General features: G+C 42.4%; 1 protein-coding gene across 1 annotated transcript; it reads right to left on the bottom strand.

The window, feature by feature from the left end:
- Window positions 1–17,533: 17,533 nt before the first annotated feature.
- Window positions 17,534–56,965, bottom strand: FNDC1 (fibronectin type III domain containing 1). Its single transcript, XM_066179111.1, has 19 exons — window positions 56,764–56,965; window positions 56,267–56,365; window positions 54,342–54,456; window positions 53,070–53,257; window positions 52,324–52,431; window positions 49,924–50,112; window positions 46,760–49,117; window positions 45,455–45,576; window positions 43,599–43,710; window positions 42,235–42,612; window positions 36,898–36,963; window positions 34,844–35,005; window positions 32,622–32,852; window positions 32,096–32,204; window positions 24,970–25,049; window positions 23,477–23,506; window positions 21,624–21,785; window positions 20,789–20,911; window positions 17,534–19,347 (listed from the first exon to the last, which is right to left on the bottom strand). The coding sequence occupies exons 1-19, from the start codon at window positions 56,963–56,965 to the stop codon at window positions 19,232–19,234; spliced, it is 4,950 nt and encodes a 1,649-aa protein (XP_066035208.1). The 3' UTR covers window positions 17,534–19,231.
- Between the last annotated feature and the right edge of the window lie 15,124 nt (window positions 56,966–72,089).

Genomic DNA, 72,089 nt, shown 5'->3' with positions numbered 1-72,089 from the left:
CTTTCTCCCAGTTATGTGTCACCTGAATTCCATCAATTTTACACTCCCTCTCTGACTTTGCTTCTCGGGGCCACAGAGCAAGGACACATTTGTTAGCAACTTTCCAAAGCACAGCAGGCTGCTGCTCCCTGATGCAGACACTATACCAGTACAGATAATAAACAAAGGGGAACATGCCAAGCCATACAAGAGTTAGAACTTTGAAGTTTTCTCTCTCTGTTTTTCTCATTGTAATTTTAATGGAGTTATTTAGAAGTTAATGTATTTCATCCTTGCTGCTCACTAAATATCTTTGACTCAGCAGAGATGTAGAGCTGCTGAAGACACTTAAAGCAAGGAGAAATTGATTGCCAAACAGATGCAGAACATTATTACTAATTTCATCATTCCTCTCCAGTCAAGAAAAAAAAAAATCAAATCACTGAAGTCTGAAAGTGGTAACAAACGTTACGGCATTTGGACCCTGAAATAAAAGAGAAAGTCTCTGTCTTCAGTCATCCAGCAATTTGTCCTTTAGCCTAAATGTGTTTGTTGTCCTTTGCATTAATTTTAAGACATCTCTATTTCAAAAGTGATCCTCTGACAAGTGGGGATTTCTAAGGTGTTGGTGGTGCCCTCTCTCTGACCCTGTGGAGGCAACAGTCTGGGATATCTCTTGGTTTCACTGACCAGGCTATTGGCAAATACAGGCTTAATTACCCTGCCTTTATTCTTACTGTGCATCTGATACACCAAACATGACGAAGACACAACCAATATTTTGGTCCTGCCACAAGTGCACGTTTCACAGTGATGCTCCCTGAGTGTTAGGGGTGCTGCCAGGAAGAATTTTGGCTTTGTAGACCCCATGCATTCACCTTCACTCCCTCGCCTAAATATAGGTGCCTAAGGACAGGCACACTATGGGGCTGGAGGGTAACACACCAGACCTACATGTGATACACAGCTTCCCATGATCATGTCTAGGGACCACACAAGATACACTACTGAACCTTAGGGAGAGGCCTGTGTTTAGGCGTCTGAGTTCTACCTCTAGGAAGCAGCAGGCACCAACACTCAGGTGTTTGCCTAGAGCTACATCCCTCCCCCACTTCAGGGTGAGTTGAGTCTTTCCACAAACCCTGTCAATTTCTTTCCTGTGATTGCACAGGAAATCCGCCCAGCTGTTCTGCAGGTGCTGGAGACCCCTTGTTTAGGAGAATGCTGTGACCACCACCACCACACAGGTGAACATTGAGGGGTTCTTCATGTGGCAGAATTCTTTGGAAGTATTGACTTCTTTCCAAGGAAATGTTTTAGTCATTCAGGGTGCGGAGAACAGAGGGAAATGATTTTGTTTATTCTAAAATAAATATCAGGTTGACAAATTTCTTTAATACTGACTAGCATGCATTTCTTTCCCATTTTAGTCATGAAATCTGCCGAAAACTTTGTGACTGCACATTCACTCCTCACAGTGATGTTAAAGGCAAGCAGTGCTGTAGGCTGAAACCTCTTCCAGCCAAAAAACGATGGAATGTCTCCTATGAACTTCAGTAAAGGCAAGATTTTACCCCTGATTCTTGTGGTCAAAACATTTCCACAGACTCTAGTTCTCCAGCACATGATTGTGAGCTGGACTAGATCAGGCACCACAGTGAAAATTCAGACAAGTTGCTCTGAGATCTTAAAGTGGGGCAGAAATGCACTCAAAGATCACATGCTTGCACAGGGATGCTACAAGGGAATTTTAAATCAGTAAGGCAATAAAAAGTTGCAGAAGGCTCTCAGGAGTAGAAGTGGTACTGGAGGAGGTCGGAGGAGGACAAGGTGAAGACATTTCTCTGAACTGTGTGAGACTGCAACTTGAAACCCGGTGAAAGTTCAGGGCTGTGCTGCCTTTATCCAAAGCAGATTTCCTAGATTCACTCTCTGTGTGCAGGATTATTTTTTCGTTATTATTTCCTAGCTTTCCTGTTGCTGTACATAATTGCTTCAAGGAATGCTCAGCTATTTTCAAAACTCTGTGCTTAATAACCGAGGTGGATTTTTGAGGAAGCCAACATTTTGTCTGCACCAACATGCAGTGTAACACAGTTGGAATAGGTCTAGGAGTGGGTCAGTGCTGAGGACCCACCTCCCATCACTCAGCTCTCCTCCAGCCTGGTTCAGATGCCCATGAAGATGTGGCACATGCTACAAGGACTCCCAGGGATCCCTCTCAGCCGCATTTCACCTGCCAGTCTGAGCTCACCGAGGCCAGTCTGCAGTACAAATCTTTGCAGGTTGTGCATGGGGAAGGCAGATACCTCAAAAACACACTCCTTCTGCAACTGAATGCTGGTGTCAGCACAGCCCCAGGTTTCTGTAACGCAGGGGCAGCAGGGTAACTTCCCTCTTTGCCCCCATGACAGCGGACAGAACCACAGTGCTCCTAGGCACAGCCACACCGCTCAGGAAGTGTCAGTGGCACCACAAGTGAAATGAGCCTGCAGGGCTGGACATGGCTGCTTTAGGATTTTAACTACATTCAGCTCCAACTATCTTTTCCACAAGCCACACAAACCATGCTGATCCAACCCCCCCAAAACATCTGTGAGTACAGAAATTAATGTGTAGGAAGTGATTAACAACTGGTTAAAGATTAAGCTGTCATCGTTAAGAAAGGGAGAGGGAGAAAGCTCCTCCTGGCAGCCTCTCCCAAATCAGTGCTAACAAGTTGAGTTAAAAAGGCAACGGCTCAGCTTGCACTCAAGTGCCGAGAGCTTACTATTGGGATGTTAGTAACACCTGCCAGGATGCTTGCAGTTCATCCAGCCTGTAAAAACATAAATCACCTAATACCTGGACTGAGCTTGAAGGGAGTCAGTAGTTCAGGCTTGTTTTAATTGTAATTTACATGACTATTCCTGCTTGGAGGAGCAGGCACCGAAGAGGGAACACACTGCAGCCCTGTCCTCTCTGTGATCACTGACCCATCTCTACAGGGATGACAGATGCAGTTAGTTCAGTGGAAGATGGAGCTGTTATGCAAGAGCACAGTGCTGCCCAAATGCAGCACTGTCAGCTCGTAGGGACAAGTTTGCCGTCTTTGAGGACAATTCTTGCAGTGGTTGGTGTTCTGCTTACCCTCTAACTTCTGAAATCAAAGTAGCAGAAGTGTATCAGAGGTATTCTATTTCTTGATCCCTGCTTTTGCAATCGCATGGGAAACATTGTGAGAGCAAAATGCTCCAATTCAAGAATGTAAATGAAGAGAACTCTAAATTGGTTGTTTTTTAAAAATGTTTAATTTACACAACTATCTTTGGGGTGAGAAGTAGACTAACACTTGGTGATTTTGTTTGAGTTGCAATGTTTAAATAGCACAGTGTAAGGCTACGGGCTATCTAATCTCTTCACTCTTTCCAATCTCTCTTCTGAATTGAGTACTTTATATGTGCTTGCAGTCACCTTGTCCAGGAATGCATTTTCATCCCTGAAAAGAGTTCAGAATCTTTATCTTGAATGACCTGGAACATTTTCCAGGATCCATAAAGACATAGCTACTCCATTTAAGTTGGAAATTTCTTAAATACAAATGTTTCATGTTCTGAACCTGCAAATGCCCCTAAGTAAATAAATCAGGGAATCATGGAATATGCTGAGTTGGAAGGGACCCAGAAGGATCACTGAGTCCAACTCCTGGCTCTGCACAGCACAGCACACCCCAGGAATCACACCCTGTGACTGAGAGCATTGTCCAAATGATTCTTGAAATCTGTCAGGCTTGGTGCTGTGACCACTTTCGCTGGGGAGCCTGTTCCAGTGCACAGCCACCCTCTGAGTGAAAAAATTCTTCCTGATACCTATACTGAACCTCTGACTCAGCTTCACGCTGTTTCCTCCAGTCCTCTCACTGGTCATGAGAGCGAAGAGATCGGTACCAGCCCTTCTGCTTCCCCTTGTGAGGACGTTGAAGACCACAATGAGGTCTCCCCTCAGTTTTTTCTTCTCCAGACTGAACAAACCAAGTGACCTCAGCCACACCTCCTATAGCTCCCTCCTCCATTCCCTTCTTAAAAACTGGGACAACGTTCACCACCTTCCAGTCAGCTGGAACCTCTCCAAATGCCCAAGACCACTTAGAATTCACCTGTGGAATTTGCTCTTGTGCATAAGTGTTTCAGATGGTTTACCTAAAAGGATATTTTTAGCCACGGTCAGCAAAATGCTGGTTATACTTACCCAAACCTTGTGGATTGACAATGCTTGGCTGCAAACACAAGAAATAAGGAAGTGGAAAGAATTGTAACATTTCTGCTATTAGTCAGACCCCTAAAGAGCAAAGAGCATCATGAAGGAAAATGAAACACTGGAAATTAAATTAACCAAACTTTGCTGAAGTTGCAGTCTGTAGTTGCAGATGGAAAGAATATGATACATTATCAGAAATGGCCAACCTTTCCAGGTTCATTGCAGTCAACCCTTCAGTAGATTTGTAACTTCATTCTTCTTGTTTTCTGAAATGCAGCATGTCATTGCTCCAGGCTTTTGATCAGAGTAATGCCACTGTCCTGCTGGCTGGTGGCAACAGTCCCCTCAGGCCCCCAGGATCCTGTAGGCAGATGACCTCAAGCCCATGCGTTTCCCAAGCAGCACCATGACCGGAAGTACAAAGTATGAGAAAAAGGAATCATTGATGTAAACAGTCAGCTCAGCTTGATGAAGGAATACAAACATTTTCCTTTTGCTCTCACTGACTTCACAAAGCCAGCATTTCACCACCTCTCTGAATTTCTGTATCAATTTTGTGTCTTGCAATGCTGGATACAGCTTCACTATAAGCAGGGACTCTGTACAGTCATGCAGCTCAGTGTATGACACACTTGCAAGAGAGCATGGGGCCCTCACAAGGCAGAGCTTTGAGGGAAACCTAGAGGGGTGGTGCAGGTCTCTTAAGTCCCAGAAAACTCATGGCTAGTGTTTTGTGCACCAGTCACTTGGATGTGTAGGAAAATGGATGAGCAGTTAAAGATTCAGACAGACACCACCATGAATTTTTGTCTTGTTCTAGACAGGGAGGAGGTGCCTGCCCAGAAAGGTCTTGGTGTAGGGCTGGGTGGTGAATTTAATTGTGTGAATCAGATAAACAGCAGTTCCCTCTACATCCATCCCTTGGAGTTTTAGTAGTTAGCAGTTTACAGATTGACTGGGTTTTGTGGTTCAAGGTATTTTAGCTATTTTTTTAAATTGGTTTCTGTATTCCCCTGTTGCTCTTCTCCTTAGCTCACGATGGGAGACAAAGCCCAAGTATTGAGGCCGAAAGCTGTTTACTCTGATCCAAATTCTGCTCTCAGGCCTGCCAAGATAGAATTTGTGGCTAATTTAAGCATGAGCAAAATCAGGACTGTTCTCTTGTCCTTTCTGTCCAAAGGCAGGAATGAAGGCCAGCAGCACTCTGGGCTGTGTGAACAGAAGCACAGCCAGCAGATCAAGGGAAGTGTCTGCTTTTTTCACTTAGCACTAAACAGACCACGTGCAGAATACCACATGGAATTTTGAAGTTCCCAATACTAGGAACACATCAGTAAGCTGGAGAAACTGGTAAGGCCACCAGTATGGTCAGAACTAAAGTACTTGCCTTGTGAGTAGAAGCTGAGGGAGCTGGGTTTGCTCAGCTTACAGAAGAGAGTTTCGGTGAGATCTGAGAGCAGCCCCTGCATACCTTCTGGTCTAATTTGTGAAGGAAGGTGTGGGTGACAAGGTTGGCTAGGGAACAACTGTGGTTTGTGACATCAATCTTATGGTCCCCAGCTGTCTGACTTCCCTCCATCCTCATGCCATTGCAATATTGGACATCATTGAGGAACCTGGCCTGCCAGAGTGCTTAGGTCTACTTGGCTCTCAGCAAGGAACATGTTCCTCACCCCTGCTCTGAAGAAAACATCACATTTCAGAAGTGTTCAAATAGTTCAGCATTTCCTTGACAGAAGGTGCTAAATTCAGAACAAGTCTTTGGAAACACTAGATTCACAGTGAGACCTAACAGAGATGGGGGTGCTGCGGCTCTTTTGGTGATTGCTGCACTCCACAAATTTCTAAAGGGCTTGTTATAGTACCTTGAAGTGCCAAATAGGGTATTTAACATGGGTCTGCATTTCAATAGCATTCTAGTTTCAGCATTGTATTTACAAAATGAGAAATGAACTACAGTTGTAGAAACTACTTACTACAGCACACTTACCTGTGACTTGCAGGAGGCAAGGGAGGCCTGGACCTGGAATAGGTTGTCTCTATCACAGAGGAAAGTGATTTGACTTGAAAAGCACAGCATTAGAGCTGCCCTATACCACCACTCTGTGCTGTACTGGCAGTACAGAGCAGACACGAACTCAGCCTGGCCAGCCACAGTCTGGCTGTAACATAGATACCCACCACAGAATGTTCTAGTTCTGTTAGGACCTTGCACTTTCCACTCTTGGTCCTTTCTCCTATTTCATATATTTGGGAGGACTATTTAAAACATGGATGAGGGAGTAGTGTTCTGGCAGTGGCATTAGCAGGACCTGTGTACTTTGGAATGCCATCTCAGCACAGGCTAAACAGTGAAACCACTGAAACCCCAAACCATGCTCATGACTTTTCATTTCTTGAGGGATTTTTATCCCTGTCCTCAACACCTTGGAAATGGCACGGTTTAGGAATGTAAAAATGTTTTTCATCATAAGATATTAAGGACTTTTTCAATGTTCTTTAGGAAAAAAAATTCTGATGCTTCAGTGCTTTAAAAGGTTTATTGGTGGAGGATGGGGTGAAAAGAGCAAATATTGGCATATGAATAATGTGTGGATTACAAAAAGGGAAAATATAAATTGGGTTAAATATTTTTTCTTATCTCTAGCTCACTGCACTTTTGTGCTCTTTCCAGTTCAGCAGGACTTACAGCTAGCTCAGTGTTGCCTCAGAGACACATAAAATTCTACAGCCCAGAAAAAGCCCCATAAAATAAGTAAAACCTCCCAGTGTGAAGTTCTGCCTCCTGCCCACTCAGCAATTAACTCTTCTTCCTCCCACTTTAGAAGTGGCTAAGAAGTTGGCTTTTCACACACTGGATGCCAAGTTTTCTGCTACTTCTTTTTCACACCAACTTCAAGAGAAGGACAATGGATTTTTAATCATCCTGTCCTTGGACTGTGCTCTGTTCTCATCTCTGAATCTTTCCTGGGACAACTGCAGTCTGCTATGGGCCTGTCCCAGTTTTATTGGCCATTGAAGGACACTCAAATCTCCTTGCTTTCAACTGTTTCACCTGTGGGAATATGTCTTAATCATATCTAAATATCTTCCTCTTTCTTACTACCATCTGCGCTACCAGCTTAGAGAGAAATGCTGGCCACTGGAAGCAAAGTTCTGGAGAAGGTCTTGGCATTGGGCAGCTCTTTTGCCTTGTGTCAGGCACATGGAGATGTTACAGTAAAACAAAGTCCATTGGTCTCAGGTAACTCCCACACCTCTCTGTGACACAATCCCAGAACTGCCCTAGCTCACATCTCTCCTTCTTTGTTAATGGCAGACCTCCAAAAGGTCTCTTTTAACATGCACATTCACCTTCTTATTTTGTTTTGTGACCTTTTTATTTTCTGGAGGATGAGAAAGCATTTTTACCATCCATTTCCTTTTCCCGCATCTCTAGATTACAATTACTTACTGTCTGAGCATGTTTGCTCGGAAACTCTGGAAGCACGGTGCAGTTTGTTTCAAAGACCATTAGCAAGTGGAAAATATAAAATGTTGGTAGTGGTGCCAACATTTATTATATGGAGTTTCCCCTGTAGCTGGTTCATATGAACTATTCATCATACAGCATTGAAAAAAGCGTGTGATTGATTGACTGGCTGTTTTCAGGAACAGTAGAGTCTGTTCTGTAGCTGGCTCCCAGCCCCTCGACAGCTGGCTAGCTCCTTCTATCTTCATAGGAACAAACTGGATAAGCAAATTCATGTGTCTGAATGTGGCAACTTAAGCTCTGTACAAAAAATTGACAGCTCCAGAATACAAGTCTAAGGAGGAAGGACATATTCAGATGTGGATGCACCATTCCTTGAGTGCTTCCTGGAATTCAAGAGCGGGTTAAGCTGTCCATGTCAACACAGACATCAGCTAGACCATCCACCCATCAAGGGAGTCAAATGTAAATCTGGCATTGCTCTGTTGCCTTCTCTGTGGGTCCATTTCCCACCTAAGTGCAAAGAAGTGCAATTCATCTGAATGTTGGCTGTTTCTGTCAAACCATGTCTGTATGTTCTGGCATGTATTATTTCCCATTGGATCTTGAAGGAAAATTTCTTCCCAGTTCAACATCATAAAACACAAAGCAACATAACAGTAGCCAAATAAACATTTCTCATAAAATAGGGAAATATAGCAATAGTATGCATGTAGGAAAAGCTACATTAGCTGTGTGACTAAAACCAGTGCCTAGAATAAGTTGGAAAGGGGGGGAAATGGCAAACAGGCCCTTACATGGCACTGTACATTCTTTCTAAAATATTAATTTCTTTTTAGTCACTTCCAGCCTCAAAGTAATGACCCTCTCAGGTGAAGCTCAACAGAGGCATCTCTGCTGACCCACAGCATGAGATTGTGGGCACAGCTGCTCTGCTCTCCTGCCAGCACACGGGGGCAGAAACTACATGCAACAAAAGCATTCAATTTATTGCATCTGTAAACAGTTAGTTTTCCAATTTTACATACCAATTTAAATTCAAGATTCTCTCAATGTTCTTTTGTGGAGACTGAAAACTGAAATATAACTATAACTTGTCCCCAGTTCAGTACTGAGTCAACTAACTACTAATTAATGCCCCCCTTTTTAATAGGAAACCTCAGCTTTTCAGAAGGCAGATTTTGCATTTTCATGAAGTGAAAAGGTCTTCTACTGCAATATAGGGAAGGAGGTGGGGATTAATCATCTGGTCTGAAGCCTCCAGCTCCAGACTGTCTCCTTGCAGCTGTTGGCAGCTGGCTAACCCACAACCTGATGACCCAAATGAAGGAGGAAGTTGCAATTCCAGTTGTTAGTTGAGACCCTGAAAAGAACTACAGACCCATGTGTGTGAAATATCTGGAGTCTGTACCAAAGTGCCTTTTTACAAAGTTTTTTCAGGCTCAGTGACAACAACAGAAACAAAAGCTTGTGGAAAAGATGCAAGATTGAAAACAAGACCCCATTCTGAGGGTCTTTTCCTATAACTGGGCTTCCTAAACAATGCGCAAGTCTCTATGGAGCTGTGAAACTTGGAGAAACCCATGATCAAATTTTGTCCCACGCTGAGAGATCCCCAAGATATCTGAAGTCCAGTACTGTGAAGCATCAGGAAACAGTGAGGATTCCAAAGAGTCCCTTTTATTCTTCCGTAATTCCATGGAGCAACATTAAGACAATGGTAATATTTATCAGGGAGTTTTCTTGTAGACGAAAACCCTCAGAGGCTTTGCCATTGATGTTTTTTCAATCTCCTTTCCTGTTAGTCTTTGGCAGAATGTGAACCAAGAGGATCAAATTGGCACTGGTTTGATGTACTGCTATTGAATGAAATGAGAAATGTTTAACATAAGGAGACTTCAGGTTTAATTGTGTGCAAGGGATGAACAAGGGAGACTTGGCAAAGTCAGCAAAAGCCAGAGGACTCCAGGCCATCGTACCAATTCTTGCCTCTTTTTCTCTTTGGAAAACAAATGTGTTGGTTTTGATGTAGCTGGTGGAAGATAACAGCTATCTAAAAGTGAATGCCCCCCACGTAGAAGCATGCTCACCTCCACAATAATGGAGCCAACAACCAAAGCCTTGAAGGGAGAGAGGCAAGTTAGGCAATCTCACTTGTTTTACACAACAGCTACAAAAATCTCAACATTCTACGCAGTGCAGATATTAACCCACACCACAACATTTTTACCTCCCAAGTGACACATTACAGGATAATTTCAAGAAAATGGTTTTCGCATGCCTGAAGCTTTTCTTTGGAGTTGCGACCTCTCAGGTGAATAGGGTGTTTGTAAAAATGAAAATTTGGATTACAAGAAAGGAAATCTGCAGTTTTATACACCAAGATGACAGGAACACCCACCAGCACAGAGAAAATAGACACCTGTCTTCAGCAGCTTGCTTTTGCTACACAGCAAAGATCCCTGAACCAAGGGAGACTGTGGTCTGTCTCTTTTTGCAAAGGAAGCCAAGGCCTGGGAATCTCTGAAGTTTGAGAGATCACAAGAAGCGCATCATATTTTGATCACTCCGCTTAATTAACCTCAAGCTGTTTGGAGTAACTGGCAGTACCGAGGGACATTCAGCCTCTTGAGAGTGCTGTAAAAGGTGAACCAGTGAAAGATTTCCAAATGTTTTCAGAATTTTCCAAATTGTAAGCATCATAATTCTTCTAATACCTGCTTAATCGCCTTGTTAGAGACATCAGCATATCACTAGAACTCATTAAGAGTTTTCTATATACCATGTCTTGTTCGTATTATATCCTTCAGTGCCATACATTTTTCTCCACAGATGCAACTCAAACAACCCTCATAAAACATTTTGTCCCTATATCTTAAATGCTGTCTCTTTGAAGTAATTCTGTTTTCAGTACAGGTTGCTCCAATGTCTTGTGATATATTGATTGATGTATAAAATATTATAATATATTACATAATTAACATAAGAATTCACTAACTGTATAAATAAATGGCATGTCAGTTACTCTGAGCAACAAAGGTTTTTTTCTGGTTTCTGAGCCTTTGGTGTTTTAAGGAAAAACAGTCCAAGCAGATTTCTCAGCACACAATTCTAGAATAATTTTCAGAAGAAAATTTCAAAAGGAAGAAACCAATGCAGAGTTTTCTTTGTAATAAAAGATCTTAAAGCATATTTCTAGTAGGGGAGCTGAAAATCCAGAAAAAGAATATAACCTTAAAATGTAAAATAAGAGCTGCAGCAGCACTAGAACTGGGAAAGGGTTGGTCAGCCCTGACCTAACCTAGACCATTTCAGTGCAAAAAGCAAGCAGTAAAACTAGGAATCACCAGCCTTCCCATCAGAGGAAGATTCCCCATCATCTTGAGAGTCATTCCATGTTTGTTGGCAAGTTCAGTTTTGAGCCTTTGCAGGCTGAGGACCAGCAGAGCACCTGGTAGGAGAGCAAAGGGGCTGCAGTGTCACCACAGATCTGTGCAGGAGCCAGGCTGATGAGTACAGCGGACAAGACCATTGGCGTGCAGTTTTGCAAGGTAACATTTCAGAGCAGGAGGGTACCAAAAAATGAAGAGTAGATGTAAAAATAACAACCCATAATGCTACCTGAAATGAATGGACAAGTCCTCATTCTGGTTGGTTATGTCTCTGTTTTGGTTAGGTTGCACTGCCTAAAGCTGTTAGTTGACAATACTATTCATTTGGTAGGTTTTGTTTTTTCTCACATTTAGGGAGAGGAAATTGTAATATACTCAGAGCTTAGAACAATTTTCTCTTGTTTATTCACTGGTGATTAGCAGCATAAACAGAACAGACCTCAGCTGACTTGTATTTACATACTCTGCTGGTTCAGTAGAGAAAAAAAAAAAATACAGTGTATCTGCTCTGGGCAGCCTCTCCCGTGTATGCTCTTGCCTTTAGGCAATTCTGTCTACATGGGTCACCATGGCACAGGTTTGGGCTCTCACTCTGCCCTTCCCTGGGGGAAGGGACTCCCAGTATCTGCCCAGAGATGTCTGTCAGGGTGACAGGCCTCTGCCTTTCCCAAGATCGTCCCAACCAAAGAGCAGGACTGCTGCAACACTCTGAAGAGCCATTCTGAGCAGCCCCTTCCCTCCCCTCCAAAGCTGATCTATGAATACTGACCTTCCAAGGCTACCCAAATATGATCCTCATCACCCAGTGTGATGGCAAGTGTGTTCTGCGAGAAGGTGACTCACTGGTGACTGACTCCAGTTCATGAGCTTGCCCAAAGCAAGACTGGCAATGCAGGCACTCAGTAGGTTCAGTAGGGACACCCATGGGCAGCACAAGAAAGGCATACATAGGAGAGGTTTTGCTTGGCCCAGGCAAGACAGGGACCAGCATGAAGACAAAGATGCTGGGTGAGGGGGAGGAGCAGAGAAGGTCTGACCCAGGGCCCTCTCCTGTGTTTTATTGCCTCCATTTTATTCCCTCATGATGCTAACTGACCAGAGGGAAGGGGGGAATGCTGCTACATTTGTTTTGGAGTTTGTGCATTTACATTTGCTATTTTTATGCAGGAGAGAAATGTGTGGGAAAGGCAGGTTAAACATCTGCTAGCAGACATTGAGTGGGACAATACAGATCACGCCCATGGGTGCCAGGGAGGAACACCGACCTCTAGAGGATTGAAATTGTGAAATATTTTTGGATATACCTTAGATCATACTTTCAAGACACAGTGCTTCGAGAAAGACACTCAGCTCCAAGAATCTCCAATTACCACAGGAAGAAAGTAAATTAAAAGAAAAAATAGAGGTAAATGATAGAGAATCTACAAAAGCTTCTGGGATTTTATTAGCAGTTTAAACAAAAGCAGCCCATATTTTTAATGATGAAGAAGACTTTCACATAACAAAGACCTTTGGAAGGATGGCAGTGTGGAAATCAATTAGGTGGGCAAAAACACTATTGTTATTACATTCAAGAAGACTTTGAAAGCCTCCTGGAAATAGTAAGTAATGCTTTTATTCTGACTGCAAGATAAACTGGTTCTTGTTGCCCACAGTACTCCTGAGAAAATCACACTGCCTGCAACCTTAGGAAAATTATCACCTGTGAAAGCCCAGCAGGATCACACAGTGTTTCTGTACTTGTTTCAATTTAGAACCTTCCAAAGCTTCAGACAGAGTGGGCTGCAAGTTCTGTCTTGTGAGGGACTGACTTCTTCCTGAAGATTCTCTCTAAGACCTGAGAATGGACTTTGCTGCTCCTGAACCAAAACTGTGCCTTCATTAAGAGAGCTTTCTCACAATGTGTGTGAAATAATGAATGCACACAGAACAGAACCACAGAATATGCTGAGTTGGAAGAGATCCATCAGGATCATCGAATCCAACTCCTGGACAGGACACCCCCAAGAGTCACACCATGTGCCTGAGAGCATTGTCCAAACACTTTTTGAACTCTGTCAGGCCTGGTGCAGTGACCACTGCCCTGGAGAGCCTGTTCCAGTGTCCAACCATCCTCTGGGTGAAAAATGTCTTCCCTGATATCCAACCTAAACCTCCACTCCTCTGCCCCTCCACCCGCCCTGCAGCATGGACCTGCTCTGAGGCCTGGCCAAACAGTATCTCCTGCCATCTAGAGGCTTTCTGCAAAACCATGAGGGCATTGCCCACAGTCATGCATGACCTGATCCTCGGGCTCAGCTGGGAGCTTCCGCAGGTCACATCTGGAAAGCATGTGCAGGAACTACTCTCAACAGGAAACCAAGGTCAGAGATTCTTCATGGGAGTCTAGAAGACTACACTCCTTCCTTGCTTTTGCCTCAGAGCCTCCTTCACTTCCTCACAAATGATCATGTATTATCTGGGAGCCAGCTTCCAACTTCCATTTTGGAAAAAAAAAAAACAACCCCTATATTTTTCTTTTTTTTTTCTTTTTTTTTTTTTTAAATTGAAAATGTTTATTTCCCCTTTACTCAGTGTTCCACACCTGGAGTCCTCTGTGTTCAATTACAGATACACCAGTACGAGACAGATATGGACATGATGGAGAAATCCAATGAAGGGCCATGAAGGGGATGAGGGAACAGGAGCACTTCTGATATAACAAAAGGCTGAGAGAACTGTGACTTTTCAGTCTGGAGAAGAGAAAACACAGTGGAATCATATCCCAGATGTGAAGGAGCCAGGTTCTTCTCAATGGTATCCAGTCACAGACAGAAATCAGTGGGCACAAACTCAAATATAGGAAAATCCATTTAGACAAAAGAAAAATATTTTTTATTGTGGGGTGCTGGTTAAACACTCACCCAGGTTGCAGAGAAACTGTGGAGTTTACATCATTAAAGACCTTTAAAATGCAAGAGGTCATGGTCTTGGTATAGCTAACCTGGCTTTCAGCAGGATTGGACTAGACGTTTCTCAATGGTCCCTTTCCACCTCAGCCATTCTGTGAATTTATGATGATTTTTGTCCAATAAATAAATCTACTGTGAAAAACGTGTGGAGATTGAAATTCATTTTTTGGGAAATGTTGGTTCTGGTTTTGTCTGGCTGCATAATACAGTGGTTGGTGTCATTCATAGACTTGTATTCTCCAGGTTGGAGGAAGCTTTGAAAATCAGACCCAGCACATTTGAACCTCAAAGCAAGGCCAGCATCAAAGTTAGATCAGGTTACTCATGGCCCTGTCCAGGCCAGACATGAGCACCTTCAGGGATGGAGTTTTCCCTGCCTCTCTGGGCTGCTGTCCCTGTACTTGATAAGTTTGATGATAGACACATTTTCTTAATATTTCTTGGAATTTCTCATGTTGCAGTCTGTGTCCATTGCCCTTCAGCCTTTCAGTGTGTGTATTGCTCACAAAAGCGTGGGTCCATCTTCTTTATGTTTCCATTAGGCCATTTGATAAATCAAATCACAACCAGCCAAGCCTTCCTTCCCAAGTCTGAACAAACCCAGTGCTCAGCCTTTTCCTGGATGTCCTGTGCACCAGTCCCCTAACCACTGTGGTCATCCTCTCATTGATGTCCTCCAGCTGGCACTCCACAGGAGGGCAGAAGATACTCCATGTGCAGGCTGTCAGCAGAGAAGTACGTCCCTGGGCCCACTGACTGTGTCCCTGCTCGTGCAGCTTGGTCTGTGGCTCAGCTTCACTAACACAAATATGTGCTTCCGTGGCATGTGACATGCGGAGGTTCTCTAGCTCTTCTTCTGCTGGTCTGGTGATGTTTGGAGCTGGGTGACACTGGCACTGATGACACAACTGGCGCTGAGGAGTTATGGCAGCTGATGGTACCTGAGCACCTGGCCCCCAGGCTGTTGCCTCTGACACTTGCCAGGTTGACACCAGGATTTTTGCACTCAGCTACAATTCTGGTGTCATTCTCTCTGAGGGCTCATTCTCACCAGGGTCATACATTTTACTGACTGTTGTGATGCAAATGGCAGATGATGTGGTGGAAGTCCTGTGGGAGTGCTTCCTACTTTATGGGACACACGCATGATGAGAAAGGGAGCAGCAGCAGAAGGCATGGCTTTGTTTTCAGATGTTACCAGCTAAAGGCCCTCAGGCAGGCTGGCAGGACTCTGTGGGTGGGACTCTAAACATCCATGGATGCCAGTTTTGCCTTAGGAAGCAGAGCTGGGCTACTGCCACATTGACCTCGTTCCCTTCTGCATTTACCTCTTTCTCTTCTGCCAGAGGAAGACAGCTCTTCACTTGAATAACATCTGCCTTGTAAAAAAAGAGGACATGGGTTCTGCAGACAGAAAACTGTATAGTTCCTCATAGAGAGGAACTGCAAGGATGATTTCACATTGCTCAGAGGGTTGGATTACCTCCCACAAAGGCCTTCTATTATCTTTCCAAGTGACACTCAGTGCTTCCTTCATCACCAAAGAGTACCTCTGTTCACATGCTGGGTCCACATGCAGGGCTTTGGCTGCCCCTGAGGACCCTTGGCATTTGTCACATGTTGGCAATTGTTCCTGCTGCCTCTGAGGCAGAAATCCCAATTCTCACAAAAATATGGTACAGTGATCAGAGATTAGCATCTGGAACTGACCAGGCCAGACAATGCTTTGAGCAGCTTGCTTGTCTTTTCCTCCCCACCCCTTCCTCTGTTGTGTTTTTATCCCTTTCTTTTTCAACTCTGTACAATTCCTCCCTAGGCAGGGCCCTGGCATCCCTCCACCCCTGAGAGATTTGGACCGGAGGCGATGCAGGCCCAAGCTGTGTCAATTTTCTCTCTGTGGGGATTCTCCTTCTCCTCCATCCTGTTCCCTCAAGGTCACTTAGACAAGAAAGCAGGGGTGGTGCAACACCCCTCAGAGCCTCTGAAGGGACATGGCATTCTCTGAGCTGGTGCCAAGAGCTTGAAAACCAGATGCAGATGTGGTGTTGCCAGTAAGAGGGGTATGGGAGGAGAGCTGAGAGAGGAAAAGACCCACTCCTCTCCCATTAGCACTACCCAAAGTTGTATAATCACTCCCTGACATGCAGTGCAGCCACCAAGCTGTACAGCTACTTCAATTGAGAGGCAGTTCAGCTCCCAAGCGGGTGTGCTGATTCTCCTATGCTGGCATGGCAGGAGCAGTGTATCATGGGGACAGCAGGGAAGTAGGGAAGGAGAAGGGAGGGTTGCCTGTTCTTCAAGACACTGAAGAGAGAGAGGATCTGGACTGGGACAGGGTTTTCCTGACCCACATGGCTTTTAGTCACCTCTGTAATCCCACAACCTCTTAGATGAACAAAGAGCAAGATCAGCATCATCTCTTCAAGAAACTACCTAGTCTCACGATAATATGTTTACCCTATGCACGGGGCAAAGGATGCAAATGTGTCAATCAGATCACCTTGTACAGCACAGAGAACTTATCCAGACCTCAAGGTAAAGACAACAGACTGCATACCACTGTATTTCATGTGTTTCCCAGCTGTGCCCTACTGCTGGCTCTGCCCTGGTTGGTTTAGCCTCAAAGAAGATTAACACTGGAGGGGAAGAGTGCACAATGCCCTCCACCCCTACCCCAGCACCACCTAGTTCCTCCTCAGCTGAGGCTGCAGAAAAAACAACCGTCTCAGATCTTCATCCCTAGTGGCATCTCTGAATGGGACTGTCCCAGCCCAAAAGTATTTCCAGCAGGGGAGAAACTAGGTCTTTTCAGATGAACAAATCAGAATTTACGTGTGTTCTCTGAAAGTATAACTAATGCAGCTCTTCTGCAAAGCTGCTCTCCGGACAGTCATCCTAGACTGTACATCCAAGTGTATTGCCACAAGGACAAACATGTGAGACTTTTCCCTTTGCTGAGCTTCATGAGTTTCCTGACATTTCTCCGGCCCACAGAAGTCCCTCTTTTGAGCAGCTCTCAGCACATAAGCCACTCCCCAGTCCCAGTTCAGTATCAGTGGCAAGCTTGCTGATGGTGCACTGCATCCATGCACTCCATTCCCCTGTCCAGGTCATTAGACCATGCTGGACCCAGTACTGGCCCCTGAGAGTGGCACTTGCAACCAGCTGTCATTTGGACTTTGCACTATTTTTGATCACAACCTTTTGAGCCTCACAACACAGTAATTTCACATCCATCTTAAAGACCAGCTCCCCAAGCCATATTCCACCAGTTTTGCTACAAGGGGATTGTGGGAGACCATGGCAAGTGCTTTACAGAAGCTAATGACATTCCCTTTTCTCCCCTGTGCACAATAGCAATCATTTCAACAAAGATGATGATCAGGCTGGTCAGGCATGATTTGCCCTTGATAAAGCCACACTAGCTGCTAACCATCTTTGAAAGAGAACAACACATTCACATGCTTCCAGTCCCCTACAAAAAGTTGACACTTAGTCCTCTCCCAAGGGGGACTTTTCCAAAGCTAACAATTTCTCACTTAGGTTACTTGACACAGATGACCAGAAAGGATGAAATAGAAATGGAACCATGTATCATCGGTTTATTAGGGAAAAAAAGTTATACTTCAAGACCATAAATTTGGCACTGTACTGAAGCTAAAATATGTGAAAAAATCAAATTGTTAAAACCCAAATCACCATGAAAAAGAAAATGCTCTTTTAATTACTTTAATTCCCTCTTTTGCCCCCATAAAATTTAAAATAACTAAAGGAAGCAACTCAAGATGTGTTAGACCTATGCTACACGAAAGCTGAAACAAGAGTGAAAGATGGACCAGAGAATGGATCTGTCCCCCAGGTCACTGCTACTCTCCCAGGCTGCCAGAACAGGTGAGTCTTACTAAGATGGGCAGAGGTTGTTGAGTTGTTACCAGGAAACATGATTGCAGGCTTCCAAATGCCTTCTAAAAAATTATCATTACACCTTTCATTCACGTCACTTTCTGCTTTCTGGTCTGCCTGGAAGAGATGTTGGTAGTATTTAAAAAGAAGTGTAAATATATCCCAACTTGTCTCCGTGGTCAAATGAGGTCAAATTCCTGCTAGCTGACTCCTGTTTGGTGGCTTGGGCTTCTTTTTGGATAGAAAATAAGTTAAAAGCAGTTTCTAATTTCCAAATTACTCATCCTATGCCTCTGCACAGTAACATGAAAGATACTGACAAGGAATAAATAACATACAAAATAAGATGAGAATGGATTGAAGGAAAGTTGCACTAAAACTTTTAAATATTAAAGGATAGAAAGCTTAACTGATGCTGATGAACTGCTGTGTATGTGTTTTTGCTGGACTATACAGTGCCACTCTAACATGGACAGAGGGGTACAATCCCATTGAATAGCCAGTCCAAAGGCTGCCAGGGAAGTGGGACAGAGGTCTTGATCAATAATTCAAATGTTACGTCAACAGTACTCACAAGAAGAATACAGCTCTTTCCTTGGTTAATATATTGTGCATAGCAATATTTCAAAGAATTAACAGCACCTTTTACATAAAAATTCCAAACATATTTATCTAGTGAACAAGAAAATCTCAGCATCTCTAAGAAGTATTTCTGCAGATGTACAGTACTGTATTTATATAGATATAGATACAGATATATCTCAAAGTGAATTTACACTGTGACCTGGTGATTAGTCCAGCAGTGGGTTAACCCACAGGGTAAGTCTTCAGGAGAATATTCTGCCTTTGGTGGGTGGCCAGTTACACGGCATGATTGCATAGGGGAGCCCCATTGGGCAGCAAAAGACAGTTTAGCATCTCATTAAGCAAGCACAGCATGCTTAGGTCGTTCCTGTAAGATATAATAAACTTCCAAATTTTCATGGCTAATACAGTTCTAATTTTCACAGGTTGCACACATTGCAACCTTCTCTTTGTGCCTTAAAGACACAGAAGAGGAAGGTAGGACACCAAACTTATATCCTATCCCTGCTTCCAAGCAGAAATCAAGTAGCACCACAGATTTAGGCTGGTAAAAGGTGTCCATGTTTGTCTTCACGAGGGTTTCTTGAGCAGCTGGTCTCCACTGGTTTGCCCCATTTATCTCTTATTTTTTCCTTTTCTAAATCAGTTGCTCACAGTCTTCTGATAGAAATAATTTGAAAAGCACGATCTACCTAAGACAGGAAAGCAGACTGCTACCATTTCCCTGGGATGGGCACACCACACTCATACCAGCCCACATAGTAGTAGGGCGTTGTGTATCCAATGCGTCCAAATGATACTGGCTCCTGGCGGTACTGGCGGTAATACCCTGTCGGGAGAAAAACACCCATTGGTATTCCAGAACACAGACACAGCAATTTTACAAAAAGTAGCAGATGCAGTGAGAGTCAATCCCACAGCACAAACAAAAATTTATAAACTGTCTGGCAGGGAATTGTATCAAAGGGGTATTGGCTAGCCCTGGTATTTGGCCGAGATCTTTCTTGTATGAACGAACTCTGGTCCTTCATATTTCTTGTAGTTTGGATTGGTTTTACTGCTCAAGATCTCTTTAACTATTGTGTAATGCTGTGGTCTGCCAAAGACCTTCTGCATTTCACTCCAAAAGGTGGGCATATTTCAGCTGTGTTTATGAAGTTTTCTAAGTCGGTTTAAATATATGAAGGACTTTGGGGCAAAAAATACCATCAAATCACATTATCACACAGGGCTTAAGAGACTATCAGCAAAAGTCAGCTTTTCACAAAACAACAAGGTATCATTTCATGCAGTAAATACTGAGCTAAGCCCTCCCTTCCCCTTTTAATTCATCTGCAGAAAGAATGTGACTGCTTAAAGCATTAGAAGAGGTGCAGCATTCTTGTCTGCATAGCTCGTGCATTGGAACATCTGAAACATCCATGGCTTGCGCCAATAATAAAACTTCTGCGTGCTCTCTATCTCTGTCTCCTAGACCTAGTATATACACATCTGGATTAATGATTTGTCTTCTGAGCTAAGAAGTGCAGTACTTCAGAGTGATATATATATATAAATATCAATGACTATTTCAGTTTCTTCCTGATAACACCACCATGCAAAGAATATCAACACACAATTTAACATGGAAACCACTAAAGCTAACTGAGTAATTTAAACCAACAGACTTACTGAAAAGACTGGCTGACTTCCATGATTGGTTTCATTTTGTGAAGCAACCCATCTTCTACCTGGTTATGTGATGTGAGCAATTTGCTCAGAGGAACTCCTTCAAGGCAAGAATTTCCCCTTTGAGACAGATATTTACCAGGCCAGAATAAAAGTACTGACCTTAAGTCACTAGACATATTCCTTTGTTTTTTGCATTGAATGAACTATTAGAAATCATTCAAAAAAGCTGTATTTGCAAAGATGTAGCTGGTCCCTTTAAGCACATGGAAGAGGTTTTGCATCTCGATTTGATGAAGCAGGTCTTATCAATAAAGGAAAGGTTTCATAGACCTATACTATTATTTTTTGTTTTGTTTTTCCATTTTGTTGCTGTACAGTACTTGCATCATATGCCCCTCTCGTTCTGTCTCTGTCTCTCTGCACCCGCAAGTCCTCTGGGACTTGCATAATCTGTTCTCAGCTACTGCATCAGCTGGACTCCTTGGAGAGCTGCCAGCAGCTGTGGACAGAGCTCCACTCTGCACTCTGCTCCTTACCCCTTAATCCTACAGGTGGGATAACAGGCTCCTGGCCAGCATCCCACTCCCCCTTTGCTGTACCTCGGATCGTGGGCAGGGCTTCAATGTACGACTGAGGTCCTGTTCTTCCATCCAGGTGTGAATCCACAAATTGGCAGTGGTCCTCACCCCTTCCCCAGCTATCCCCAATGCTGTAGAAGGTATCTGAAGAGTGATACAGACAGATTACTTAACTCAGCAATACTTATGTTTGGGATACTCTTTTCCACCAGGAAAGGACGTGTGGAAGAAAGCAGGAAGAATGTTGCAGTGACACACACAGTATTACCAATGAACAAACAGTGACTGGAAAGAGGGAGAATGCTACCTTCACAGTATGGAAGCAGAAATTATGGAAAATAAATGGGTTACAACTCAGGAAGGAGTAGTCCCCATCTTGCAAGCCCATGGGCAGTGCACCACAGGTGACAGGTGGAGAGAATTTCAACTGGATTAGTTGAAATACATCATGTGAAAATAAAAAACACTCAATATGTCAATACCATTAATTTGACTTCAGTCTCAAACAAAAATTAAAAACTGTGGAGCTCTCTTTCTCAAACAGACAGGACTGTTATTAATCTGTTAATAATCTATTATTATTCAAACACTGTATTGAAACTATACCAAGGCACTACAGTAGTCATTAGCATAGTCTGAAAGGCTATTGAGATGATCCCATTACCCCAGCTCAACAATATGGGAAGTTTTTTCATTATCTCTCAGGCAATGCATCTGTGTAAGAGCTACTGCTAATTCTTCTTGAGAGAAGGACTCTCACATAGTGGTCACACAATTCTGGCACATATGAAACGAAGAAAAACAGAAGATGAAGAGACAAGTAATCATGTAGCAGGAAATTAATCTTGGTGCCTACCTTTCAGGTCATCACTGAGGTAAATTTTGTACCTTAAGGAGTTGCAAAGAACCACTCCTACAAACTTGCGGTACCAAGTTCGTTTCACGTACTGCTTGCCAGTGCAGTCTGAGTAGGTGGGGTCATATTTAAAAGTGAAGGGGATCCAGATAGGCTCACCACCTTGGAGAAAAAATAAATTCCACATTAGGGACAGACTTTAACACTTCAGTACAAGTTTTGCAAAGTTTAACATCTAATAATATATTTCACAAAACATGCAGCAACACATTAACGCATGACTTTTTATATTCAGAAATAGTACTTCAAGAAAAAAAATTATTAATAATGAAGTTACAGACTTTACTAAATCTCTCCTAGGCAGTAGACAAAAATAACTGTTAAAATGATTAAAATATGATTTCATGTACTGAACCACAGATTTAAGTAAACAGTCTTAATTATTTCAGTAAGACTTCTTCTCTACCTAGTATTACACCGTTTCTCTTCTAAATGCAGCCTGATCTTAGGTCTGACAGTGACTTCCATTTTAAGACGATAAAACATTTTACAGAAGAACATCTTTTACAGCAGAACTTAAGAACTTTAGATGTTAAGAACTCTGTGGTAGGCAAGAGCCTGTGAAGTCTCTTCTTGCTATTTGATTTAAAAGATCATATCACAAATGTACTTTTCTGTTTTCTTTTTACACATACATCAAAACAGATTAGTTTCCAATAATAGACAAGTGAGACCTTTCCTGGGGAACTCTGTTCACAGCATTGCTACAGATAAGATTGCTTAATAGGAGTGCAAAATAATAAATATTCCTACTGGCTTACCTAAATATTTGCTTTGTACTACCAAGACAGTATAAATTATTGTGAAATTGTTGTTGTATTAATGTATACAGAATGATACAAAAAGCTTCCAATATGATAACTGGTATTCTTCTCTCTAGCTTCAGCCCAAACCCCTGTTTTTACTCAGTTGTTTCTAGGTGGTTTACAAATGAGATTGGAAGTTTCTTCTGTTAGTCACTCTTCCTCTCACTAGGCACATGGACCAAATCCTGCAAACACTTGCATGGGAGAAGCAATCAGCAATCCTCAGAGACTTCTGAGGACACAAAGGAACCAGACTAGGAAGCACAATAAAATGGAGAAGGAAGAGATATACTGGACACTGTTTTCATGGAAAGTGTAGGAAAAAATCCAGAACCAACCATTTTAACTCCCTAGGATAGCTGATGGAGCATAATAACCATGAGGTCTTTTTTCCTGCATCTCTTCTAAGAGCACATACTGCCTGGGGTTACACTACCAATGTCCATGTCAGCAACATTAGTCCCAGCACCAGGAAATCAGATCTTCTGGTTATGGGCTGAACTAGTTTATTGCAAATTTGGAAATACAAAGCAAGCAGAAGAGCTTTATGGCATGTTATTCAGGTCAGTAACAAATCCTTGAATTTTTTAGCATTTATAAGGTCATGATGATTTGTACAGATGAGCATCAGGACTAGAGAGAGAGAAACCTGATCCTGCTATTCAGGCTAGGCAACTGAAGGACACAGATGCTGAACGAACAGTTTACTGCTTTTTACCAAGCAATTAAAGTTTGTACCAGGGGAAAAGATGGGCCAAAATCAAGTGCTTACTTGAACATATCTTTATAAGATTTCTTTTCAGAAAATAGAATAGGGAGTCCTAAGACAAAAAAAAATGTTTTATGAATTAGTCCCATTAATTACTACCTGTTCCCACTTAAAACTGTACCTAAAACTACATGTTTAAATGTTTCCAATTTATATATTCTAACTATTTTGCACAGGCTTTATGCACTTAATGAAGAAAATAACAGAGTAAGACTTACCAGGTGGCCTGACAATGAGGAGAGGATTGTCTGGAAGAAAAAAACACATAGAAAAATTAGTATTTTGTTCCAAACCTTGTTTTATAACATGAAACATATCAAGTCACTGATTGAACATTTTCAATAAGGCGCTTCATCCTATGATGGCATTCTTTCTTGAATATTTCCATCAGCTCAAACCTTACACTTGCATTAGAAGAACACTCTGAATTAGCAATTTCTTTTTCTTATGACCTATTCCATCACTGTAACTATATCTTGCATTTAGCAACTGCAAAGCCACCTCTGGCCATGACAGATGAAAGATCAGTGCTGCAAACAAAACTTTAAATTTGGTGTATTTTAACATGTTAAATAAAGCTCACAAAGGAGCTGATTTTGGATGGGAAAACTAGGCATTCATGCCCATATGCTGGCAGCAAGAAAACGATCTGCAAGATACAGCACAGAATCGTGGAATTGTTTAGGTTGGAAAAAGGTCTTTAAGATCAGTGAATCCACTGTCAACCCAGCATTTCAAAGTCCTCCACTAAACCATGTCCCTTGGTGTGACATCTACACGTCTTTTAAATGGCTTCAGGGATGGGGACTCCACCACTTCCTTGGGCAGCCTGTTCCAAAGCCTGACAGCCCTTCTCTAGACACATTCCAGCACCTCAAAGTCTTCCTTGTAGTGAAGGCCCCAAAGCTAAATGGAGGATGTGAGGTGCGGTCTCACCAGTGCTGAGTACAGGAGCACAATCACTGCCCTGGTTCTGCTGGCCACAGTATTGCTGACACAGGCCAGGACGCCATTGACTTCATTGGCCAGGCAATGTCAAATACTATGCTTGGATTAATACTTGAGCCTCTTATTCGTCTAATGAAAATTGAATATTTTATCCAGGACCACTGACTTATCTGGCATTTCTGTCTCCCTTCTGTGATGATTTACTTCCACGGTTCTTAGTGGAGCTTCTGAAGTGAGCATTACATAGTGAAGTCAAATGAGCAAGGGCAGAGGCTGCATAAAACCCTATGCCACTGAAAGGGCAAATTTGCAAGAAACAACAAGACCTTTCACTCAAGTAAAGACTGAAAAATTTGTTCTTTGTTATTCAGTAGAATCACTGGCCTCTGGCTTGATGGAAGTAGAAGAAGAAACAGGCAAAAAATAGCTCATTTAACCTATTTTTAGAAGGGGGTATTGCTCTTGACTATACCATCAGCCCTGTGAAAGAGCAGCATGCCTTGTTAGCCCTTTGTATTTGAAACTCAACTTCCTGTTCCTCTGGAGCTGACTTAAACATCACTTAGATTTTCATAGTGGCATTAGGAGTGCATGTTATTTTCCTAGCTTAACTGAAAACAAATAACCAAAGTTAAAAAACCCCAACATAATATGAAGGCAGCAAGTCCAGAATAATCACTGTTATTGGCATGCTGGTTTCAGTCATTGCCCTGCCACATCTGTTATTATGAGTTTTGAGATGAAAATAAAAAGCAAACCATACCAGATTCTGTGATAAATGAGACTGAAGAGCTAACAGGTCCATAACCAAAGGGATTCTTTGCTTGGACTTTAAAATAATACCTGAAACAAGAAGAGAGGGGAAATAATATTGAAATGCATTCCACTGCAATGGCTAAATGATAAAATAATACTAAAACAGGGTAAGAATCAAACCAGAAGAATTCCACTGAGTATCCTTTGCATTAAATGGAGTTGGATACTGAGACAGAGTATGAGCTGGCTGTTACAGACAAATGTCTCCTTTTTGCAATTGCTCCCATGTATATTTTTGGAACGCTTATTTATACATCATCTCCCTTTCAAAAACCACATACAATGACATCCACTTTCTATGAAACAACTAATAGCAAAAGACTAAAAGAAAAGGTTGCAAGGAAATCAAATTCTGATCTCAGGAACAGTTTTAAACCAGATTAACTCCTAGGGAAGCAGTGGTGCAAACTGAAACTGCATCAGATTTATATGAGATCAGAAGCTAAGCTTTTGACCTTTCTGTAAAAACTCCAGCATTAAGATCACAATACTGAAGTAAAAGAAGAAAGCATCACATGATGTTTTACTGATTCTTCCAAAGTATTTAAATCACATGCTTAACTCAAAGCACATGAATCACCACTAGAACTTCATTCTTTGCTAAATAGAAGCAAATTTATCCTCACCCTTAGAGAAGAATACATGTAAGTACATTTTTAGTTCATTTCCAAATATGATGATTTTTAGTTGATGCCTACCCTGACATTTTTCCCCAGATCAATGTTTTCTTCTTTTCCTTTTATATTTGTATCAGTCCAACAGAAACCAGCTAGAATGAAAGATGACTTAAGAATTTCCAGCACAGCATTTTCTAAATTCCTGAGTTTAGGTTTTTCTTTCTTCTCTGCTTACTCAATTTCAATCTTGTAAAGAAATTAATAAAAATAATAAAAAACACCCCTGTGCCTCTGTAATATCCACACAGCATTTGGATCTTGATTTGGCCTTTCATCCAAAAGCAGACATGTCCAAAAGCTCTGAATACGTAACTAGGGCAAGTGATTACTTGCATGGATGGTTGCCACCAAGCACTGGATTACCTCACATGACAGTGTCCCACCTGAATGGCAGGCCTGATGTATCACAGCTGGTGAAAGGGAGTCTACTCCATCAAAAACACCAATCTGCTCTTCCTGGTGAAGTTCTCCCCATCCTGCACAAACACCTGCCAGCACTGCTTCATTTCCACAGGCCTCACTGGGCTGAGACACAATGCTCATGCTTTACCACGCACCAGGGAAATTCAGCACAATCCTGTTGCAAGGACCTTGGTGGTTTTAGTCTGACACTCGATATTTACCATGTGCACTTTCCTGTACCATCAGCTGTATCTGCTCCTCTCGGAATTAACGACATAGCAGGGCCTGGAGGTCACTCCTGAAAGGCCTAAGCACAGCTAAGCACACATGACACTATTCACAACGATAAACCAGAGGGGACATGGTTGAACCAGCCTTTTGGCAAAACTGATTTTTTTTCTTTCATTAAAAGGAATATCTTTTGACAAATAAGGTGAACTGCCTTGCCTTAAAATCAAACAGATGTTTATGAAAAGGGACGGGACACAAGGCAGCAATTCCTCACTCTGGTTCCTGAAAGAGCTGCAACACCAAGCTTTCCTGACTTAGCTCCTTGTTTGCTGTAACTGCTTCAGAAGAGCAGGGGAAAAACGTTTTCCAGCCCGCACCTTTCCCATAACGCTTCAAAGTATAGTGGAAAGTATGGATGCCTCCATACTTCCCATTGCCTCCAAAGAAGTATGATCAGATACCACCTTTCAACACAAGTGGCACTGTCTGAGTAACTCTTCAAGTACACTTAATACCCATGTTTTCATGGGAGCCTCAAAGCATTTCCATCAGACATATGAGTGCCATAATCCCCCTCAAAACAGGAGAGAGAGAACCTTGAGCACCTCTTCAAGTGGGGAAAACCACACAGATCTGTACCCAATGCATAATGCAGGAACTGATTACCTATGCAATCAGGACAACTGTGTATTCAGCTATCCTGTTACACACATAGAAGCCCATCTAGGGCATATGATGGTTCATTTGCCTGCCTGTCTTAAAAACAAAACAAAACAAAACAAAAAAAACCAAAAAAAACCAGCGATGAAGTCATGAGTACATTTTTCTTCGCTAAATTGGAAAATTGATTCCTAAGCCTTTATATACACAAGAAGGCTCTAGTTGTACCAGAAAGAGAGCCAGATCTCATGACTTGCTGACCTGTGATTTAAACACAGACAGTGCTATGACTGCTGTATTTAGAATGTCAATAAAATAATGCAGTTGGAATATATTTCTTTCTCAGACATGACAAATAAAAAAAGAAATTGCCAAAGCCATTCTAGGTCCAGGAATCTGACATTTTCATTAGTCAGAATCCTTCAGCTGAGGAATTTGCCAGGAAATCTCAAATCAGTATAACTCAACTGGTTTTCATCATGTAAATAAGGGAACAAAATTTGCAATATATAATTTGATTTACAGTTTGCTTAGGCAGAACTGTATGAATTGTTACCATTAGGCACAGAAGAACCACAACAGATGCAGTACCATTTGTTGTTCATGTTTGACACAGACAAGAAAAAGGCTTTTCCTCCTAAGAGTAAACTTCCTTTGAGATTTTATATACCAATTCTAGCGATACGTCAAGAAAGGACATAGTGAACTGTAACAGGGCATTGAATATATAACATGTTTTTTCATTTAGGCTCCGTGACTAATCTCAACATACCTGTCATCTGGAGCAAAATTATTACTTGATTTAATTCAAGGTGTCTCCCTTCTGTTGGAATTAAATAGCTGGCACTCACCGCACAAAGTAAGATAATCACTCAGCATGATAAATTAGGGAAGCAGGTTTTTTAAAAAAATTAGTTAGCTGTAAACTCCTTTTCCCATACTTTGCAAAGGCATGCCTGCATGGATCCTCAGCCCTGCACTCTGTTCAGTGGCAGGCTGAAATGGCAGGATGTACCCCCACAGCAAGGGCTAAAATCCTCTTCCTACAACTACACCATTCCTCCATAAGGAAAATGTTTAAATCAGTGCCTGCAGATTCACAGGCTAATGCAAAGTGTCTCTCTCCATCTAAAACAGCCCACCACTACATCCCCCATCAATATTTACAACTAATTTTATAATAAGACATTAGGGCCAACCTGGTAGAGGAGCTTCCTACAGAGCTGGTGTGAGGCAGGTAGGTATGTGCCACACAGGTTTACCACTTGACCAGGACAATGGTTTCATGAACATCTTCTCTCTTTGGTGTGGCCCTGGTGGCACAAAGCACCCACCTGTGGTTGAGGCTGCTTGTTGGACATACCCTGGTTTTGTTTTAATGGAGATAGAGAAAGGAAATAGAAATTTTTGGTGCATCTGGCCCCCTGAAAGAGAAGATCCAGGCTCTGTTTGCAGTTGTAAGCCCTGAATAAATGCTTAACAACCTCCTATGAAATACTCTGTACAACACTGGAATTGGCAGCAGGCACTGTGGGATCAAAATATCCCCAGATGGAACAAAACCCAAGTGAACAGAGAGGAAGACTTCAGGAGACATGGAGATATGGTGGTGAAGGACTGTTTGAAATCATGAGGCTATCTAGCTACTCCCATCAAGCACTGACACAGCTTTCCTGAAACAGGCAGGAAAAAGTCTAACCATGCTCAGGAACGGGACTGAAATGTTTATGGCAAGGATTATAATGTTTCTGACTCCAGAAGACTGGATTTAGTGGTTGGTTCAGCAAATGCTGTCCAGCCCTTTGCATCATCTTCTGTGACAGCTGAGAATTAAAGTTAGGGAAAGGACCTTGTCAAAACTACCAGTTTAAAGATTTAATATGTTTAAAGTAATTTTAGTGTTTACAATCACACATTACAAGGAAGCAGCTCCTGTGCCCACTGAAACTGACCAGAGTTTCACTAATGGAAAAACTTCTACTTCTCAAATGGACATCAGACCAGGCCTCAAAAGAAAATTTATGACATGGATTAAACATAGATTTCTGTTTTGTTTGTAAAACCTAAGTAACAGGCAGATGTTTTCCAGGATATGTTGACAGCTTCAAATCTTCTCTGGTGCTGATTTCAGCCAAGATGCCAACCTGCCTCATGCAACACTGTGCATGCTGCAAAACTGCACCACCCACAGCCCCTTGTAGGACACCCTGTAGCCAATAGCACAGTGGTTACAGTAAATGACTTAATCAGACATTTCTCACAAAATGCACTAACAGTGCAGACACACAGTTTTTAACTTCAGCTTTCATGCCATATTTTCTTAGGCATGGTATCTTTTTCTAGTGGTTAGGGAGTTATTTTTAGGATGAAAGGTATGCAATCAATTCAGTCTGTGGGTTTGGAGAATGTAAATGGGAATGGCTGATACATACAATTTCTGTAATAAAGATCCTTCGTTCTCCACCACAGACCCCACATGAAGCCTTTATTGCCTTCCCATAGGGGCCAGTGGATTATACCATCTTCAGCAAGATGACAGTGAAACTACATGCTTAAATAAATAGCACTTGCTTGAACCTCTCTGTCATGAAACAGAACCTTAATCTGACAAGACAGTCACTAGGTTCATGGAGATGCATGAATCTATAACTTTGCTGTTCCTATAAAACTCCATTCACACACAGAAAAATTGTGACCTTTTGAAGCCTGAAGTTAATGTACATCTCAGGCATGTTGGCAGCTCAACTCCCACCAATTCCCCTGCACTGAGTGTAGCATGGACAACAGCTGCAGAACTCCTGTGAGCCCTCACTGCAACCCCTCCTGGTGTTCTGGAGCTCTGTAGGTGTTGGGTATGAGAAGCAGAGAGTTATCTCTGGCCTTCAACACTGTCCTTTGGGCACCAGGAGAGGGAGACTTGACTGAAAGGCTGACAAGACGAGGAGCTTCAGCTGGAAGGTGGAAATGGCACAGAGGCAAGAAATGGGGGGCCGCAGCCAGGAGAAGCTGGGGTGTAAAGGCAATAATGCCTCCCTGGCCTGCATGGGGACAACGTGAAAGTGGAGGAATAAATACTGGTGAAGGGGAAAAGGGCTGGGCATACAGAGGACCTGGGGATGTGGAGGCAGGAACAGGGTCTAGCAGCAAGAGGAGAGTTGTTTAGGGGAAGGGAGTCCTCAAGTCACAAAGAGGTAGATGTACAAAGGCAGGATAGTCTGCAACTGCTTCCATCAATATCTAGGAACAGGAGATCTCAAACCTCTTCTACCTTGTAGGAAGAGGTGAAACCCACAGAGAGCTGTGCCACACAGCACCCTGTATACATTTGCAACAACAAGGTTTTGTAAGGAGAATGCTAGCAGATGCATATTATACCACTGAAGCTCTCCACTCTGAAGTAATTTTGCTTTAACACACCATGAACCATCCTTAAAGACTGTCACTAAGGTCTACATTACCAATCTTCTTAATAAGTGGCCTTTTCTTAGCTCTTGGATATGTAAGAAAATGCCTCATGAAGCGTGTGACTGACAGTACTGTAGACAGAACAGGAAAGGATAAGATGGGCCATGTTTTCCTGTCTTATTTCTTTACTTTTAACTCTGTGGGTGCTCTGAATGTGCATCCTGCTTCTCCAAAATAAGCATTCCCCTGCTAATTTTCCAGGTCTTTGACACTGCAGGTATCCTCTGTTGAACACAGCCCTTGTGCAACTGCATAAGGAACTGCTGCTGAAGTTGCTCAGGCTCTGGCGTCCCAAGAAGATGTCATGTCCTCAGAACTCTGGTTGGAGGGAAGTCTCTGTGGAGGAGAGAGGGGACTGCATCCCCTTCTTTAGATGCACTGTGATTTCTTGGTGCTTGGATGTTTCCTGGACAGCAGGAGCAGCTGCAGGGACAAACCTGTGTGAGCCTGGGCTGAAGTCTGGAGAAGTGTCATAATGCAGTCAGAAAAATATACCTCATGATACTTGACACCCAATTGGCTACACTGCACTGCCTTGTCATAATTTATTTATCTTATTTTATCATTTTGTCTATTAGGGTTTCAGATGAAGGCCATGCTCAAACAATTCTGTTTCCCAGGTTGAGGTTCTCAAACTACTTTTAACACTCAGAATCTTCCCTTTGCCTAAGATACTTTGGCTGACTCTGTTTCTTTCTCCTTGTGTTGTCCTAGCACAAACCCTATGAGCCTGTCCAAGCAGTCAATCCTCAGATCTGCAGCTCACCATCAAGTAAGGCATGATAATTCCAGCCTACAATCCCAGTGCATCTCTCCACTGTGTGAGCAACATCTTCCACCAACGCCTAAGAGACTGCAGACAGCAGCATGTGAAGGGCCTAGCCCAAGGGAGTAGCCAAAGAATTTCCAGCTCAGAATACGAGAGACAAATTTGAGACACTGAACATCTCTCTAAAGGAGTGATTTAAATGTGGTTGCTCTGTAGCTGTTTACATTCCCCCCATTCGCCACAAATTATTCCAGTGTCATGTGAAGCATATATTCTTGTTCTGTCATTTCAGTCAGACTTTTTGTAAGATAAAGACCTAAAGTTCCTGCTAAACTGACTTCTGAGCAATTGCCACAGCCTCACTTTATACCACCAAGCCTTCTCTTCCAGTATTATTTATGTGAACAGATAGCAAAACTAGATTGGGGGCAGCACTTCCCCAGCAGCCTTGAGGCATCAAATCTTGGCCACACATTTGTTGGAATGGCCAATATCACATCAAGTCACATCACGGGTATATTTTAGTATATTGTAGTATATTTTAGTATCCTTTCCCCAGAAAAATTTGATTCAGTTATGCCAAAGACTAGAAAATGCATTTTAAAACAAGATTTTCTTTGTTACTGATATGTGTTTTCATAAACATAAAAATATATACATGCACACACTGCCATCTGCTCCAGGGTAATTATGGGGAAGATATCATGTTGTTGTTGTGCAGTTTGTAGAACAATTTGCTGTCCAACAGAATGAGTAAAATCTAAATCAGATGTAAACATTTATACTAAGACCAAGAAAAACAACTGACAATTCTCATAATTTGTTTTATTTCCTTAACAGAACTGAAAAGGAGTAGATCAAATCCTTACCGTGTGTTGGGCTTCAGGTTCTCAATTGGCAAGTGAGTAGACCCTGCAGTCCTGGTCGACCACTTATTCTTTAAAAAGTCATCATAGGATGCACTGTAAACCAGATAGCCTGTAAACAGAAAAGAGAAATAGTTGTGAGGATTCTAATTAAATTTTAAATAAATGATCTCCCTAGATGTCATGGTAAATTTTGAGGATTAAATGGAGTTGAAATATCTTTGAACACAAAACTGTTTCCATGCCTAACTCTCCTGGAAAATCCTGGCCTATAAGAATTTCTCATCATTAGCTAATAATGATGGAGCATTACATCAGAGGAGGGCACCCAGTTGTGAATTCTGATTTGAAAAACAGTGAAGGCAAAAAGATGACAGAGGTAACCTGTCATTCACTGTTCTAAGTGATACATTGACTGTGCAGACACCAGTACATGGTACCATGTACCAGTACACCACCTAAATGGTCATTTAGGAAAACCTTCCCCTTCTCCACTCTCCCGTCATGAGAGAAACCCTCAGGAGAGTACCTGTTACCATGTCTCCTTGAGCAGGTTTGGCCCAGTCCACAATGACAAAGGAGTGACAGCCTTCAACTGCCACAACTGTGATGTTGTGAGGGGCTTTCAGGGGACGCTGATCTTTCTCTCTGAAGTCATTGGGAATGATTTCATCAAGGCTCTCCACTTGGAAATGCTCCAGGGCCTCTGTCAAGGAGCAGGGGGCTGCTGGATCCTTATTGAGATAGGTCACGTAAGGAGCTAGAAAAGACAGGGAAGGGCAGCATTTAGTTAGCAGTTTGAGGTATCCCAGAGTAGCACACAGGCTGGCAATTTCCTAAAGAGAGTCAAGTTTTGTGGTGCATTTTAAAATTCCTCACTTTCCAGTCCAGATACCACTGCCAACAAAGCATGGCTTACAGCCAATTGGATTGATGAGCAGGGGGAATGGGATGCCAACATTCAGGTTTACCTACCCCACCCTCCCCTCACAACTGTACCAAATTATGCAAAGATGGAAGGACTGTCTTTGCTACAAGAGGCAGAAGAGAACAGTCTGACTGCAGCACTCTCCGCATGCTACCTCCAGATGCTCTGGAAGGTGGGATGAAAATGTCACCCATATTCTGTCTCTTCAACATGGGAACAGATCCCTGTCAGGGCCTTCAATCGTCTAAGACTGCACAGGTCTTAGTAGTTGGTTCTTACACAAACATCCTAAAGCTGGAGCAAAACAACAAAAGAAACGCGAAGAGCAATTCCAAAGTGAAGTCCAACCAGTTTAATGGGATTGTTGTGGTCTCCTGCATACTAAGGGACCAGAAGCCATGACTCCCCACCTTCCAGGCATGTGCTCCCAATCTGTAACTTCTATTTTTAAAAGCTTTATACTGACTGGAATTGCACTTCAGTTCAGGAAAAGATTAAACCATCTTTTTATTGCCTTAAAAGTCACCGTAACATTCAAAGTAAGGACTATAAAACTTGCTTTGGAAATGTTTATTCAGTTGCAATAATACAATTCATTGAGATGGTAATATTATTTCCTTAGTGCCTTGAAATGTTCATAAAGCTACATTTCTTGGTTTATCTTACTGGATTTCATGCCCTAAAGGAATTTTTTCCAGATCTTGCAATGTAGTTAATTTTAGCCTCTCCAGCTAAATGAATCAAGAAGCATTGTCAGTGAGAGAGCTGAATAGAAACATCATGAAATTGTTTGGACAGGGAAACTGAAGATGCACTGGAAAAAGTTTTGGCATCTACAAAAACAAATCTTTTACTCCAGCAGCAGAGTTCTACTCTAAGCCACATGAAGCTTGTGGATATTGGAAGGGAAGCCAAGATATCTCAAAAGATGATTCTCCATCCCCTGAAATCTATTCTGAAATGCCAGGTGAGTCAGAAGCTGACCTGACCTCAGTCCAAGTGCCAGAAATATGTAAAGGGCTGCAGGGGCTGTAACCAGCCTGGGGTGGAGGCTGGAATGCAGTGCCCTACAATCTCCATATCCCTCTGTTCTGCCCCCCAGCTGCTTCTCTGACAAAGAAGCAGAGCAGCTCTGAAGTCAGTGCTGCAACTCCAACCCACACTCTTGAATGGCTCGTGTACACAGGAGACATGGCTCATGTAATGGGGGTTCCTTCACCAAATGCCTTCTACTGAGAAAACATTCAAATACCAAAATCACATTTATCTCTACCGGATTTATTTTTTGGAAAGTTCATATCCAAAATACCATTCATTCCTTGACTTTGAAGCACCCTTTTGACAAATATGCTTGTGCAAGGTGGATGAAATCACTGGGGTTGAACAGATCAGTGGAAAAGAATCAGGTCCCCCAGAGGAAGACTCACACCTACGTGGAGACTTGCCCTGCTGGAATTAGTGGTGTGAAGTTAGATGCAGTTAAGCTGAACTAAGGACTGGTGCAGACACTCTTGCTGTTTTACTAACTTCAGCTAGACCAAACACAATGCAGAACATACAGCAGAGCACTTACACTGAAAGAGTACAAAGAGGTTTTTACTGGTTCAGCAAAATCATTGTGGGCCCACATACAGATGTGCAAGCATTGAAGCAAGGAAAAAGTACTGCTGTTTGGGTTTCCAAAGTGGCAATCCTTAAAAGGACCACACACATGTCTACTGGATGTGTTTGTGCAATGGCCTCAGCTTACTGGCTGGCCTTGCTAGAACGAGAATTCTTTGCAGCACAAGTAGTAAGCTACAGAAACCAAAGGACTTCCTTACCAGTGAAGCGTTTCTTCCCAGCAATATCATATTCTGACACAGGGCCAGTGCCAACAACACTGGACTCCGGATAGACAACCTCCAATTCTGCTGTCGTAGGAGCAGTGGTAGTGGTGACAGTGGTGGTAGCCGGCGGCAAAGTGCTCTCAAAAAACTCATAGTCTTCAGAGGAAACATAAGATGAAAATGTTAGCATACTTCATCTAATTTTGGCTTAACTATAAGAAGGGAAACAATTCTGTCACCAGCCCCAGTCCCAAAGGAGTGCTACACACCCCGCCTGGCCACTGCACACTCCTTACAGAACTCTATGTCAAAGTTGGTCATACTTCAGCCTTGCAATGGTTTCTATCAAACTGGTGGACAAGAAGAACAGTCTTTGCCCAGAATACTCATGTCACTGCTGATTTAGACCTCACTCACACAGTTAATCAGGAAGAAAATTAACAAATATATTTGTACTGCAATATCCTGAATGTGCATCAGCCACCTCCTCTCACAACCCAAAAGAGAAGATAATTCACAGTAATTGAATCCCTGGCCAAAGCCCTCAGATGCCAAAGGAAATAGAGAAGGGAGAGAAAAAAAAATGGCTTTCTAAGAAAACTGTGTTGCAAATCTAAAGCTCTAGAGATGGTTCATACTTCTCTCAAACCCTCCTTGCAACTGGATGTGTGGAGTCCAGTACTTTCCATTTGTGGTCCCTGCAGGGCCATCAAGGAAGGCAAACTGTCCCGCATGATTCTCACTATGTTCAGTCCTATTAAATTCAGTGCTCTTTGAAAAGCTACTGTGCTACTTGATTTGGGGCACAAAATGAAGGGGAAGTAGCATTTGGCATCCCTGCCATGACCTCATGCAGGCTGGGGAACTCAACTCATGTCTTTGAGTGTTTTGTGCTTAAACTGCTAAAATGTATGTTTTCTGCAGGTGACCTGTACCTAAGGGGAGGCCTGGCAAAAGACCTGTGCTCTGAGGATATTCTGCATCCATGGAGATGTAAGGAATATGGGATGTATGTCTCGTGCAGTGTCTAGTTCATCCCTTCCTCCCCACATTCTAAATGTCAGTTTCAGTATGAAGTGATTGGAATTATAAGTACAAATGTCTATAATATCTTCCACTCAGCTGCTGCACTCTTTTTAAATCTTTTTCTGTTGTTGGTTAGACTTAAGATCCCACCACTACAACCACAAACAATGAGACTTTCATTGTTTTAGAGCCATAAATTCTACCAAAAAACTTCTTGTTTGACTGAGGTCTGTACTTACCCGCTTCCATATGTGGCGCAGTAGCAGGAATTTGAGGACTAAAGGGGGTAGAATGTCACTGATGGAAAGTGACATTTCACTGAAAAGTCACTGAAAGTGAATTTCACTTCCAGTAATTGAGAATTTCCATTCCCTATGCAAACTTAAAATTAAATGCTGTGACCTGACACTTCCTCTTCAGCTAAGTTTTGTAAGTCCTTGATTATAGTATCAAGATGGCATGAATAGAACTGAAAAAATATTTCCCTCTTTTCCTTTCATCTGATTTCAAATCTCTTTGATTTAAATTCCACATGAATTAAGCTGATCAGTTATTTTATATGCAGGTGATCTCATTCAGTATGAGCATGCTTAATTGTCTAAATGCAGACTACACATTAAAGAAACAACTGACTAAGGTATTTCAATTATTCAAGACTTGAAGGTTATTTGGATTTTTCCTTTTAGAGGAGGTAATTGACTTTGACTGGGCTGGAGTTAGAAGTTGTACCAGAGAAAGTGAATCTAGGATTGAAGCAGGGTCTGTATGACACAGCTCTGAAAAGTAATTTATTTCCCCAATGGGTTCCTGTTAGACTGCAGGACTGATAGAAAGGAAATGTCCAGAAACAGATGGTTTTGGACCCTTTCTCTTCACATGTAATGCAGAACCGTTTTCCAGCTCACCACCACTTGCTTAAGCTCCCATTTACTAATCTGTCTCCTTGAGCTCAGTTCCAAAGAAAGAAGACAGACAAAAAAGCAACATCCCACTTGCAATAGATTTCTACAGTTAAACCATACCATCATCATATATCACATATGCTTCTGGAGTGGCTGTCACATCTGAATCCAGTCCTGAGAATGTATCTATTGACAGAGAAAGAAAAAAATGTTATAAGCATTCAATAAAATGATTCCGGAATAAAACTGAAAATAAAAGTATTTAGCCAGATGATTTGTAAAGAAATAAGATGACTTCCTGGTTTCCAAATAACGCAGTGACAGTCCGCTCTGCACATTGAGAATAACAGATAAGAAACTAAGTGCAGTAGTCAGGAGTTTTGCTAAAGGAAAATGGGTTCAGGGCTGCTACACAAAATTAAGAGTAATCACCTTCCAGAAGCTCTGCCCCAGGCCCCAGCTGCCTTGGAGCAGAGGCAGGCTGCCAGCAAATACATAATGATGACATCTGGATTTGACAATATTTTATAGTCTCAGAAGCAGCAAATGTGAAAACATTATATGCCAAAGAAACCAACCAAGCAATTAAATATTACTACCCAAATATTTTTGTGGAGGTATAAAAACAAAAAGCCCACAGAGCCATGACATTTATAGACCATGTCAATGGTCTTGCAAGGAATCCAGCCCAAAAGGAATGGATTTGTAGAATGAAGTAATTAGTGCTGTGTTTTCTGGGGTTTTACTCTGCACTAGCTCTACTCTGATTCTATGGAATGGCTGCCCATTTCAGGTTGGGCCACATAGGTGTAATCCTGAAGCACTGCTTCTGCATTAGTTTCATCCAATGTGAATTCAGTTCAGGAAATCAGAGTGAGATTGCTCCAGGATGCAAATGAAAGCCTAGCAAGGACAGATGATTATGAGGTGCACATCAAAAACACTCTACTGACCCACCCCAAAATCCAAAGCACCAGTAGACTTCCCAGCTGACTATTCCTTTATATTTTCTCATTGTCTCTGCAGGGCATAAATCCAGCACCAACCATACATCAACCATCAAGTACCTCATCTGTTGAATCCCAAAGGCTTTCCTGCACACTCTGAGAAAATGTTTCTCCACATAATTAAGGGAAGCCAAGGAGTACACAAAGCTCAGCACAGTCATAAAAAGCCATGCAAACAAAGCAAAAGCACTGTGCTGTAACCTGCTGCAGGTATCATCAGAAGTCTCCAATGCAATGCTGTGACTGGGGGGGGGCCAGCATGTGAACAAAGACAAGAGAAAGACAGCTTTAACCTCAGGACACTTCACATACATTGATCACGTTCCTGTAACACTCAATATGGGAGCAATGGTGGTTTTTTTACTAAACCAGAACTGCAAACAGCGCAAAGTTTCAACTGTCAGTGTTAAATAGTTCACAAGTATAATCTGAATTATACATTTTCATTTTGCTGTTTTTTTTATAAACCAGCAATTACTGTATAACTGCTTTTTTTCCTCCTAAAATAATTTTCATTTAAATACACTGTGATTTTAATGCCAAAATAAGCTTTAAAACAACGGAAATGGGTTTAGTCTTGTCAGACTTTCATGTATTGGAATCTGATATTTCCTCATGGTAGACTTCTGCAGCCATTCTTCAGGGGATTATCCCCTTGGAAGTCACTTGACTTTTCTGAGGGTAGTCAGTCACAAACTAGATTCTTTGCTGAATTCTGCAGGTCTACCCACAACTGGCCAACATCTATAATGTATGCACTTACTTTTGACTGCCTACATCCAAGTAATCAAGAGGATTAGATATGCAGAAATTTGAAATCATTCATGGGCAGATTTCAACTCATCCATGCTTATTAGCTAGTAATTCTTTGGCCTACGTACAGTCCAGCAAAGCCAAATTTCATTTTCTACTTTTTGAACTCAATTTCACTGTCTGTGCTTGTTTAGCAGTAGCTGTGTCATGGTGACAATAAGACTACTTTCCAACAGACCTCTCATTATTTTTGGTACATACTCCAGCTGCAGTTCTTCACCTTGCTCCATCACTCTTTGCTGAAGCTCTTGAGTAAACCCTGCCTGTAACAAATGGGGCCAAACCTTCCTATGACCACTTGCTGCAGACTTTTGGCATCTGTAAGGACAGTCTTATTGTCTTACATGTCTTACAAAATCCACCACTTGATTTTATCACATGCAACCCGTGGTTAAGTCTCCACTGTTTTTTTCCTTTGTGAGTTCATGAATAAAGTTTAGTTGATTTCACTGACAAATCACACTTGTGTGACCAAACTCCTCCTTGAAAGTTAAAGACTGCTGAATCTAGTGAAAAGCTGACAATATATTCTGCTGGATCAAGAAAAAAATCCTGCCAGAGATAAAAGAATTTTCCAAAGCTTAAGTAGAACATTTGGAGCTGGGTTTTGGCCCTTGCAGCCCCTGTTTGTGAATAAAGCACTTAGCAACAAATATCAAGCTTTGGCAGAAAAAGTATTTCACTAAACAATCTGGAGCAATTTATAGACTCAGATTAAAGGGAAAGACAAGATAAAAATATAATTTAATATAATTTGGAAATGGTCAAGTGAAAATTGCATTGTTTTGATAACTCAAGCAGTAGTTGTTTACCCCTCTTGAAACATACACTTCCCTTGTTAAACAATAACAGCCACCACTAAATAAATACCAAAAAGATTTTTTTCTTTTCAAGCAAGTTCCTTTGTGGAACAGGCAGGCTGTTTTGCTGTGTTTATCTAATCCTGAAGCAGGTCACTAGGATTTAAAAAAACTAAAAAATAAAAAAGACTCTTCAGAGAAGCTTCCAAAATTCCCAGGTAGGGACTGATATTGCTTAAGCTATAAGGTAATAAGCCTTAAGGACCAGGTAAGAAGCAGAAATCCAGCACCATCTTGTCCTTTCAGTCTTCCACTGCAAGGCCTTTGCAGACATACTGTCAAAATGCCAGGCAATTTATGAGTTACTTAAAGGCCATTCTCATTGAACACACAGCCTGAATAAAAACTTAGTTTTCATTTGTGCCTCTACCAAGTTCAAAGATTCAGCAAGCCCATGTGGTAGAAGGCAAAGAACCCAAGAAGAATTTTTATGTGTTCTGAAAATCACATGAAAATTCCCCAGCCCACATCTCTACTAAACGTAACACCGCAAAGGATTTTGTTGCTCAGCTTCTGGAGCCTACTTTCAGTTTAGCCCCAGATATATGTCATGAACTTCTACTGTTCTTACCATGTATATTCTCAGAAGAGGTTGTCCAAACAGCAGAGGCCAAAAAAGAGGAAACATTACAGGATATAATCAACATTTAAGATAAGCAAAAGGAGCTGAGGGGTGTGGGAGGGATTTTAACTACCAAAAATTATGATTCCCTTTAGGCAATTTTGAAAGTATGAGAGTGACTACATAAAACAATATTTGTAACACTTTTGTAAGTACAGTTAAGAACTATGAACTTTGCATAGGGAAAAGCAAGACTCTTCATATAAACATTTAATTATTATATGATTTTTACATACATATGCTTGCATGTGTACACATCTGTATCTACACATGCAAGCATATGTATGTAAAAATCATATAATTGAACTATGAACTTTGCATAGGGAAAAGCAAGACTCTTCATATAAACATTTAATTATTATATGATTTTTACATACATATGCTTGCATGTGTACACATCTGTATCTACACATGCAAGCACACTTCTATAACTGCACACTGCCAAACATGGCTAATTGTTAATAAATACTAACACTGTAGCTTATTGTAATTTCACCTCACCTGCACAAGGAACTGACATCTCTGACTCATTAGTTACCTAGGGCCACTGGTAAGGGAATTTTGTTTTCTGCTTCTGAGATCTTCTCCCAGGATGACATCCTTAGACCCACTGTGAGTTGCTGAAGCCACACCTTTCTATATCACTGTGATGCCTTAAGTTTTAGCTTTCGTATTTTTGAGCTTCTGTACTGCCTTAGTGTGTAACTCTGAATTTCATATAAAGTATTAGCAAGCTCTCTTCACAGTTTAGTCAGACAAAACAATCCTTTTCCAGCCTGAGAACCAAGGACACCATTGCAGCTTCGAGCCCAAAAAGGCATAAACAACAGTGAATTGAGAAGAGCAATCCGGGAGGGTGGGACTTCATAACCTGAAGCTGTAATTGGACAATTAACCCCAATATGTAAGTGAACCAAAACTTATACAAGTGTGAAAACTCATGGCCGGTGGTCCATCTTACATCCCTCTTGGGTCTATCTTGGGCAGAGGCACAGCCAGGCTCCTGTACTGCCCAAGGTGTATCCTTGGAAGGCCTTTTAATAAATACCTACTTTATTCCTTTAACTCTGTCTAGCCTCTGTTCCAGGTAGCCTCTCTAGGCAACAACTGCCCTTTTCAAAGTGATAGTTCAGCTTCCTAGGCATGTTTTTGTGACATACTTGTAAATCTACTTTGACTTAAAAGATACATGTATATGGGAGAAAGGTAAAGGGGCTTCATAACCAATTAAAACTAGCTCCTGCAGATACCTGACTGCCAACATGCTGGTAAAGTTATGGCTGTGCTGCTATTGCCCATTAGTAGACTGAGTTGAGGATTACCTACAAATTGGAAAGGTAAGGGCTACCATGGTGCTCCTTGATCTGGTTTGGCAAAATAAGCAGCTAACTCACTTGCAATGCAACATCCAGGTGCTGAAAGCATAAAACATAACAGGGAACACACTCAACATCCAAAGACTCTAGTGCATTTATATGTGTTTACTTTGGATTTCAGTTTGGCACCACAACCTAAGCTTGTATAACTGCAACGGGGAAAATTACATGCACTGAAACTGGTTCATATCTTCAGATATTAAAGAAATCAGTGTACAACTCTGCCTTATCTATGAAGAACCAGGGTTGCCTTTCACCAGCTTCATCTGTGCAGCGCTGCATTCTTGCTAGACAATCTATCTCCAAGGGCTGGCAAGAGAACAAGAATCTCACTTTGAAACTGCTGTTTCCACCATGGCTCAGAAGAGAGACTTTTGAGAATTCATTGTGATAAACAAACACAAAATAGACAAAATGTATAGCTCCTCCAGGTCCTACGCTGGCCTGAAATGTAATGAGAAAAACTTCCATGTAAGTGCTTTGACTACAAAGCTACTGCCTATACCTGTACCCCTGTGAATGAACATGGGATAAAAGTGGATTGATCTAACACAATGTAAGAAATTTGCTGAAAACAACACAATTCCACAAAAGACCTCAGTTTTGGTGAAAGTTGGCATTTTCCAGTGAAAATCCATTTAACACCCAGATGCTTCTTCACATGCTCTAATCTCAGCTCCTACCTTATCAAACGGACCAAAATCTTTAGAGGTAGACTCTCTACCATTCCACATCTGTGTAACAGCCATGGAAATTCAAACAGCACAAGAGGAAATTACCTTCTGCATTGCACTCTGGCAGGCCATCAAACCCCAGGAGCAAGTTTCCTTCATCATCATACTCTCCATAGGTGCCTGGAGGACAGGTTGGTGCAGGTTTCTCGGTGGGTGGCTCAGTGGTGGTCGGTTCAGGGGTGGTGGTGGTGGTTGTAGCAACAGTTGTTGTGGTTGTGGTAGTTGTTGTGGTCGTTGTTGTCGGTATTGTCGTAGTAGTAGTTGAGGGAGTGGTTGTTTTCTTAACCATTTCAAGACCAATCAGAGGCTTTCCTCCAAGGCTTATTATTGGTTTATCTTGTGCGCTTGCTACAGGTTTGCTAAATCTGCTATGTCCAAACAAAGGCAATCCATCAGGACTCACCACTGGAGCACCTTTTTCATCTGAGAAGAACAAAACAAAAAAATCTCACCATTAATCCACTTCAGGATTATAGCATTAAGCATTACTGTGTTTTATCACAGTAGACGCCACAAAAGCACTGAATACAGTGAATACTCTCCTTTAAGTAAACTGACAGAGAAGGAGGGTGTTACGTAGGAAAGAGCCATGGCTAAGGAAGCTGAAAAATGGTTCAGAAGAACCTCAGAGAAACCACAGTGGTGTTTACATTTTTCAGCTGTTTGATAAACACTCCAAGGAGGTTTCATTTCAGAATCACAATGTGCAGACAATGCTGGCATTTCATCTAAGTCACTCTCAAAACTGTTAATGAAAGGTATGATGAATCCATGTTCTGCTCCTTAATGTCAAACATGTGCAAGGAAAAACTGGGATGAGCTGGCAAGATGCTGTCACTGCAGATAAACTTATGTGCCAAATTCTGGGTACTGTAAATATTCATGATAGCCAGGTTAACAATAGACTCTGAATTTGTATTCAAGAGATCTGTACAGATGGACTGACATGCAAACAGCAGTGTCTTCAGAAAACACAAACAGGGTTTCTTACTATTTGTGGTCAGTTTTAGAAGAAAAAAAATAAAATAAACACATCCATATGGCTGGTATGGTGCTAGCAGTGGGGAATAATTATTTCTATGTATACAAAGATATAAACAATCATCAATCCTTGTTCTAATCATCAATCCTTATTCTGGCTCAGTTCGGCAGTCCTTTCTAATGCTGGTACAAATGGGATGGACTTGAGTGATCCTTGCTGTCTTGTACTCTGGAGTCCCACAGGGTGACTCAAAGCCTCCCCAGGTCCTGCAATGTCCTGACTGTCTGGTGGAGACTTGAGGTACAAGTAACTCCAAATGGCTTGCATGGGACCTGGGGATGCCTGAAGCATTCAACAGCTCAAAGATTTGTACTGTGTGCACAAAAACTGTAGAGCTTTTTTCTGTAAGAAGGAAATTGTAACTTACCAACAATTGTACGTCCATCCCCTCCTAATTTCACTCGGAGAGGGTTGCCTTGGGAGTCTTGGAGGTATTTTCCTTCAGCATTTAACACTAGCCCTCGGTCAAGATCTACAATCTAAAAGCAATAGATGGACTCAAGTTGAGCTAACCCAAGAGGAAGTGAAATGAAATTTAACAGCAACAGAAATCCTGGGGAAATTCAGACACTAAGTGTGACATTCAGGAATAGCTACAACACACTTGAACTTTTAAAACTAACTAAGTGTACAGTAATCACTGAAATATCATTGCTGAAGAAAGCAGATTCGCAGGAACTGGGCTCCAGAGCTGCACAGCCATATTCATATCACCTACTGTAGCTCTCGTGTGGAAATGTGTAAACTCCTTGACTTTCTTGGGCTGCACGACTCCTAAGGTGAATTCCTGTAATACTGATTTCAGTATGATGCTGGGTCATTTTGAAGATGGGATTTAGAATTATGTCTAACTAAAAGCAAATTAAATATTAGATTACTTACTTTATATTGAAACAGCAGTGAAAACAAAGTAGCTAAGATTTTAATGGGGGTAGGAGACTGAAGAAAAGCAAATATGTCTGAGAGCTTGGACTGAATTCCAGAGCTAACTGCAGTTAAAATTCGATCCTCGTTGTTATTTCAACCCAAAATAGCTGAACTGTATGCTGTTTTAACCTGAGGTAACGGACACTGAGCCACAGAACAGAAAAATGCAAAAGGTGTTAAGTGCTGTGAGGAAACTGGGAAGGGGACAGAAGAAACAATTCCAGGTTGGCAAGACAGACTTACATCTGGTGCTGAGGAAAAGATTGCAGCAGGAAGGGCAGCAGATGATGAGATCAGTCTCTGAAGCACCCCAGGCCCCAGATTTGGCATAGATCCTCTTGCTTTACAAGGTGTTCATCCTGCTTGCAGCAATGCCTTCTCCTTGAGAGGCAGAGAAATGCCCCATGGCATTCCAAGGACCTTTCTAGCCCACTTTCTGAAGTCCATTTGAAGGACTTTGGGCATGCTTTTCAAAATGCCTTCCTTGAATGTCACACACCTGATCCACTTTTTAATGTTCCTCTAAGGAAAATGGTAAGATTGAAGTGGCCATAAAATAAATGTCCTTATCTATCATGCCATGTGAAAGCAACTCTGCTGATGTCAGGGAGGTTGGTCACAGACTCCTCTTGCTTGGGAAAACATACAGGAAGCACCAGTTCCTTCCCTTGCCTTTCTTGCTTAAAAACTCATTGTTTAGGATTTCGAAAGACAAGGTGTGAGCATGTATGCAGCTTGTGGGGCTTTCCTATCAATGGCATCAGAGCTCTTCTGCATATACCTCTGGAAACATGTCTCTAGGAATGGCAAAACCCTCGTAAGTGCATTTAAAGCATCGTGACAGTTTTGGAGTCACTTTTTATTTCAGAAGTCTTGCTCAGGAGCTTCTACCTCGAGTGCAAGTCTGGGAGAAGCACTGCTGAACACATCTTTCACAGCAGCTATCCCAATCAGTCTCCGCTCACACTGCACAACAGACAACCTGCTGGGTCAAAAGTCCCTGAGTCACTGGGGAGCACAAATCTCACTGACTTTGACGAACAAATGTTTCTTTAAATTTTATAGGAATAATGTTATAGTTTACAATTTAACCCACCAGGCTTCAAATTTAAAAGGTTAAAATAGCAAAACCCAGAATCTGTCATTAGATTTCAGAGACAGTGGAAACTAAATCACTAAGTATAGCTTCACTTTACAGCTGCATTGACGGAGGACACTGCTTGCCTGTCTTTTCTTAATGAAAAGACAAGTACAATAAAAGGCCAAAACATCTTGAATTTTGAGAGGTCACCCTACCCACTTTGCTCCTTGAGGGCCATTGATTACTTTCTGTCCGCTTGGTTTTCCATTATTACCAGGGATTACTTTTCCATTTCCATTTCCATTTTTCGTTGTAAGATTTGGTCTGCCATTATAACCTGAAACAGGGAAGAAAACACGCTATTCTGAAGAAAGCTGTGCAATCTACAAGCCATATTTCAAATTGCAAGTGAAAGCATTTTCTGGGTGATCTGAATATAAACGAGAAAAGAAAGGGGCCTCATCACACTCCACAAACCAGGCACTCCATTTCCTCTTGGAGCAACTGTTGTGACACTGTGAGATTTTTGCAGCTGACACATGAATCTGAAATCATTTTTTCTGAAGAGGTTAAACTCTCATTGTTCATCTCTATCATGTTTATTTGGTCTCTCTATTCCCTCTTTTTTTAAGAAAGCAGGGCAACATTTCTTCATGGCACTACAGCCATTAAAATGTTTGTGATCTTTGTAAGCATTTCAGAAGTGCTACCTACAGGTAACACAGAAAGTATTTACTAAAACACTCAGGGCACTAAATAGTATTCTGATGTCCACGCATTGGAGGGAGAAAAGATATTTCTACCTAGCAAAGTCACTGAGGTTGTCAGGGATTTTCCATAGGTGACATGAGGAATCAATATCTAGATGTTTAGTGGACCCTCTATTCTACTACCCAGGTCTGCAGATATTCTGTCAGAGAGCAAGTCTCTAACTTTTGGGGTAAATCACAGCCATAAAGGTATTAAATGGCCTGCCTGTGATGGGCACAGTCCTCAGCAGCTATGGGCAACCCTGAACTATCACTTAGAAAAAAGAGGAAAGCGGCTTAAAAATTCATCAAAGATAACATGGAATGCCAGGGCATCATGAGGAAACACCTCAGTGTCCAGGAATGGGCAAGGTGGTACTGTGGAACCTACAAAGGTGTTTTAGTAATCCATGATAACGAGCCCAGTACCTGAGAGGTTGTCATATTCTGCGTACAAATGGGCATTCAATGAGCATTCAGTGAAGTCACTGCTCAATAAGGAACCTTTCCAATTTAGCACCTAACTCTGTCACCCTCTCTGTGGATCACAGGATCCTGTGCAGATCAGACTACAGGAAAAAGGGTCTGGGGCACCACATTACACCAAATAGACAATGTCCTCAAGAACTGGGCTTCCCAGCAACCGCCAAAATAAAAAGCAACACATTATACTAAATAATTGGACCTGCATCCTGCTGGAGGACTTTTCATGTAACTGCTGATGTTAGGAAAAACACAATTAGTGACATTAGTGCAACAAAGGCAGGATACCTGGTCTATAAGGAGGTCTAACAAACTGCCGCTGAGAAGGGCTCCCTAGCCTGGAGTTCAGTAGTCGCTGACGAGGAGACGAAGGGGAAGAGGCTGCTGGAGAAATGGTGTGTGTGGTGGTAGATGCAGAAGAACGTGGCCAGACAAAACTTGGTTTAGATGGGGAATGTTTGTTAGAGGACTGAGTAATCTGTGATGCTATGGCAGAGCCTCTTGGTGATTCAGAAGAAGACATTTTTAATATTGAAGGTTTTTCCATCTCTTCTTCAGAACTTGCTTTGTGAGGTAGAAGAGTGTCCATAGATTTTCTTTTATTGCTAGCAGTATCTTCATATATGTTTTTGTTACCTCTAGAAACAGAAGGGGACCGTTTTGCTGCCAAAGATGTGGGTTTCTCTTCTATTTCTTTCTGATCATATTCACTGTAATAATCATCCTCCTCATTAGAAACTGATTGATGAGATTTAGATGAAGAGGGGGAAGGAACTTTTTGACGAAGTTCAGTGTTAGATATTTTTGAGGGGAACAGGCCATGTTTTTTCTCTGTTTGGGATGCTGTTCTTGTAGCAACTCCTGAGCGAGTAGGCAATGAAGGACGAGCTTGTCTCGAAGTGGGTGGCAATCTTTGATTATATTGCTTGTCTTTTGCTGTATCACTGGCAGAACTGGAGTCTGGCTGAGTATGTTTTGGTTTGTAGGAAGGTACCTGAGAACCTAGCTGCTGTTGCTTTGATTGAGATGAACTTGAGCTTCCCTGAGAGAAAGATGCAGATAATCCCCTAGAAGAGGACACGTCTTTAAGAAGCACAGAGCGCCTGCTTGCTCTGTCACTACCCTCTGTTCCATCCTCATCATCATCTTCCTGCAACTCTTCATTACTTTGGGATGAGATGTGAGATGGGAGGCGCCGGCCCCTTGAATGCAGTATGGAAGCACTGGTTTGGGCCCTCTGTGGATGCTCTGAGTGGGAGATCTTCTCCACTGGGAGACGAGAAGGGAATGTCTTTCTGGGCAAAGACTCGCTTGGTTTTGATCGAGCAATTGTTTCTTTTACCTCTCGATTGCTCTGCTCTTCTGGTTTGTATTTGGAAAGAGAAGATTGCAAAAGAGAATGCTTTTCTGGAGCAGCTGTTTGACTTTGTTGTTCTTCTGAGTGAGAGTGGGGTGATTTTTCAGCATGTGTCTCTCTGGGGTGAGAATCAGAATCAACCTGAAGATTTCTTCTCTTGGAATAGATTGCTGAAGAAGACTGCCTGGAAGAGGGCAAAGAAGGAAATAAGGGGTTTTCATCTTGTGAGTCCTCCCTATAATTCTTATCAACATCCTTTCCCTTGGATTTGGCACTGGTGGAAGAGCGAGAGTGTGGTGAAGTGTAACCAGGAACAGCAGCCCTCGATGAGACAGCTGCCGCAGCTGATTTCGAATCCTGCCATGGGCGGGAACTGGAGCCTGAGGGTAGCCTTGTTTGCTGTGACCTAGAACTGGGCTGTCCTGCTCTGTCCTCTGCTTCTTCACTGTCAAACTCATTACGACTGTCATGAGCATGGGAATCTGCTGATTTGGAAGCAGGTTGATGTGAATGACCTAGAGAGCCAAATCTACTGCGATGGCCTAAGACACCCTCGTGAGAGGCAGCAGACTGCCGATGCGATGGCAAGGCCTGGCGACCAGGCTCTGAAGTTTTAGAAGACCCTTTAACCAGCATGGGGTCAGGCTTCCCTTCCACATTACTTGCAAGACCATTATTTTTGGACGGCGGAGGATGGGAAGAGGTCTTAGAAGGCACGTTGTTGTTGCTTTGCCTCAATTGCTTTGTTTCATTATCTGTGTATCTGGGAACGGCTGAGGCAGAAGAATGTTGTGCTGACGATGGTAACAGTGCTGCTGGCTCATGTTTCTCTGTTCTCATCTGGCCTGACACCTCAGATGTGTGGGTTTGAACAGACATCCTCCCTGAGGCAAGGACAGGGTGGACTGGCCGACTAGGGAAAAAGGGTTTAACATTCTTCCTCTGGTCCTGGGCTTTTGGTGGTGATGCTGTAGCTTCCTGGGAGGAACCGTGGCTATCTGTCACCTCTGTGGACTGGAGGTCAGGTTCCAGCTCTCCTGCCTTTCTAGAAGGTAACTGAGATTTACTTAGGACCCCTCGAGTCAAGATTTTGTTCTTATATTCAGAAAGAAGACTCTTTTTATCACTAACACCAGGTGAATGAACAGACAACTTAGAAGAAGGCGACAGCTGGGCTTTTGAAGAAACAGAAGAACTTTGAGGAGATGAGCCAGCATTCCCAGTCTTTTTAGCCTCTGAATAATCTTGATTGTTTGTCTTTTGCTGAGCAACTGAATCCTCATGAGCAGCTAGGGGCAAAAAAAAAAAAAAAAAAAAAAAAAAAAAAAAAAAAAAAGTGTTTATTTGCAACAGTAGAAGATTCACAAAAACTGACCAAAAGCAGAAACCACACAGGTAGCAAGAACAAAACAACTTATGAGAATATGAGATAATAATTATTTCTGTATTAACCAGGCTGTGGAGTCCAGCCAAGCTAAGTCTTGAGTTGTAGGAAGGTACCTATTTGGAATTACTGTAGCTTGAGTAAAACATAGACCAATTAAAATCAATATCTAAAATAAAGGACTGCAACACACTTTCAGGGGAACCACATCTTCAGCAGAATTTAGTCATGCTGATGGCATGGTGCTGCATTATCCCATGTAAGGCTGTGGTCCACCTTTTTAGCTAACCCAGAAAATATTCTGCCCCTACAACAGTAACTTTTTGGCAAGGGCCAAACACAAGGAGTAGTATCTGAGTAAGACACTAAGTGACTTTCAAGAGCAGCAGCTGTCAGGAGCAGAGCAGCCAAAGACTCAGAGCATTGCATTCTTTGGCCTTAGGATAAGAGAAGCACATAACATTGTCAGAGATTATGGCATGCATTTAAGAGGCTAAAATGTCCATAAAGATGTCTTTTTGCATGCTAAGAGTGACAAAGACTCATTTGGACAATAAAATTGATGAAAAGAACAAGCAGAAACAATATTAAGGAAGTCAAATCCCACAGGTCAGACAGAGTACAGAGGAGTTCAGTCAGTAAGAATTAACACAACTGGGACCAAGGCAAGAGTGGGTGAACTACAGCATTGTTTAATGGCTTGGTGCTCACCTGCTGGGATGACGACACTGAAGGCTTTTGACTGAGGACCCGGTCCCCTCCTGTTTGCTGCACGAATTTTGAAAATATAGCGCTCCCCGGCCTGCAGACCATCTATTATGGCTGATGTTGTAGCTCCAGAGTAGGTGATGGACTTTGCTCCGAATGGCTTGAGAGCCGGGGCGTATGAAAGAATGTATTCTGAAATGATTTGGCAGACGGTTGGAAGGAGGAAACTGAAAACAGTCCTGTTTCCAGCGGACAGACTGTATGGGTAGGATGAATTAGAACGTGCATTACTAAAATTAATACACTAGCAATGCACGCCGAGTCAACAGCTGGAGTATAAAGACATGAGAGATACACATATATATGTAGGTTAAGTTGAATATCTGTTCTTATTCAGAAGAGATACTTCTACCAGAAAATATCAGCACTGCAGATTTGCCAAATGGTAGCAACATCACGTCTGTCCAACAAAATCAACATATGACACACTGTGTTTAACCAGAGCTAGGGCCAAACACCACAGCAGAGAGAGCAAAGCAAGGTCTGGTTGCCACTTTGGAGCTCACCCTGCTCTCACCTTTGAGTTCTGAATTACTGTGATACCTGTGCTCTATATTAGCCTTCTGTATTGAGAGAAATTTCACCCCTATAGGAACAATTCTGGGCACGAAGAAGAATCTTCCCATTATACTCCCAAGGAGTGCGGGTGAGATCTCAGACAGGCAAGCTCTGTTTTCTTTTCAAATCCTCCGTAAGAGGCATAGGTATCAGACAAAACCAGAGTTTTGCTAATAAATTTCATGGGCTGCCAGCTTTCTCTCTCTACACAAAAGCCCACAATAATACCTGAGGAGCCACAGTGCCACAATGAGAAAACTCTAGAACATAATGGCATCTTTTTTTTTTTTTTCCTGAAGGTAAGCCCATATTCATTGTGTTAAGAAACAAGCCACGCACAGTTCATCAAAATCAAGGAAAAAAATCATCAATATTTTATATGCAAATACATTTAATGCTCCACTGAAAAACAAATTAAGGTATAAGAAGGCATAAATCTTTTTTTCTTTGAATGGTTTTTCTTTTCTTTTTTTTTTTACACAGGAGTTGCTTTCATGTCAGAGACACTGGTGTAGCTTCTGGTAATTTTCAAATGACTACTTGAGAACATTTTTTCTCATTATTTTAATATGTGATATAAATACATAAAAGGACAGGGTTGAAAAACAAAAGGATCAAAAGACAAAAATTCCTGATTGCCACATGCTATCAAAATGGCCATCAAATGCTAATTCAGTGATTTTATTTAGCCAGTAAAAATATCTTGTCATTTATTTAGTTTGAAAGTAAGACCTCTCCTGTAACACTTCATACTCAAACAACGATATGTTAGATGTGTATAAGCATTCAGCCCTTGAATATTAGGAATCTTTAAAATGATTGCCTTGGATGAATCATCTAATAACAATGCAGACAAAACTGCACAAAGGGCTACACATTGGTCAAAATTAGGAGCAGACTTGAAATATAAGATAATGTCCCTGCATGACCCTTGTTACAGAAATAATGATTCTTGGACACAACTACAGCTCCATTGAAGCAATTGGCCAGACTTCTACTGACTTCAAAAAAAGGAAGGAATTCCATCACTGCCCTGAAGAACACATAAAGTAGGTCTTGCAGACACGGTGTACCTCACTCTAGGCCAATGATTTTTCAAATCCTGAGATGCTGTGGTGCTGATAAGGGACCCCCAAAAACTTGTGTAATTTGAGAACACAATCCTGTTAAACCATTGAAGAATAGGAGGCTAAAAAATAAGCCTCATTTTCAGAGGGAAACAGGAAAGAAACATCCCAGAAAGAGCTTTTTCTTTTTCTTTAATTCTATGCAAAAACTTAGCCAACTGGCAAGTTTCTCATATCTTTTATGAGTATGTACAATAACACTATAGTACACAAGATTTATGATGATATCTGCTGAAATAAGATTGGTGTTTGCTTCTTAAGCTGAGGATTTCCTTCCATGACAAACTAGAAATAAAACACAACATAAACCCACTCACTTTCTTGGCAACTACCCAAGTTTTTCCTCTTCAACTAATTCTTAAAAATCTTTCTGGAAACTTCCTTCTTGAGTGTCATTTTGACCTGCCTATTAATGGAAGAAGAGGTAAAATGTGAGTGCATGATACGCCAGGAACCTCTGTGACATCCCAGGCAGACAGTGAACGGTGGCTTCTCAGTGACACCATGGAAACACTGGGCTGGAAACATGAAAATCTTGTCTGGGTTTAATCAAGAGAAAGAATACTGGCACAGCCAAGGTTCCAGCTTACTGCAGGGCAGTCTGCCTTTGAGAACACCAGCTCCTTAAGGGAGTTAGAAATCAAGAGTGAAGACTCACCTTTGACTTTTCCTTCACTCTCTGGAAGAGCATCCCAGGATGCTGCTACAGAGGTTGGTTTCCCCTTCAATGGCCAAACATCCAAATTTTCAGGTGCACTGGCAGGAGCTGGGAAACAGCCATCAGCAGAAGAGGCAAGTAAGAATCAACACACCATACACCTTTTGCTCCATAGCAGAGATTCCTATACAGCTACTTCAAAGATAAATGTGAAGAGTACACATGGCTCAGATCCATGCTTGTCTCTGTCACATCTCTTTCTCTGACTGCCATAGTGAAATTTTCTTCCATATTTTTAGGAACAGGAGGTCTGCACAAGACTTTTAGTGTGGCTTAGCTGGAATTTGGCTGTTATGGACCACTTTCCTATACCAAAGGGGCTTGACAGCTTCTCCATGGAGGAGGGAGGATCTAAATTTGCTGTCCACAGAGAGGAATGGAAGCCAGGTTGATTATCTCAAAGGAAGGGGCACATCTAACTGCAGGGGTCCAAGGTCCCATCCCACAGAAATATCTAAGCTGCCTCCCCTTGTTCTCCTTGCGCCACAAGAGCAACTGGGTGTGCTCCCCTGGTGTGCTTCACTATTGCAGGGGTGCAGGCAGCAGCACTGAGGCCTTTCCCACACCTCAACCCTCTGCTGCCCCAAGCAATCATTTGGCTTGTTCTGGCTTTCCCTCAAGCCAGCCCTATTCCACAGCTCAAACCCTATAACTTGCGTTACCCCATGGACCCTTGGAATGCATACCTGCCTCTGGGGTCCGCTGGTAGACAGACACACTCCATTTGCCTTCCTTTCCTCCCTCCAAGATTTGGATGGCAAACTCATACATAGTGTCTGGCACTAGGTTCTCCACCAGTGCCCGCCGGTTGGACACCTGCTTGTAATCCCACCTCGCCGATTCCCCCTTTTCCCGATAGCGAACGTTATACTGCCTGGCATCAGAAACACAGGAAAATAAAAGCCTGCATGTGGAAGCCTAGCATTAGCAGAACCAGAGTGGGACAGGGATGCTTTGCCCTCAAGCAGCCTGCTGGGGCTAAGGGAGGAACCTACCAAAGTGCAAACCACAAAGTACCAACAACAAAACCCAGCATACTTTTTGTGATTGCTTTCACCCCAAAGAGTGAATGGACCACTCTTTCAAGACTCTTACTCAAAACACCCTCTTCCCTGGGAGAAAGCTGCAGGATTTCCTGAACTGAGCCAGGCATCCTGGGGGTTTCCACACCACCACCTCACTGCCCCACAGCCTTGAGCATGACTGGATTGCTGGCAGGCCCTTGCTCCCAGAGCAGCACCAGTGGTTCAGTTCCCACCTAACTGCCCAGATAACTGCTTCCACAAAGAAATAGAGAACATCCAAAGTTACTAGTTTTTCTGCTGTGACTCTCATGGCATTTCAGCACCAGTTTGCACAGCTCTTCAGTGTTCCCAGGCTGAGCAACACAATCCAGTGCTTTCAGATCTTTGGCAATTTCCAGCCCATTTTCTTGTTTGTTTTGGTCTCCAACTGCTGCAGCATGCTGCCAAGCTCTCACTCACAAGAGCTCCAGCCTGCTCAGCCTCAGCTGCATGGGGCTTTTGAAGGGTCAGAGGACGCAGGATGCAATGATGGGTGTTTTTCCCACTGCAGTGATGTTTCCTCCACCCACAGCATGGTCATCTCAAAGCTGTAGTCTGTTTTGACAACTCAACTCGACACCTCACCTCTGTGGGCTGTGCCTTGCCCCCCACTCCCCCTTTCCCCATGCCTCTTTGGGAATTTGCTGACTGTGGTGATATACTAACACTGGAAGAGCCAAATACCCAAGCTGGTGCTGGCAACATTTCAGAAGAGATGTAAACCCCTGTAGTACAACACTCTCACAGATCTCTAAATGCTAACGAGCAGGGCGCTAGGAGGCAAGCTAAATTATTCTCATAACCAACAGCAATTAAATAAATGCAAAAGCATTCAGTAGAGCATTGGCAGCAGTTCCACTTCAGCACCCATTTAAAAATCCCAGGGCTTAGTACCTATTTGCTGCAACCTTCCGCTTTTCATACAGTGGGTCTGTCCAAGTAACAAGCACAGACTGAGAGGACATAACTCGAACAGTTATGTCTTGTGCCACCTCCACCTCTTCCTCCTCTGAAATGCCAAAATAGAACAGCATATCATTAACAACATTGGAGTTCTCATAAAAAACAGCAAATGTCTTCAACTGACACTGTAATATCCACACAGCACAGTTGATTTAGAAATACAGGTGGGAGTGGAAAACAAATTACATTGATTACTGATGGTATTTCAAGGAAAGGTAATTTCTTTTGTTAGTTGTGTGCTTGCAAGACCACAGTACTAATACATTCTACGATCTTTCAATATTCTATTCATCCTCAAACTGTAACTCACAGCAAATGTTTTACTAACATACTGATATTCACCCTCTCTTGAAAAGGCACTGCTAGAGGTACCTGGAGAGCAGAAATTTTGTCTTAAAGAAAATACTGAGATTTTAAAATCAGGTTTCATTTTGAAGGGCAATAAAACCTTCTTCAAAAAAATTATACTAGTGTATATTTTATGGTTTTGAGTGCTTCCAACATGTTTTTTGAAGTTAGCCTTAATTTTTTTATGGTATACAAGAAAAAAAATGAAAAAATCATTGAAGTGGGCTGTTTTGATATATCAGAGTACCTTTAGCAAATAATTCACAAAATTTTAAAATTAAGTGAAACTACTTTGATATTTTGAGGTTTTTAATTTTGATGAGGTTCCCTTATCTATCTGTCCATCAGAGTTGTTTTAGTCTAGTCTATCTTACTGGCCAATGAAAGATTTATTATTTTTCCTTACTAGTGTAACAGTAACTGTTTCCAAGTCTCCCAAAGGCACAGAATGTACAAGGCACGACCTTCCAGACAGAGTTTTATAGACAAGTAACATTGGAAAAAATATCGATGTCTCATGAAAGAAAAGGAGCCAATAAACTCTGGAGAATGATCTCATTCTCTAGGGATCTTACTCATCTATGCCTGAAATTCAGTGAGAGATTGCCCTTCTCTTCAGCAAGTGGCCCAAAATCCAGCACTGCCTACACAGATGACAGGCAGCAGGGAGGCACATTTCCTGTCTTCCAAATAGGTTTTTAACACAGAGAGTTTTCAGACAGTTCCAGGTTTTCCAAGCCAAACAGCTACAATACAAAAATGGCCAAGAGGATCCATCTACAAACCACAAGTAGCTTAGGGTGCCTATTTACAAAGTTTTGTAATGGAAGCGCCTGAAAAAAAGAGAGCATGAGAAATGGGTGAGCATCACCTCTCCAGAAAAGGTGTGAGATGGGATTTCAACAGTTCAACCACAATTCTCAGTTCTGGCACAGGTGTTCATCACCATCAAAAACTCCTAAATCTTTTGCGATTCCCATGCCATTCACATCGCAGTGTGAGGGGGTGAAAAACCACACTGGCATGGAGATGACTCAGAATCTCACTCATCCTTTTTAACCATGGCAGCAGCATGTAATAACTTCTTTCCAAAGAAAGTGAAAACTTTTGCTGACCAGGTTAACATTTCTGGTAATCAACCCTTCAGAAAAGGGGTTACGTATCTGAGAAAAAGAAGGCATATCAATTTTGGGGCTCCTGGCTTTGATTTAATCAAGTCTTCTCATGCAGTTACTGGAATGCATAACATTTGTCAGTAGATAGAGTGGAGGAGATTAAAGAAAAAAGCAAACAGGACCTCAAAAACTCAACCAACCATGTTACAAAGTTGTATTATTTTATTAATCCTGCTTGAATTAGAGAATTAGAGACATCCATCAAACTCTTTACCACACAGTGAAAAACCTAGTAGCTCCAGCACCAAAAGATTTCCAGTGTAAAACTCAAAAAGCTATCTCTTTGCATCCAATTGTCTCCACTCACTGACAGTAGATTTGAAAGAAACATACCCGTTACTTTTCTTTTAGTTAAAGATGACCTATAGACAGGTTGGCTCCGTCCTTGTGAGCTCCGTGATGACAGTGAAACCACATGAACTGATTCAGAGGCTGTGAGTGCAGGGAAAAAACAAAAGGTTTCCTGTAATCTTTTTCATTTAAAAGAAAGAATGGATTTCAGAGGGGTCCCACCACATGCAAGCAGAATCTGAACTATGGCTCTTCTCTCCACCTTTTCCCTCTGCTGTTAATATGATAAACTTGCACATGGTGTCTCTTTAACACAGCATGAAGTTCTCTCACAATTTCTACTCTATTCTCTATGCAATACCACCCCCACCCCACCCCCCCGCTAAGATACAGAACACAATTATAACAAGTATTTTCATTTATAGGAAAAAGGGGTTTTGATAGCTAGGACAGCATGTGGTGTGTGCTCACCTAGCAGCCATAGGGGACTACAGAAGCCTGCTAGCTAAGCCAGGTGCTATCAGGGAAATTTGACTCACCGAGTTTTCTTGCTTCCTGGTTCTGTCGCTCTTGCGGCATCGGAGAATAGCTCATCCTTCGGTTGCTCTCTCCATATCCACGGGGATAACCTTGGGATCTGCTGTATGGACCTCTGAAGCCTGCTCCATAAGGTGGTTTCCACCGAAAAGGTAATTTGCCATCTGGAGACCGGGCTCGCACTCTCAGAGGTCTGCTTGGCATGTCTTTTTCTGCACAAAATAAGCAAACACACACACAAACCCCAGCACAGTTACAATGAAGCACATGACATGTACAGCAGTCCACATATGTCCAGTTGCAAGCACATTTATCAAGATCAGAATAAAGGGTATAATTTTATAGATTTTTATGTTTTTCTGTAAAAGCAAATTGAAGTAACAGCAAGCTTTCCAAGTGGGATGTACAGTACCCAACAGTGTCCTTTCCCAGGCCCTTCAGACAGACTGGTACAAGACCTTGAAAGTGAAAACATACTGTAATATAAGGACTCCTGCCAGAAACTGGGGATGTCTTGTAGCTTTCCTGTTTAAATCTTTTCCTTTTCCTTTTTTTAAACCCCCTTTCCCTAGTTCAGGCACACCAGTACATTATTTTTTGGGGAAGAGCTACAGTTCAGTGTAAAATGAAACACAGAACAGTTTTACTGTTAAAAGCAGGTTCTTTTCTCCTAAACCCATCTCTAATGGTTTAGCTCCCCAGAACAGAGTCATATCTAAAATGTCTGTTCTGCACATGCCTCAACTCCTGACCTCCTGAACTCCTACTATACATTCCCTTGAGCACTGTAAAAGGTACTTCATGCAAGTTAGGTACTTTTTAACATTTGCTGACAAGTTGGCAGCGCTCTTTTAAGAAGTGACACTGATGCAAAGCTTGACAGCTCTTTCAGGGAAAAAAAAATTCCTAGTATCCAATCTAAACCTCCTCTTGGGCAATTTGAGACCATTTCCTCTTGTTCTGCCACTTGCAGCTTGGGAGAAGAGACTGACTCTCACCACACCACAACCTCCTTTCAAACAGTTGTAGAGATTAACAAGGTCTCCCCTGAGACCTTTTCTCCAGGCTGAACAACTCCAGCTCCCACAGTGTTCCTTTATAAGACCTGTGCTCCAGATCCTTCCAAGCCTTGTTGCCCTTCTCTGGACTTTCTCCAGCACCTCAATGTCTTTCTTGTGATGAAGGGCCCAAAACTGGACACAGAACTCAGAGTAGTTGAGTATCACCAGTCCAAGAACAGGAGTATGATCCCTTTCCTGATCCTGCTGGCCACGCTTTTTCTCATACATTTTCCTCATGTTCAACTCAAACCTCCCAAACAGCTACCTGCAGCTGCTGCCCAGTGTTACATGTGCCTTGCTCCCACCAAGAAGTGACTTTCTCGCAGCCTCCCATCAAGGAGCAGCTGGCTGTTAAGAGATGTTTCCCTGTCCTCCTCTTTGTCAGACTGGGCCAGCCCCACGCCCTTAGGCTCTCACTGGAGCCCATGTACCATTGGTAGCCACCACATCCCCAGATGTCAACATTTCTCCTAAGCATCCCAGCCCTGGCTGAGGGGAGTAACATCTCCCCTCAACCAGCAAGCTCTCCCAGGTGCCTGCAGTGGAAGCCCGCTGTGCTGCTTTTCTCTCAGCAGCCCTGTATGGTCTGGGAAGAACACTGCAGCCCAACAGCTCTGCTTCCCCAGTCAAAGCTGCAGCTTTCATCTGCAATTAAAATGGAGAGTTGCAAGGGATGAAGGATACAAAAAGAACCAGCCTAGCCAGAGAGCCATATGGAAAGTATTCAATCTAAAACAAATGTGGTTTTAGGCAAAGAGAATTGTATCGACCCTAAGGCTGAATGCAGGGGATCAGCAGAGATTTTAAAACCAAGGTTTTCCAAGGCTTCAGTTACTTTCCTTATGGTAGTACCACACTCTACTACCCGCTGTTCCCATTTCACCAGTTAGTCCCAGTTTCTATTTATCATTCCTCATCACAGTTTGACTCGCAGGAGCCTGAAGGCACCCAAGATGGAGTTATCAGCAATGGTTAAGATGGAGTTATCAGCAATTGTTAAAATGGCATTGCTGATAACTGCTGATCCATCAAAACCAGCGTTTTTGTGTGAAGTCTGTGCCAGGCTTTACAAGAAAGGGACTTCTCATTAAAAATGAGAAGCAGCAGCAGGAGCTCACCACAGCCCAGGAGCCATCAGTCTGGTCTGGGATAAGGCTGAAGGCCCTCACCTCAGCCACACAGGGGAAGATGAAGCTGGATTCACACCTCCCCACAGAAGTACCTACCAAGCTGCTGTCTCACCAGGTTTAGCCATGCCAAAGGGTTGAAACTTCCCAGTCAGAAGGAAATTTCACACTCCTTAAGTCCCCAACAGTGTCACTGTCTTCTGCAGTCACAGCCCCAGCACCTCAGCATCCCCTTGTCCTGGTCTCCTGCTCTCATCTTGGCTCTGGGAAAAAAAAATCTGAATTTCCACAAGGAGGATAACCCTGGGACTGTAGAGAGTGAGCAACTAGAAAAACTCATTGTATCCTAAAGATAAGAGTTTTGTCCTTCTGGCCAAGCTCATTCATGTTCAAAAAAATCCCACAGAACCACCACCATCACCACCAACAAAAATCACACCAAAAAATTAGAACTGTCCTAAACAAGCTATACTAATCAGAGAAAGGATGGGAGGAGGAAGTAATAAATCCCATGCATAATTTAAGTCATTCAACTCCCAATGTAGCCCCTTCCTGTGGGGAGCTCCCCAGGAACAATAGTTTTAAACAGTCTTAAAAGAATCAGCTATCAAGTACTTGACTGAACTTAAGGTTGAGTCTTCTTCATCTGCCCATTATTTACCCCTGTAAACATCTCTACATATTTTTTCCCTTCTGTTCCAAAACTGATTTAACAGCCTTCTGGACTTCCCTTCTGGTCAAACTAAATCAACTGATAATTGTCTTCAGAACTCATCTAAAGAGCTACCTGCAATTACATTAAAATAAAATGCTTTTCTATATTCTGGAAAATGAAAGAGTCACTCCCTTGTACTCTCTTTGGTCTAGAAATTCAACATTACCTAGAACTGCAGGAATCTTGTGTACAGTATCTTGGCCCCAAAAATTCAGGGCTGATTAAAGCCTTATTATGGACTTTTCACAGATGAAACGTCCACTAGTATTGCCAAAATTTCTCTGTGTCTCAGTACTGTAGGAAAGCATTTTACAAATTATGTAAGCCCAAAGCACAAGGTCTAAGCTAAGGGTAAAACATCCTCTGAACAACCACACAAGGAGGCAGCTTGCACTTGCCAAATCATACAGATTCTCCAGGGGGTATCATCAATTATCTAGCAAAGAAAAACACAAAATAGTTCCAGAGGAAAAGGGAAGCACTGACCCCTAGCAATCAATCTATAACTACAGGGAAAAACACACCAAACTCAAACCTATTAATATAAAAGCAAAAAAAGCAGTTGAAATTTGAGGTCACAAAAAATCAGGCACTTGAATTTACCACCACAAGTCTAGGTACAAATTTTTCCTTTTGCCTTCCTTAGTCAACAAAAACTTTTCTACACTTTGTGCGCCATAACTTCAGGACTGGAAAACCGGACCTATAAAATGCACTCTGCTGCAGAGATGACACATAACTTGGCACAGTTAGTAGACAACATCCATATAGTTTATAAACAACTATCAATCTCTCTTTTCACTTCAGGCAGAAGTCTGGGAGACTGAGTACAGTGACCCAGCCATGGCCAAAGTAACAGCTTGGAGGCAGAAATTGTAGCTGCTAGGAGATAACAAAGTCATCAGAAAAGGCCAAAAATGGTAGCTGATAAATGAAATCCCGCAATGGGCAACTTGACCAAAAATCATCAGAATTTGCACTGCAGCAGCAAACTGGCAGGATTTTTGCAGGGTTTTTTAGGGGGAAGGTGGTGATTCATTTTTTATTATTATTTTAAATTGAGTTCTGAGCATCAAATGAGACTTACAGATTCTGAACCCCGTACTTGAGACTACTCCTGCTTTAACAGACAAAACAACATGAAAGGTTAAAGAAAAAGTACTGAACCGCTCAGTTCATTCATCCTTCTCAAAAAGTAGATTCCCGTCTTAAGAAGTCCTTAACTACTCCCTAAGTGCAACCAATTGTCCTCTGAGGTAAGAACCTTGCACCACCAACAATCTGCAATCCAATTTCAGAGCTGAGCAACTCAGTTTACAGACACCCTGCACTTTTCCATTCAAAACCACCACCAGAACTAGAAAAGTACCTCAGCCATATGGGGTTCCTAGATCTCTGAGCTATTTCTTTGGGAAACAACACTCTGTATACTATGCACTTCCATAAGCATCCAAGCCCTACCTCCAGGAAGATATCAGCTGCACTAGTAGCAAAAAAAATAGTTAATTAATGAACAGGAAAAAAAAAGAGACACTATATTTCAATTCTTTAGCTGGCAATTCTAAACTTAATTCCATTTGTGAGGTAAGACTCTGTAAAACACTCATACTCATGAAACCTATTGTATTGGCCACTCCTAAATGCAACTGCTTGAGCGGTGACACTCAAGTGCAGGACACACATGGCAAACACATCCTAAGGCAACTCTACAGATGCCTTTTTTGGGCAGCTTGTGACACCAAGAGAGGATTCTGCCCAGGGGTGCAGAAAGACTGAGAAATGCCAGCCCCGCAGAAAGCACCAGGGAAGTCAGAGAGTAAAGCCCCACGCTCATGTGGCAGTGTTCATGTACTGGCTCTATCATGGCCAGACCTACACCAGGAAAAAGTTTATTGCTTTCAAAAATACTTTGCAACATGATCACTTCTTTCTTCTTCATGCCCCCAACAAGTGCTGTTTTCCACATGGTACTTTACCATCTTCCAGTAGGTAAACCACTTTGTATATTGGCTTTACAGGTTAGGGCAATTCAGATACACCATTTTATTTTTTCATCCACTTTGAAATAGATTATGAAACACAGTGTGTTTGACAAGGTGAAAGCAGAGCTTTACCAGCAAAGCCAGGCATCTAAGCTCTGTAGTCCTTTGTGCAACTTAAGATTTTCAACCTTTGTTGATTATTCGTGAACAGGAAAAGAAAAATGTCATTTTACCATAATTGAAAAGCACAGGGGAAAGAAAACATTTCACATTTCTCATCCAGCAATCCACACAGGGGTGGCTGCTCTCCTCACCTTCACATACTCTGACTGTTAAGAGTCACCATACAGCTATCCCCAAGCCACATCAACAGAAAAGAAAGGAAGAAAGATGACAAACACAGTATCACAGAAAAGTTGTTGTTTTCCACCCAAAAAAGCATGTCCTGTGTCACTTTGGCTAAGTGTTACTAGAATTTTTTTTTAAGTTGATGGTTTGACCCAAGCTCAGTCAAGAAAATGTGAGCAATTCCACCAGCTTCAATGAGGGCTGGACTGGGGCCATCCCAAGAAGAGTTCACTCTGCAAAGATATTTCCTGCAGTGGGTGAGCCAGCTCAAACAGTGCTGATGTGGCCCTCCGAACTACAATGTGCTGACTGCTCTAAAAGCACAGGACTCTGGGCTCAGTGATTTCCCTCAGACCTGCCCTGGCACAGGGCAGAACATGAGCTCTAGCGGGGATCTTCAGAGTACTGTAGCAGTTAACACATGTAGAAGTATATGACCAGAGAAAGTAGGACTGAAATGGAAAAACAAATCCACCCTGAGGCTTACTGGGTCAATAGGTCCCCTAGCATTTTAAAATGCACGGTTAAATTTTTCCCTGTGTGGGCTGATCAACTCTTGTAATGCCACTAATTTATACACTCAAGATCAGATCTCCTCCTGGAAATAAGCTAATCAGTTAAAGCAGTAGAAGCAAGTGACATAAAAATCCTTTGTTTCTTGCAGAAAAAAAAAAAATAGTTTAGCACATTTCCACACACTTCTGCTTGGCACAGAAAGCAGGGACTGGAATGTTTTAGTTCCTGCAAAGCACAATGGAATCTGTGCCATAATTCACTGGGCTCCAGTCAGGAGTTTTGGGCAGAGGACCAGTATCCAATGGTAATGTCTGACTTAAGGAAAGCAATTCATTATACATCTGTAGAGGAGTCACCTGGCATCCGGAGGACATTCTTTAAATTGACAGCGTCAACAGAAGTTTCCATTGCTCCCTTTGAAGAGCCCTCTGAAGGCTAACCACAGTGGACCAGGGCATTTTTCAAACTCAGGAATGTAATTCTACACGATTAACACGTGTATTACGACTTAGGAAAAACCAACAGTGAGTTATTGAAGGCTTCACGTTCTCCCATTGACATCAATGCACAAGCTTCCTTCTGCATCAGTGACCTTTGAAGGGAGCCCACTGAGGCTGGGCTATGTCTGTCTCTCACACCCACTGGCTTTGGATGCCTCACATCTGGGCTTCTCCAGTGATCAAACCACTGTGCAAAGGCCCCCAGGAACCTCACAAAGGCTGTCAGAGCACACTGCTGCCATGGCCCTAGTCTGCAAGTGCCCATCCGGGGTGTTGTCCAACACCTGCCTGTTCACTGAGTTGGAGAAAAGGCGGTACTGGAGTGACAACAGCTTTGGAGGTTCCTTGCGGGGATAGAGAAGGTGAAACCAGCTGGAGAAGGTACAGAGTTGACCTCACCATTACAGGCTTCACCCACAGGCTGAGCTGAGGGACTCTTTCCATTAACTTATTGGGCTATATTAGTCTATCTGTTCCCCTTGAAGACTGCACCCTTGGTATCTTGCCCTCATCGTGATGTTGCTCGTCTGCATCTGCTAGCATATTGATACAGCCAAAACCTTTAAACTGCAAGATATCATTGGTGACCATGTTGCTCACCAGGAAGGTATGGGCACTGCAAAGAACTCCACCATCAAAACAGATGAAGTGCACAGTCACTGCAACCACATGTGAGGTATAGACAACAGGTATGTGGCTGTGCACATTTCTTGGCAGGACATCCTCCTCTTATCCGTCACCATGAGGACAGAGCGGCCTTCTAACCCTGCTGCCTTGTAGGCATGACTGGTTGGCTTGAACAGGCATTGCAGGGGATGGAAAAGCATCATTTGTATCCGTGCAACCCTCCATAGCATACACCTGGACAAGGGTTTGTCAGTCGAGACTTCCAGAGAAAACCAACAATATACCACACAGGGAAAAGCCGGGATGCATTAAGTCCCACCTGTGGTTCCCTCTAAAATGACAACTACAAAGACATGGATAGTGTCTCCAGCCAGCATGACAAGGGGGTAAAATCATGACACTTGGCAAAGACAACTGAGACTCAGTAAGCTGCGCTTTGCTGCATGTATTAACCAAGCAACATGCAAACAGTTCCTCCAAGTGGGCCCAGAGCTGCAACAGCAAAAGTCATCCATTCTGAGCCATACAGCTTCCAGAACACCACTGTTATAATTTCAAAACTTGCATTTTCCATCTTTCTCTTTCCACATTCTTCTCAAGAGATGCCGTGGACAGCTATAAAAACAGCCCCCTTGCTTTATTTTACATAGCTGTGCCACTACAGCATACATTTTTCACTCATAATTGTCACTTGGAGACTGAAATTAGTTTCACGAGCACCTAAAAATATCCCTCACCACATGCATTTGAGTTCTTTGATTCAAGACTGCATTCAAAGCTCTTCACTGCTCTCACAGCTTAAACTATCACAGTTTCAAACCTACCCAGCTGAAGCCTTGGCAGCACACTCTATGTGGCAGCACCAACTTATTTTGAAACCTACTCCTGCTCCAGAGGTAGAGGCATCAGGTCATTGTTCCTTTAGGTCCGATGAGAGGACAGAAAAACTGAGCAGGTGGTTTTCAATCACTCCTGGCTGCACAGCTCTGGCCTTGGGGCTCCTTGTTGCCACCCACACTAATGTGCATGGCCTGGGCTCTAAAACACATGGTTTGCATCAGGCCACTGTTTCAGTTCCTGGAGAAATACAGCCCACTGCTCAACTCAGCAGCCACTTCTGGGAGAGCAAACATGAAACCTATTCCAGCAGCAGGCCTCCTGAAAACTTCCAAACATCAGGCAGTGAGATGGATATGGATGGATATAGCATATTCTGTAAATCAGGCACAGTATGTAGGGGTGTGACCCTTCTAAAATAAAACCCTCAATCGCTAACAGAAAAGGGAGCAGTATTTATGAAGAATGTACTTTGCATGTCATAAAAACTTTAATTACTCCCAATTCCCTAATAAGTAGAATACGGAAAAAGTTGAACATTTGGCAGACCCATTTCAGAAGCGTTTTTGAAACCAGCTACTCCAAAACAAGTACTGAAAGGTGGCTTTTAAACCTGTCACTCAAACTATCCCTTTGCCTAGATACATTTCCTCCACCTGGCTGTCAAATACTAACTCATATTGATTTTAGTCTATTTTTCTTTGGTATTATCATCAGTGCACCTTTCAAGGTCCTGATGATATTAGGTTGCTTACGTTTGAAGTCTTAGAAGTTCTTCATCTGGTGAAAATAATTTTGTTTCTGGTGGATTGTTCTCTTTTATATGGCTCAACCATATCAGCCAGAGATACTGCCAAAATGACTGACAGCATAAGGATTTTTCTTTCTGCGCAGAATAGAGTCATAATTCTGACTCCAGCTGTTCCTTGAGAGTCCAGAAAACTGGCAGAGGATTAGGGGGTATCATCAGCAGAATTAGGCTTACAGCCTTTAAGGTTTTGATAACAAAAATCGTATCTATAATATTTGACTAAGTTTCAAATGTTAATACAAGTATCATTTCAATCTTTGTTTACTGACTTCAAGTCTAATCTTTTCTAAACTTAAAAATAGAAGACTGTAAGGAGGACCTGGATGCCTGTGGTACTCCAGCTTGACTCAAAGCTCCCTGACTTCAGTGGAAACCTCTACTTTATCAGATCTGTCACTGGAAATTTGATTTGCAAGAAGAGGGGCTCACTGATTTTACAGAAAAACAAGTTTATAGCAAAGCTCATCTGTTTCTTTTCCATCAACAAGGAGGAATAGCTTTAAGTGTCAATGGATCTGACAAAGCCATTGATCCCAAATGATTCCATACACACCTCTTCAACCCCTCATCTGCAGGTTAAAGGGAATATTAGTGCTTCTGTGCTGAAATGCATGTGAGGTTTCCCAGTGCTGACACCACACTGCCTCATGAGACTCCTGGCTGTCTCAGCTGGCAGCTCCTATGACACTCAAATTGTTCCTAGTGTGCAAGAAACTCGCATTTCTTGGCTTCACTGGACATTCAATTGTAGAAATAGCACAAATATCAACTTACAACATCTTAAGCCCTGTTTCTGAGATAAATCAGAGCCTGAGGTTGCTTTAAATGGTGCAGTCTGATTTTAATATGACTGCAATCACAAATATGACAAAAGCACAGGATAAAGTTAGAACCGACCTTGTTTTCCTCTAGATAATCCTGGTACAGGCTGTCCTCTAGTCAGAAGTTCAGTGACAGGAAGGAAACCTGCCTGAGAAAATTAGAACATGAACCCACACCAAGCAACTCATGCCATGGCCAGACACTGTCAGGAATAAAACACCCCCCTTCAAAGCCTGTGTCTTTCCACACCCTGTTCATGACTGTAAGTCACCACATTGTTTTCACCTACACTTTGTTTTTATTTTCATTCTCATGTTCTTTATTTACTACAAACTGTGGTAACTACTTTTTTTCTAACAGTCTAAGGTGAAGCACACACTACATCAAAACCATGTCAGGAAAGTTAAGAGTAAACATAATATTGCCACAAAGCTAACACACCTACAATTTTGGTTAGTTTCCACTTTAAAATTAGGGACACCTGACTCATACTACTTTTTAATGTGCATTTTTGTTGTCAAAGAAGGTATTGAAAACACACTGTTTATTTAAGAGAAGTGGGCAGCACAAAAAAGAAACCCACAACATGGTTCTGGACACTTGGAAGCCACATCTTCCCTGGGACATCCCTGACTTCCACCTGCACGCATGCACCATCCTCATACTCTCCTCACAGCCACCTCTACAAAGCCTGGGGCCTTTAACAGCATTGGCCCTGGAAACACAGCTTAATCAATGTTAAAGAAGCCTGTTGGTATCACAAGTGGTAGCACTCCTTAGTGGGGAGAAGTGGGTTTTAAGCACAGTGCATATTGCTCTCTCTGACTGCATGAGAAGGTAGGAGAAGAAATCCCTGAGAGATTCCAAAGGCAGCAGGATCCCCCTGAGCAACTCCATGGTTCCTGAGGGCAGACCCAAGGGCACTCACACATCCATCTGTCACTGGTGCTTGGGCCACTCATGGGTTTCAACAGGCTCTTCCATGCAAGCTCCTGGAGAGAAGGGCTCCCCTTTGCTCACCATTACCCCAGTCTACTGCTTGTCCCTCAAACATTTCAAAGGCTGTCAGAGGCATGGGGATACTTGGAACCCAGGCAGGATTTTGGCTGCACAACCCATGATGAGCAGCAACACCCTTATATTCCTCTAACCTGGCAATTTTGTCCATGACAACAGCAGAAAGTGGCAGGAAGACAAAAAAAAGCTTGCACCAGGGTGGATATTATCTCTCTTGTAAAGTATACTGACACCAGCATGGAGCTTGCCTGATGCTGCTCTGCCCAGACTGGATGTGGGTCCTGGGTGTGTGTTACTGCACTGCTGTTTGCCCACATTTATTGTCACCCCCACACAGGCTTGCAGGTGAGACAGCTTATTTCCCTCTAGCTGGACCTCAAAGGATGCCCACAGCCAAGGTAGTAACAAAAGAGAGAGTTCTGTTTCTAGGCTGTCAGGCATCCCCTCCGGCACTACTCCCTCCCCCTGTGCCCGCAGCCTGCGGTAGCTTTGAAGTGGGTTGGCAGGGGACACAAGTCAGAGCCAGGGCATGTGCTTCTGTGAGCCAACCTCTGTCCTGCTCCCCACAGCTATGGCCATAGATCTCCAGTCAGGAAAACACACCTATTAAAATTGCACTGCTCATTAGGAGGCTAACTGAACCATGGCAGCATCTTACGCTGTGCACCTGGATCATTTCTTATGAACCTAAATCTTCACTCCATTGCTCTCCGTTCACATCTGTGCAAACTCATTAAAACTAGTGGCATGTTATAGAAGCACTCAAGCTCGTTCAAAGGCTGAAGAAAGCAGTGTATGTAGTTATCCTGATGGAAGACATGGACTAGGCTTATGGAAAGTCGCAGCAGGAAGCACCGTTCTCTTTCTGCACCAGCTTTCACTCCAACCTCATCAGGCAGCAGTTACCAACATCCATAAAGCACAAAGCTTCACATGCTTCATTCATATTATTCACTTTATCTGAGAATTTTATTTTTAATTAAATATTTCTATCCAAACACCCAATTTTCTTCCAAATTTCTCTCAGCTGTTGGTTGCTGGGATGTTTCCTGGCCCATCCTCAAAGCAGGAGACAAATGGTAGCCTACAGCCTGCTCAGTGTTGGTTTGTTACAGACTGGGGAAAGAAAGTGATAACTCTCAGTCACCTTCACATCCCCTGAAAAACCTGTTAATCTTGGCCAGTTTAACACACAGAAAATGGATTACATCCGTCATTTGTGGACACAGCAACAAGTGTTAACCAAGCCACAACTAGCAAAAAAACCTCATGGCTTCAACTCTTACTCAGAGATCTAGGATTTTGAAGATGACAGAAAACTGATTTTCCCTTATTAAAAAAAAAAAAAAAAAAAAAAAAAAGAAAAAGAAAAAGAAAAAGGAAAATTATTATCAGTAAGATACTTCTGAAATTAAGATTGGGTTTGAGTCCAAAAGCTTTGTCAATCTGGATGCTGTGGCTCTGCTTTTAGTTCATTCCTTTAGGCATATCACAGATTTTACCAAATCATCCTCAAGCATCCTACTTACATTTGGGGTGGTTGGTTTACACCTCCCTTCAAAACCACCTCAATACAGATAAATTTGCTCCCTTACTCAGTGAAATAGCACAGATTTTCTAATCTACTGGAGATTCATATGTTTATGTAAACTCTTTCCATTCCATCTCTAGCTGAAGCGCATGTTCAACTTTCCATTAGAAACTGCCAAAAATGCCTCAGACACACAATGTCACAGAGTAAGAATTCAAGCTTCATCATGCATTGAAGGAAAATAAAATTTAAAACTCTCCATTTTTATTTCACATTTCAAAGCCTTTAATAAATCAGAAAAGTTAGTTTCCCAAGGTGCAGGCTCGCTAAGAACAAAACTCAGGCTCAACATTACTCTCTGCTTTCATCAGCAGCTCTCAGAGATTAAGTTTCTTTACAGAGACTGGAAAACATAAACCTTAAAATAACATAGTCTTTGCTGCTTCCTCTTAATGGAAAATGCAAATAAAAGCCACTAAAATATTATTTATCTATCTCTAATGTAAAATGGTTCATAATTCATGTCCTGAAGTAATACCCATTCTGATTCTTCTAACTAACTTTATTCCACATTATTTATTGCAAAAGTTCTTTCAAAAAGTACACATGTAGCATTGTTCCCCAAAAGGGAAGCTGGTGGCACATTCTCCAAGGCTCCAAAAGTGCAAAACTCATAGATCCTAGATAAAGGGCATGCCAGGGAAGTGGACAGAATACTATGATCACTATTCTTCGGAGCTCTGTATTAGGCTGGGCTCAGATAGGCACATATCTTCATTACTGATAAAAACTTTCTTATTTCATTTCTTTTCCAAAGAACAACTTTCTGCAGTCATATCCAAAGCAATGTCTTCATGCAAAGCCCTGGGCTGTTTCACACATTATAAGCAGTTCTATCATAGCTGAGCAGACACAACTGAGACACACAGCAGCAGCCACTTGGATTTGCCTCATCATGATTTGTCAAGTACTGGGACATCTGGCAAAGATTTTACCCAATTAATAACCTTGAAAAGCATCTGGACAGATCAAAAAGATGCAGTCACAGCTCTGCAGGTTTGTAAAAGAGAATCTATGCCATCTTCCTTGTGTTAACTCAGGGATATCTAGAACTGAAAAGACACATATCTACATTGGTTTGGTCTCCAGTTTTGAGGTTTAAGACTTGCAGTTTGTCCCCACAGGGCACAGAATATCCCTGACCAGTGGGATGTACAGGAGGAGGAGCCTTTGGGGAAGAAAATCAGACCTTCCTGTTAACAAAGCCTCTGCAAAAATCAGGAGAGCAAGTATCAGGAAGGACTTCCAGAGCCTTTAACATGCCATAGCTAGCAGCCTGCTAAGAGCTATGTGACAATGTACATGGACTCCTATTTTATGCTATTTATGTTTGGTGTTTGAACACCCAAAGTGGGAGATTTGGAAGGAAGGATGGAGTAGAAGGGTGCATTGATGCAGTCCAGTCTGACTGCTGCTAGGTGACCTGTGACACCAAGCTGGCACTGGTGCAGTTCAGAGGAATAAAGCTTCCCAATACCAAAACACCCACCCAGCACTGCCCACTTTGCTTGTGAGCTCTGGCCCACTCATCACCAATGCTGGTGACTTATAACAATGTGGTGATCAACAATAATTCCACCTGTCTTTGAACCTGAGTTTCTGATGAAAACAAACCCTTATTTCTGTGGCAGCAGTAGTATCCTCTACTGTCACAGGGCTTTGACTAGATCTGCATGGCAAGGACAGGTTACCCAAGAGTCATGGGCAACCTGAATCTGGGTGTTCCATGTGGCCAGTGCTGGGGAAGTAGCCCTGCAGCAACAGCAGAGACAAGGTCTGAACTTGGATCCCTCAAACCAAGGCTGGCTGCTAAGAGCAAAGCAAGGAAATATGCACTATTTTACAAGTAGCTCAAGCAACTTGCTACCGTTTTGTGGGTTGGCCATCTGCTACCATTCAGTAGCACAAACATTTTGCTGAAGCTGCAAAGCCTCCTGAAACACACTGATTTCCTTCCATACAAAGGGGCCCCAAATTACTCAAAAGCTCTTATAGACATTTTGAAAGTTTCACTATTTGCCTTCTCAGTTTTTATAGGGACTACTTGCAAGCATAACAAAAGTTTGGGGATTTTAAAAATACATTTATACAGCGCAAGCAGAGAAAAAAAATATTTTCAAAAGGTCCAACTGCTGAAAAAGCCAAATGGTTCATTTCACATTGCAAAGCATCTTGCAAACTCTATGTCTAATTTTATAAGGTTCTTATGTTTGGATTCATAGGGTCTGTTTCTGCCACCCTTACTACAATTACCAGCAGCTTGTTCTGTAAGGGTCCAGTCCTAAGAAAAATCTTGCTTCTCTCAAAGGAAATCAACAGGTAGAACAGTAGCATGTGCTAAAAATAATTCCCCCTGTCTTCAAACACACCACCTTCTTTCAGAAACATCCATACTAACTCATCAGATACTCAGATGCTTACACCCACCAGACCCTGAGGTCCATCAGTTATGTGAGCTCTCATTTCAGCTCTCTCCCAGGAAGGGCTGAATCCTTCCCCTCTTCCTGCTGGTGCTAGGAAAAAAAAAAAAGATCTTGTTTCTTCTTTTATTTCCTTATCCTTTCCCTCTGTTGACACACACGTGGTTCCTTCCCTCCACTCCCAGTGGGAGTGTGGACACCATCCTCTCCCAGACAAACTCCCAGCTGTGCCCACACCATGCTGCCTGTGACTACCCTGTGCTAGCATAACATGGGACAGCTGGCTTGTCACCACCACAACGAAAGACTTAAGCCAGTTCAAAGCCACTTCTCTTTTAATTTCACTTAAGCAGTGGTTTGAAATCTGTTTCCAATCCTCCAAGGTCTCACACTCATTCCCATTCCCACGTCACATCATCAGCTGCAGGTTTCCAGCCCAACCTGCATGATGTGATACCAAACACAACCAGAATCCCACAATGTCTTGTACCACTCATCATCCCTCCCTGAGGGTAATTTAAACAGCTGTTTTTGCAGAGGAAAGAAAGTCTGAAAGTCTGTTTGCAGAGGTGTCTGGCCCTCAGCAGTCAGCACTTCCAAGGGGCATGGCACATCCTGCACTGGGAGCTGACTTGCTGGGAGGGCAGATGAGGAGCACATACAATCTGAGACATCTTGTGGCAACAAATTTGTGCTCAGCAACTGAAACCCAGCAGCTCTGACCTGACTGGAAAGGGCTTTCATGAAAACATGTACAGCATGTGCACTGAGCATTCAGTCCCCTGACTCCCACTTAAGCATGTAGACAGGCTCTTGGAGGACCAGTTTGACTTACAGTAGCCATTAAGATTGAAGAAAAGGAACTCAGAGCCCTGGCAGAGCAATCACCACACTGCAAACAAAATAGTACATCACTGTACACATCTAACATGGAAATTTGGCTTGCTAATACTG

The sequence above is a fragment of the Chamaea fasciata genome, unplaced genomic scaffold (assembly GCF_029207755.1).
Source record: "Chamaea fasciata isolate MVZ Bird 193981 ecotype frontalis unplaced genomic scaffold, bChaFas1.0.hap1 SCAF_3, whole genome shotgun sequence".
Classification (NCBI taxonomy): domain Eukaryota; kingdom Metazoa; phylum Chordata; class Aves; order Passeriformes; family Sylviidae; genus Chamaea; species Chamaea fasciata.
This window is presented reverse-complemented; position numbering and strand designations above follow the sequence as displayed.

Excerpts from the sequence above, each read along its gene's own strand:
- FNDC1 (XM_066179111.1), bottom strand. The coding sequence starts at position 56,965 with ATGCCAAGCAGACCTCTGAGAGTGCGAGCCCGGTCTCCAGATGGCAAA. Across the intron at positions 36,964-42,234 it reads GCCAGAGTGCAATGCAGAAG|ATACATTCTCAGGACTGGAT; the intron begins GTAATTTCCTCT and ends CTCTGTCAATAG. Across the intron at positions 19,348-20,788 it reads AGCCCTGCCCACGATCCGAG|GGTATTACCGCCAGTACCGC; the intron begins GTACAGCAAAGG and ends TTCTCCCGACAG.